The sequence below is a fragment of the Ranitomeya variabilis genome, chromosome 1, assembly GCF_051348905.1.
Source record: "Ranitomeya variabilis isolate aRanVar5 chromosome 1, aRanVar5.hap1, whole genome shotgun sequence".
Lineage (NCBI taxonomy): Eukaryota > Metazoa > Chordata > Amphibia > Anura > Dendrobatidae > Ranitomeya > Ranitomeya variabilis.
Window position 1 is genome coordinate 142,968,055 of NC_135232.1, and position 72,089 is coordinate 143,040,143.

Genomic DNA, 72,089 nt, shown 5'->3' on the forward strand with positions numbered 1-72,089 from the left:
GTACTTCGAGTCTGTCCTCGTGCCGCCGGTGCCTGACGGGAGGGGGCTTGTTCCCACTGATCCCTTGTCGATCGGGCCGAAGGATGGTTGCATGAGTATGGTGGGTCAGTCTCTTGTAGTTCCCCCACTCTCCGCTCCATCTGGGTCAGTTTCTCTTGCACGTTAACAAGGGACCGCTGCAAGTCTTGTACTACCTGAACCAGCACTTCTTGATGGTTTGAGTCCCCTCTGGAATTGGTGCCCTGGACACGCATCACTCCAGACGCATAGCTTTCTTCTTTACTTCGGGCCACTGTTTCCGCCAGGACTTGACGCAACGTAAGGGCTGGATCTGCCCGGACCCATTCTGACAGTGCTTGCCTCAAGGATGTGCTGTGTAGTCCCAAAATGAATTGCTCCTGGAGTATCCGGTCTTTAGAGCCCATGCTGCCAAATCCATCCGCCTCCTTTCTCTGCACCTCTTCGAACACTTCTTGCAGTGCTGTCGCATACTGAGAGATTCCTTCTTCTTCCCGCTGCAGCCTAGAGAAAAATTTGGTGCGAAGATGTCCCGCGCTAGCTGTCTCGCCGTAGATCTCTTCCAGGAACTTCACTAGCTCCTTCAGGGTACCGCGGGTGAGTTCTGGTTGTAGGCAGACGTTTCTGCGGGCTTCCCCCTCTAGGGCAGTTAAAGCAATGTCCACTTCAAGGTCTGGGCTTATGTTATAAATCTTCAGGGTGCATTGCAGCCGGGACACCCAGTCGGACAGTGGCATATTCTTGCTGTCAAACTTTGGGAGCACACTAAATATGGTGCCCATAGGGAGTGTCCTTGCAGGGGTTCCACCAATGCCCACAGCATCCCCAATAATATTAACATTCCCGCCATTGTTGTCTGCTGCCTCCATCTTGATGACAGTACCCTGCTCGCAGCGCCACTTGAAGCGATGGCCGGGGGACCACCACGGTGCAGGAAGACTACTGTACACAAGATGAGGTGCAAACTACAAGGGATAGATTTATTGGGAGACAGAAAATGGAAAGGACAAGGAAGGTGCAAACAGGAGTTTACAATAACAAAAGGTAATGCACATGAGTCAATTTGTCTGTAAAATAGCACAGTGCTTAAGCAATTGCAAAACTCAGAATCTATCTCACAAGCAACTTTACACAATAAACACATATATTGTTGCTACTCTGCATATAATCTCCCTGGCTTTTACTACACAGGCCACACGGCTACCGTGTTATAACTACTGAAGCCTGCACTAGGCCCTAACTGGTGCACCAGACAGGAACAGACTCACGGTGATGTTGGGGACACAGTTCCAGTCCCAGGGGGCCCCCAAAGTCCAGAACGGTGGTGCGCACGGATTCCTGTCGGCTCTGTAAAGCGTGGCCTTCTCTTTGCTCCTGGAAACCGTAAGTCCCCTTCTCCGTATCTTCGTGGCTCCACAAACCAGCACAGAGCAGCCACCCTTCGCTGCAACCGGGAAAGTCTATTTAACAATCGCAGTTTGTCTCAAGCTGTGTAATCTTTCTTGCAACCAACGACTCTTCCTTGCAGACAGAACAGCTCACAGTTCACTCAGTTCCCTCTCGAAACTTCTTCTTCCTCGTTGCTCAGCTCCACCTCCTCCACACAGCCCCGACCAGTCCATAGCAACAACAAGAGTAGGGGAGAACAGCAGAAAATACCATCACATAAGACAAGGGGATGCAGCCTCTTAAAGTGACAGCGTGTTTCTTATTATCCATAACAGCACCACCCTCTTACATGCTCACCCAACACCTTTAAGCGAAGATGGAGCGGTACAAATGATTTGTTAATGGGAAGCTCTGGTGGTACTTCCTCCTGAGCCTCGGCAATCTCAGCCTCAACCTCTGTCGTGAGAGCCGAGACCACTACACCCTTTGGAGGATGGGTACCGGATCTTCCCAAGGTTCTCCCCTTGGAAAACACCTGGATAAAGCATCTGCCTTGGTGTTGTTAGACCCCGGATGGTACGTGACAAAATAGTTGAATCGCGTGAAAAACAATGCCCAGCGAGCCTGCCTGGGGGACAGACGCTTGGCTGACTATAAATAAAGCAGATTTTTATGGTCGGTGATAACTGTAACCTGGTGGACCGACCCCTCCAAGAAGTGTCGCCATTCCTCAAAAGCCAACTTGATAGCCAACAACTCCCTGTTGCCGATATCGTAGTTACGTTCGGCGGGCAACAGCTTCTTGGAAAAGTAGGCGCATGGACGCAACTCGCCCAAGGATGAGCCTTGTGACAGCACCGCCCCCACTACAACCTCAGACGCATCGACTTCCACGGTAAATGGTTTTGATACGTCCAGTTGCACCAGAATGGGGGCCGAAGCAAAACTGTTCTTCAGAAATTCGAATGCGCGCACAGCAGCCTCAGGCCAGGCGGAGAAATTGGTACCCTTTTTCATCATGTCAGTAAGCAGTTTAGCAATGGTAGAAAAATCTTTGATAAATTTTCTATAATAATTAGAAAATCCAAGGAACCGCTGGAGTGCTTTTAGGTTATCAGGCCGTTCCCAATGCAGCACCGCTTGCACCTTAGCGGCGTCCATTTTAAACCCTGAAGCAGACACAATATAACCCAAGAAAGGCAACTCCTGAACCGAAAATACACATTTCTCAAGTTTTACATAGAGCTTATTTTCTCTGAGCAGCTGTAACACCTGCCTCACATGCTCTAAATGAGTATCACGGTCGCATGAATAAATGAGAATGTCATCTAGGTACACAATAACGAATTTCCCCAGTACAGCCGAGAACACATCATTTATGAAATGTTGAAATACAGCAGGCGCGTTTGTCAACCCAAATGGCATCACCAAATTTTCAAAATGACCCTCAGGAGTATTAAAAGCAGTCTTCCACTCATCACCTTGACGGACTCTTATAAGGTTGTACGCCCCCCTGAGGTCAAGCTTGGAAAACCACTTAGCACCAGCCACCTGGTTGAACAAATCAGGTATAAGTGGCATTGGGTATGGATCACGAACCGTAATCTGGATAAACTCCCTAAAATCCAGACACAGGCGTAGTCCGCCATCTCTCTTAATGAAGAAGAACCCCGCTGCCACTGGCGAGGACGAAGGCCTGATGTGCCCTTTGCTCAAACTCTCAGCAATGTAGTCTTTTAAAGCTTGCCTCTCAGGACCAGAGATGTTAAACATCCTAGCTTTTGGCAATTTGGCCCCTGGTTTAAACCTAATAGTACAGTCATAGGGTTGATGTGGTGGCAATTCTGAGCAACCCTTCTCAGAGAACACATCTGCGAAATCCAGCAGTGACTCAGGAATGCTAGGAGTCACAGCGGACACACATGTGGCCAGGCAATTCTCCTGGCAGAATCCGCTCCACTGAATTATGTCCTGAGTTTTCCAGTCAATCACCGGGTTGTGCATAGACAACCATGGAAAACCTAGAACCATTTGTGCAGGAAGATGACTGAACACCCTACATGTAACTTGCTCAGAATGTAGGACCCCAATGTGGAGTTTAACCTCAGTCACAAACTAAGTAATCTCCCCCTGTGGGAGTGGAGTAGCATTGATGGTGACCATCCGGATAGGATGAAGCAGCTTTTGGACCGTGAACCCGGCCATGCGCGCAAACTCCTCATCAATGAGATTAGTGGCCGACCCACTATCCACAAAAACAGTGATTGGCAGCTCTCTGCCAGCGACCATAACTCTGGCAGGGAGCATACATTGAGAGACCACCATGGAGGATATGCATAAGCTCAGATTGGCCTCCTCCACATCCTCTGAGCTTAGTAGTTTTCCGCCGTTGCGCTTTTCTTAGAAAACAGAGGACAAGCACTTACATAATGCCCTATTTTACCACAGCAAAAACAGGCTCCCTGCGATTTGCATAGGCTCCGTGGGCTCACCTGCAGCAACCTCACGTGCACCTACGCCCTCCCCTATAGGCGGCGTCTCTTGCACCCACTGATGCAAACGGCGATCAATGCGAACAACAAGACTCATAGCAGACTCTAGAGAAGCAGGAGTCTCATACATCAGGAGGGCTTGTTTAAACCTTTTCGAAACCCCATGTACAAACTGACTCCGCAGCGCAGGGTCATTCCATTGTGTGTCCACCGCCCAGCGGCGAAATTCAGAACAGTAATCCTCCGTCATTCGCTCCCCCTGGCGGAGAGCGCTTATTTTAGATTCTGCTAGAGCCAATATGTCAGGATCATCATATATGAGTCCAAGAGCAGAAAAAAAAAACTCCACTGAGTTAAATGCAGCTGAATCAGATGGTAATGAAAATGCCCATGCTTGGGGGTCTCCGTTCAGTAATGACAATACCAGGCCCACACGCTGAGCCTCATTACCTGAGGAAACCGGGCGCATACGAAAATATAATTTGCAAGCTTCACGAAAAACAACAAATTTACTGTGTTCCCCAGCAAACCTCTCAGGTAAAGGGATCTTTGGCTCTGCAACTCTACCTGCAGTTTCAGCTTGCACATTAGATACTACAAGACCCTGTTGCTGAACTGCCCCCTTCAACTCAGTGACATGTAAGGACAGCGCCTCCAACTGGCGGGTTATGGAAGTCATGGGATCCATGGCATCCAAAATTTATTTAGGCCGATTATAATGTCACGGGGTAATGGGTAGACTACTGCTGATTACCCGGGCCCCTGCGATATCCCTCAGACTAGGGAAAACCCTGTCTGTCCCTCTCCCAGAATTTACACTGATGGTGTGCTTGTCTGGGCCACCAGACCTGACCCTGGCTCCTGTTTCAGCCCTATGCTGAAACCTCAACCCGCCACCCAGTGATTAGACCACACACCAACCTCCACAGAAAGCACAGACAGGGAAAACTGAAAAAGCACCACGCCGCAGACACACAGAAAAACACTATAATGTGCACAGGGCAAAACAAACACAAATATAGGAAGGAGAAATATGACAAAGGATAATACACCATCAGATACGATATTTCTTCTCCTAGACCACCACTCCAGACCGAGATCACCAGGCACAAGACACAAGCTATAATCGGCGACGCCCAAAGTCCAGAATGACTATTTAAAGGCCACGGGCGTGACCCAGCCTCCAACCAGATTACCAGCTAGATTAACCCCGGACAACCTGGATAAAATCTAGCCGGCGCCACTGAGCGTATAGTGGACGAATGTGGAATTACCGCTGTCTGTCGGACGCCCTAGTGTGAATAGCGTCCGACATGACAGTGAGTTTCTCTCATTGCACTCGCAAGTGTGACCCCTGCCTAAAGGTGAGTGATAAAATTCTGGATGATTGCAGTCATCGCTTCACCTCTATTAATAAAATAGCATTCAGCACAATCGTAAACTACTACTAATGGCTGATAGCAGAAAGAATATTATGTTTTATATCTACTTCTGAACAGTGAATTGGGAACTCTATTTAAAGAGCGCCTTTCACTGCCTTTTTTTATTTAAACTGAACACCTCCATGAATTGGTGCTGCTCCACTTATTCTATAACATTTTTTATTTTTCGTCTGTGTCTTTCCACTCCAAGGCTTTGCCCCCAAATATTCCTTTCAACCAACTGGGAGTACACCAAGGGACTCTTTTGTAGACATGGCTGTATTTGATTAGCCAGCATCAAAGGAGAAAAAGCAAACACCCAAAGAGAAGTTGTGTATGTCCAGAAGGTTGAGAGGTAAATGTACACTCTGGAGAAAAAAAAAGCTAAGTGTTCTACAATTAGTAGAAAAGCGCCAATTGGGGGAGGTACTCAGTTTAAATGTAAAAAAAATCCAGTGAGAGATCCTCTTTAAGCAATTGCTACTTAAACAATAATGGCAGATAAAAATATATATTTTTTTTCCATTGGCATGCCCAGCTTACTAAACCATTTGGACAGAAAAGAGGGCACTCCCAGAATATGTGCATCTGTACATGGTTGCTGTTCAGATAAAGATCATTCTCCAATCAATATTGTTCTTGGATTTCACAGAGAGATTACCTTGAAACATTTTGGCAGCGGCTGTTCTTGCTGATGTGGCAGGAGCTGTTGATCCCCTTCATAAACTTTCAAGCAGTTTCAACAGATGTTACAGTCGTGTCACAATGTAACCATCAAGTCATCACTTAGCAAAGTTATTAACTCAGAAAAATATTATTTACATGTGAGTACATTGTTGTAATACACAAATGAACTTATTCGTAATGCTGAAACTATAAATGTATAATACAAATATCTGTGGCATGTGTTACATATGTATAATAACACTAATGCCTATCATTGACGCATCTCAAAGTTACTTAGTGTGGCTTTACATTTCTAGACACTTTAAATAATATATGGAGTAATTATTAGTCAATGAATTACATCACCTTCTTATGTGTAAAACGCGGCAAAGCGGTAGTTGAGACGTACTTGCTGTCCGGTTGCGCTCTGGCACTTTACAGACAAGAGGTGTCCCAGTCACAGTGTGCTGTAGGGTGTGGTGTGCATCACACTCACTTGTAGGCTGCAGGCCTCCACTGCCTCCAGGCTTCCGTCTTCAGGAGCCACCGCACACAATGCATGGAAAACCAAGTTCATTGTAAGTCAAACTTTTATTAAACAGTCTAAGTTCATTAGGTTGATACAGGTGAGAAAGGGCACAGCAATTCACACTTCCATCCTCCTCAGTACAACTCCTCTTTTGGAATGCGGAACAGTTTCTTTTGGTGGCTCTTCTCCGATGTAATGGACACAACTAAGCTTCCAGGTCGCATCTTCCTCATGGCCATCTTACACCAGGGCTTCCCTTGCTCCAGCCTGCCCAACATAGGTAGTTGAGTGGGAGCCCTGAGAATCACGGTGTTCAGAGCTCTGGCCGCCTCAGTCAAGGCTGAGCCCTTGGTACTGGTGGCTGAGGATGTGCGGCTGAATCCTGATTCCAAACTATTCTTATGGTTTCACGTGCTGGAGAACGCAGGACAAGGTTTCAAGGCCCTGGTCATGGACTCTACCTGTTGCAGTTGAGCAGCCACCTGTGGGCTCAATGGCCGCATTCCCCTGGGATCTCTGTCTTCTGGAGGGATTCCGGTCACCACGACCAAATAACACCCTCGTGGTCCATCTTTCTTGATGAAACTAAGGCGGTCTCCCCGCCATGGCCTATATGGCCCATGCATCAAGGACCGGCATTCACATAAACTTTATTTCCAGTGACCGCCTCCTGAATGATTCCGTAGCCCTTTACAGAATCATAATGCTGCACAACCCCTTGTGTCAATAGGTGGCAACTTTACCGCCTCCAAGGGGCTGCAACTGGGCCTGTACCCATTTTTCCAGCTCCCTCTATTCTTGGATCAACCATGACACCAATCGAGACTTCACAGGGTCTGGGACAGGTGTTTCCTCCAGGTACATCCTTAACAGGGGAGTGGAGGCTGCCTTCTAAACAGGGCCTCGGTAAGGGGTCGAGTTGTACTTACAGCCACCACCACCACCAGGGCCTTCAATTGTGCTGCCATAATGACACGGCTCTTCCTTATGTAGTTCAGGCTCGGGTTCTGGGGTTTACCAGGAAACTTCGTCCTTTAGATTCGGTTTTGGGTGCTGAAGTTTTTGAACAGGCTCTGCCAGACCCATCAGCTGCCGCAGTCCTCCCTGATGCATCTCCTGCTTCTGCAGCTTTTCTTGCCATCCGATCCATTTGGGCTGACCATAAAGCACAGCATTGTAGAATCTCTCCATATCACCTGACTCTTCTCCTCTCTCTAACACCAGCAATGGCACCTGTCCATTCTCTTCAGGGTGTACTTTTCAAGATTCAAGAACCCCCCTTCCCTGGGTGGAGCTACATTTGGCTATCCTGCCCATTTTCTGGCAGTCTCTGCCCATTCTCCATTGACTTGCTGTAATGGGCGTGGTTTCTTTTTCTTTCATCAGTCCCATTGGGGACAGATACTGCTCACCATGGGCCAGCCTCTCTGACAAGCCTCTTCCTATGCTAGATGGATTTCACTTCTTGCACACCCACGATGGGTGTGTTCATCTAACCATTTGCGCCACTCACCACCATCTTTTCATCGGTGTTCAGAGCCATCTTTCTTTTCGCTGGACCTTTCACCGCATCTGTCACATTTTCTTGATGCATGGATCGATCCTGCCGACTATGCCAAATGTAAAGTACAACAAATGCATAGTAATGGGATCATATAAGGATAAGAATATGTCCTAGTTGAACCTAGAAGCAACTTCATGTAACAACATATTGTACACAGAGGAAGACAATTGGAGTCTAAAGTGCTTCAAATGTAGCAAAATTTTTATTAATACCCATAAATATAAAACATGGCACATAGACAGTGATAAAAGATGATCACAAACAAAGAGCAGAGCTGACACATACATCGGGTGCATAAAGAGTCCAATACAATGAGCTCACATAGTATCGATATTTAGGCACAATGACAGTGACATGAGTCCTTGTATCAGGATTAGTGTTGAGCATTCCGATACTGCAAGTATCGGGTATCGGCCGATACTTGCTGTATCGGAATTTCCGATACCGAGATCCGATATTTTTGTGATATCGGGTATCGGGTATCGCAACAACATTAATGTAAAAATGTGTAAAAAAGAGAATTAAAATAAAAAATATCGCTATACTCACCTGTCCGACGCAGCCGGGACCTCAGCGAGGGAACCGGCAGCGTTGTTTGTTTAAATTTCGCGCTTTTACTTGGTTACGTGAAGTCCCGGCTTGTGATTGGTCAGGGCGGCCATGTTGCCGGGACGCGGACCAATCACAGCAAGCCGTGACGAAATTACGTCACGGCTTGCTGTGATTGGTCCGCGTCCCGGCAACATGGCCGCCATTAACCAATCACAAGCCGTGACGTCACGGGAGGCTGGACATGCGCGTATTTTGAAAAGCGCGCGTGTCCAGCCTCCAGTGACGTCCCGGCAACATGGCCGCCATTAACCAATCACAAGCCGGGACGTCACGGGAGGCTGGACATGCGCGTATTTTGAAAAGCGCGCGTGTCCAGCCTCCAGTGACGTCCCGGCAACATGGCCGCCATTAACCAATCACAAGCCGGGACGTCACGGGAGGCTGGACATGCGCGTATTTTGAAAAGCGCGCGTGTCCAGCCTCCCGTGACGTCACGGCTTGTGATTGGTTAATGGCGGCCATGTTGCCGGGACGCGGACCAATCACAGCAAGCCGTGACGTAATTTCGTCACGGCTTGCTGTGATTGGTCCGCGTCCCGGCAACATGGCGCCGTGACCAATCATAAGCCGGGACGTCACTGGAGGCTGGACACGCGCGCTTTTCAAAATACGCGCATGTCCAGCCTCCCGTGACGTCACGGCTTGTGATTGGTTAATGGCGGCCATGTTGCCGGGACTCGGACCAATCACAGCAAGCCGTGACGTAATTTCGTCACGGCTTGCTGTGATTGGTCCGCGTCCCGGCAACATGGCCGCCCTGACCAATCACAAGCCGGGACCTCACGTAACCAAGTAAAAGCGCGAATTTTAAACAAACAACGCTGCCGGTTCCCTCGCTGAGGTCCCGGCTGCGTCGGACAGGTGAGTATAGCGATATTTTTTATTTTAATTCTTTCTTTTACACATTAATATGGTTCCCAGGGCCTGAAGGAGAGTTTCCTCTCCTTCAGACCCTGGGAACCATCAGGAATACCGTCCGATACCTGAGTCCCATTGACTTGTATTGGTATCGGGTATCGGTATCGGATTGGATCCGATACTTTGCCGGTATCGGCCGATACTTTCCGATACCGATACTTTCAAGTATCGGACGGTATCGCTCAACACTAATCAGGATGTCAAACAAATGTAAAGTGTGGGAGAGAAGTAGTCATGACCGACCTGTTGTCCGATTCGCTCTAGCACTTTACAGCCAAGATGTATCCCAGTCTCATTGTGCTGTAGGGTGTGGGGTGCATCATACTCACTTGAAGGCTGCAAATCTCTGCTGCCTCCAAGCTTCCGTCCTCTGGAACAGCCGCACAAAAAAAGCTTGGGACATCAAGTTTTTTGTAACAGTAAAACTTTTATTAAAAAGTCCAAGTTCATTAGGTGGATATGCAACATGGTGGCATGGGGTGGTAGTCGTGGGCGAGTCTACTTATTCACAGTCAGTGAGCACCCAGGCTCCTTGTACATAAAATGACAGGTGAAGTCCCAGTCCTGTGGTACAGTCAGTTACCTTCAGCTCACACTGAATCAGGATACAGGGGATGAGTACTTAGGAATCACCACAAGCCACAGTTCTGTTCCAACGGGAAAAACTTTACTGCAAACAACACAAGGCTTCCTGCTCTGTCCCTGCAACTTCAGGAGGCTGTATGACCTCAAGGCTCCCAACAGGTTTGGGAGCCCACACTCCTTCTGGAGATGTTCCCACAACATCAGGACCCGTCCACACTGTCCGACCGTCTGTGGCAGCTTTTATCTCCTTTGTCAGGGTGCCCTCTGTTCCTAGCTGTGGAGAGCATCTTGCCCAGGCACTGTTCCAAAAACAGGAAATCCTTTTCCTGTATGCCTGGTGGACCGGCCCCCTTTTTAACAATGTAAAACATTAGGGAACCATGGGGGTGCCGCATGAGCTCAGTGTGTAGGAGAGGAGGCATTTCAATTCACAAAGTTTTGGCTTTTTTTATGTATCCTAATCTGTGTAATATTTTTTTTTTTTTTATAAAAGATGCCATTTTCAAATTGTCCTCTGAGATTATTCTACGCTCCTATTTCATTTTTTTCCTGGAAATTCACATGCATGTTAGCACTGCAGCAATAGATCTTAATAATAAATCTTTTGTATTGAATCATCTAATGAGTGTGTGCAAGGTTGGTTGGTGAATCCTGTGTTATATTTGTTTACATGTTATTGTAAGCCTGCCTGTGATGATAACGAGTCTTGCATAGAAACCAGGAAGTTTGAGTCTAAATAAGCCCCAGTGTCAAGTGTCAAAATTGCAAGAGTTCTAGTTTTTATTTAACATCTTCATCCCCGAGCAATTTTTCCATTTTTTTGTTTTCGTTTTTTCCTGTCCTTCTTTTAAGAGCCATGACTATTTTTCCAGCCATATAGACATATGATGGCTTTTTTTTTTAGGACAAGTTGTAATTTTTAATGACCACCATTCATTCTGCCACACAAAACCCAAAAGTCATTATCTCAGTAAACTAGAATACTTTATGACACCATCTTCAAACATTATTTTAATATCCAAAATGTTGGCCTACTGAAATGTATGTTCAGTAAATGCACTCAATACTTGGCTGGGGTTCCTTTTGCAGCAATTACTGCATTATTGCGGCTTGGTATGGAGGTGATCAGCCTACGGCACTGCTGAGGTGTTATGGAAGCCCAGGTTGCTTTGATAGCGGCCTTCAGCTTGTCTGCATTGTCGAGTCTGGTGTTTCTCATCTTCCTCTTGACAATACCCCAAAGATTCTCTATGGGGTTAATGTCAGGGGAGTTTGCTGGCCAATTAAGCACAATTATACTCTTGTTTTTAAACCAGGTATTGGTACTTTTGGCAGTGTGGTCCAGCTGGAGAAGGAAATTTCCATCTCCGTAAAGCTTGTCGGCAGAGGGAAGTATGACGTGCTCTAAAATTTCCTAGTAGACGGCTATGCTGACTTTGGTCTTGATAAAAGACAGAGGACCTACACCAGCAGATGACATGCCTCCCCAAACCATCACTGATTGTGGAAACTTCACATTCGACCTCAAGCAGCTTGGATTGTGTGCTTCTCCACTCTTCCTCCAGACTCTGGGACCTTGATTTCCAAATGAAATGCTAAATTTACTTTCATATGAAAACAAAACCTTGGACCACTGAGCAACAGTCCAGTTATTTTTTTCCTTGGCCCAGGTCAGAGGCTTCTGGCGTTGTCTATTGGTCATGAGACACAAGGAATGTGACACTTGTAGCCCATGTCCTGGATATGTCTATGTATGGTGGCTATTAAAGCAATGACTCCAGAAACAGTCCACTCCTTGTGAATGTCTTCCAAATTTGTGAATGCCTTTTCTTAACAATCCTTTCAAGGCTGCGGTTATCCCGGTTGCTTGTGCACCTTCTTCTACCACACTTTTTCCTTCCACTCAACTTTCCATTAATATGCTTGGATACAGCAATCTATTATCTGCCAGCTTCTTTAGCAATTACCTCTTGTGGCTTACCCTCCATGTGGAGCATGTCAATGACTGCCTTTTGGACAACTGACAAGTCAGCAGTCTTCCCCATGATTGTGGAGCCTACTGAAACAGACTAAGGGATCTTTATAACTGCTTAGAAAGCCTTTGCAGGTGTTATTTTGTTAATTATTCTAATTTACTGAGATAATGACTTTTGGGTTTTCATTGTCTGTAAGCCATAATCATTAACATTAACAGAAATAAACACTTGAAATACTGTACATCACTCTGTTTGTAATGACTCTATATATTTGATGATCTTCACTTTTTGTAATGAAGAATTGAAATAAATTAACTTTTTGATGATATTCTAATTTTTTGAGAAGCATCTGTAGTTCTGCTCTATGCCTTAACCCCTTTCCGACATCGGGCGTAATAGTACGCCAATGTCAGACTCCCTCCCTTTGATGTGGTCTCCGGTGGTGAGCCCACATCTTTCCCAGCAGATGTCAGCTGTTTTGAACAGCTGACATGTGCCTGGAACAGCCGCGGGTGGAATCGCGATCCACCCGTGGCTATTTACCCGCTAAATGTCGCTGTCAAACTCTGACACTTTGAACACATTTTATAAATGGTCATAAACTTGTAAATAACTCATGAAAGAATAAAGCTGTGTTAAAACCAAGCACACCATTGTTTTTCCTGTGAAATTCTCAATGAGTTTGATGTATCACATGACTTTCTTCCCATTGGAAAAAATAAAGTTGGATCCAAAATGGCTGACTTCAAAATGGCCACCATGGTCACCACCCATCTTGAAAAGTTTTCCCCCTCCCATATACTAATGTGCCACAAACAGGAAGTTGATATCACCAACCATTCCCATTTTATTTAGGTGTATCCATATAAAAGGCCCACCCTGTATATCTGTCCCTATAATCACAACACTATACCTTAAATTTCTGTACACTAAGCATATAACACTTGCTTGTTTATCACGGTCTTTCTTAGCCTATAGTCACTACCTTAATTTCTATATCTTAACCTATGTCGTACTCTATACTTGATGCATTACTATATCAAAATACAAGACGATTCACATTATAACACAATTCTACATACAATGGTACCGAAGACTGCAGAAAAAGTTTAATTTACCCCTTCACTCAAAACAACTTATATAAAAAGAAGCATAGCACTATTCACACTAAGTTATCATGCGATTGGTTGCTTCAGGGGTAGGAATGTACAGTACAGTCCACCACTCTTACACACATTTTGACATTGTGAAACCAATTTCACACCTAACAATTGATCAACATTGCCTTGTCATTGTGAGGCTTCAAGCAGGATGATCTCAGACAGAAGTGGCCACTGAGCTTAGAGTGTCATCTGTCACAGAAAGGCATAGAAGTGGAGGACCTTTGGCCACATCCCACACTGATGACTGCTATATTGTGAACAACTCTGTACGCCAGAACCTCAATAACCTAAGGGCCACCCTTCAATAAGAGTGGGATGCAGTAGACAATAACTGATCCTGTGAACAGTTTAAGGAGATAGACTGAACAGCGGGTACCTGCGGGTCCGGAACTGAAAGCGCTGCATTCTCTATTTCCAGGGGGAAGCCAGAGAGAGGCGGACCTTCCCCGCTGCATGAGGGAAGCATTAGTGAGACAGAGTTTCCTGCTGACAAAAGGGGGCGGAGAGAGCCAGGAAAGGGCATGTAGAAACAGAGGATAAGTGCATGCAGGAGGAGAGTTGCGTGCCAGGGCAGAGTAGCGTGCAGGTGGGTGAGTAGCATGCTCCGCTCTCCATCCTGAGATGGACAAGGGGTCCAGGACACCATCCTGCAGAGAGAGCCGAGCAGAGCGGAGAAGGAGGGCAGAACAGAGGTGTGCAGAGCTGTGCACACAGAGCGGAGCCGAGCCAGGTGTAGCAGCAGACATAGAGAGTAGTGCTCCGGCCGGGTGAACTAGCGCCAAACAGACCAGCATCGCCCACTGCCAACAGCGGGAGAGCGGGACGTGTGGTGTGTGCCCAATCACAGTTAGGGAGTATCAGGTGCTGTACATGACATGACCGTGAGCATCGCACACGTGTTGCCCAAGAGAGATCACGCGCACCCTGACGTGGACACACAAGAGTTGTCCTGACCGTCTGTTACCTGACTACCTCCAGCTAATATAGTTAAAGAACCACGCTGGGCTCGCACCGGACTGTGGCCTGTGCCTTTAATAGCCACATTAGTATATAGACAAGGGGCAGTGGGAGGTACTGGAGACCGAGCACTGCCATGAGAAGACAGAAACAGCGACTACAATATCATCTAGGAGGAGGCAGTGTGCCTGCTGTTGCCGGTGCTATTTAATGTGCAGCAGGACCTGCAGTGTGAGGACTACCTTATACTCTTGCCACCTAATTATTGTGCTTGAACTGTTGCATTTTGCTGTACCTGTAAGGCTACTTTCACACTAGCGTTTTTTTCAATACGTCGCAATGCGTCGTTTTGGCAAAAAAACGCATCCTGCAAAAGTGCTTGCAGGATGCGTTTTTTTCCCATTGACTAACATTAGCGACGCATTTGCGACGCATTGACACTGTTGTGGCGGTCCGCCGGGAGCAAAAAACGTTACAAGTAACGTTTTTTGCTGCCGACGGTCCGCTTTTTCCGACCGCGCATGCGCGGCCGGAACTCCGCCCCCACCTCCCCGAACCTCACAATGGGGCGGCGGATGCGCTGGAAAAATGCATCCGCTGCCCCCGTTGTGCGGCGCAGAGAACGCTAGCGTCGATAACCTCGGCCCAACGCACTGTGACGGGCCGACCCCGACGCTAGTGTGAAAGTAGCCTAACTCCGTTTGACTCTTTACCTCCCTGCGTGGAGTATCTGCCCTGTAAATAAACCTGTTAACCCTTGCTCTGCCTCCCGTCCGTCAGTGCATCCCCCGTTCCTTCTAGAACCCTTCAAACAGCATCAGGTGTTGTTGTCAAGCTGCAATTGATGATAAAGGCCACATGACAAGTTATTCAGACACTAATAATAATAATCTTTATTTTCATATGGCGCTAACATATTCTGTAGCACTTTACAGTTTGCACGCATTATCATCGCTGATGGGGCTCACAATCTAAATTCCCTATCAATATGTCTTTGGAATGTGGGAGGAAACCAGAATACCTGGAGGAAACCCATGCAAACACCTTACAGATGTTGTCCTTGGTGGGATTTGAACCCAGGACTCCAGCGCTGCAAGGCTGCAGTGCTAACCACTGAGCCACCGTGCTGCCCACTGTTGCTGTCTTTTGTTTCAATACATTGTTTGAGATGAGGAAACCACCATCCCATGCTTCTACTTAAATGCCCTACTTTCTTGATAAAATATCACTGTAGTGTGAACTTTTTATGTTTTCCATAAATTTCACCAGAAAGTCAAATATCCCTAACTTTTTGTGAGTAGTGTAATTTCCGCCACTAAGGTGGGCTAAATTACACCAGAAATGTCCTGCAGCCCATGGCTGGATTTACTGTATACAGTGGGGAAAAAAGTATTTAGTCAGCCACCAATTGTGCAAGTTCTCCCACTTAAAAAGATGAGAGAGGCCTGTAATTGACATCATGGGTAGACCACAACTATGAGAATCAAAATGAGAAAACAAATCCAGAAAATCACCTTGTCTAATTAGGCACAATTTATTTTGCAAATTATGGTGGAAAATAAGTATTTGGTCATTAACAAAAGTTCATCTCAATATTTTGTTATATATCCTTTGTTGGCAATGACAGAGGTCAAACATTTTCTGTAGGTCTTCACAAAATTGGCACACACTGTTGGTGGTAGGTTGGCCCATTCCTCCATGCAGATCTCCTCTAGAGCAGTGATGTTTTGTGCCTGTCCCTGGGCAACACAGACTTTCCACTCCCTCCAAAGGTTTTCTGGAGACTGGCTAGGCCACTCCAGGACCTTCATATGCTTCTCCTTTGTTGCCCTGAAAGACCCATCTATGTTTCATCTTCAGTGCCCTTGCTGATGGAAGGAGGTTTGCACTCAAAATCTCACGATACATGGCCCCATTCATTCTTTCATGTACACGGATTGGTTGTCCTGTTCCCTTTGCAGAGAATTTGCCCCAAAGCAGGATGTTGCCACCTCCATGCTTCACAGTAAGTATGGTGTTCTTTGGATGCAACTCAGCATTCTGTCTCCTCCAAACACGATGAGTTTTGTTTCTACCAAACAGTTCTACTTTGGTTTCATGAGACCATATGACATTCTCCCAAAACTCTTCTGGATAATCCAAATGCTCTCTAGCAAACTTCAGATGGGCCCAGACATGTACTGGCTTAAGCAGGGGGACATGTCTGGCACTACAGGATCTGTGTCCCTGGCAGCGTAGTGTATTACTGATGGTAGCTTTTGTTACGGTGGTCCCAGCTCTACGCAGGTCATTCACTAGGTGGTTCTGGGAGTTTTACTCACTGTTCTTGTGATCATTTTGACCCCATGGGGTGAGATCTTGCATGGAGCCCCAGATCAAAGGAGATTATCAGTGGTCTTGAATGTCTTCCATTTTCTTATTATTGCTCCCACAGTTGATTTCATCACACCAAGCTGCTTGCCTATTGCAGGTTCAGTCTTCCCAGCCTGGTGCAGAGCTACAGTTTTGTTTCTGGTGTCCTTCGACAGCTCTTTGGTCTTCACCATAGTGGAGTTTGGAGTGTGACTGTTTGAGGTTATAGACAGGTGTCTTTTATACTGATAACGCTCGGGTCGCGAGAGGAGACGGCCAGTCTGAGCATTGCGTTGCTATCATCGTCCAAGTTATATGGCCGTGAGATTCTTCCAGTAGGTGGGGTATGTTTTCTAAACCATGGTAGATGATTTATGTAGTCCATCTCTGATTTTAAGTTTAAATGTACAGAAAATAGATTAAAATGTAGGTTGACAATCCCGGTCATATTATTATGATGTTTGGTGTGTTGTCACACACTTGTTAAAGGGAATCTGTCACCTACTTTTTCGTATATAAGCTGCGGCCATCGCCATCAGGGGCTTATCTACAGCATTCTGTAATGCTGTAGATAAGCCCCCCAATGTAACCTGAAAGATTAGAAAAACAACTTAGATTATACTCACCTGGGGGGCGGTCCGGTCTGATGGGCGTCGCGCTCCGGGTCCAGTACCTCCCATCTTCATAATAATAATAATAATAATAATTTTATTTATATAGCGCCAACATATTCCGCAGTGCTTTACAAATTATAGAGGGGACTTATGCAGACAATAGACATTACAGCATAACAATAATCACTGTTCAAAACAGATACCAAGAGGAGTGATGACTAGGGTGAGGCGACTTTCATTTTTTAAAGATCGAGTCGGGTTTTGTGAAACCCGACTTTGTCCAGAGTCGAGTCGAGTGCAGTCGGCCGATTATTGCTAAAAGTCGGGGATCGACCGAAACACGAAACCCAATGCAAGTCAATGGGGAAGCATAGTCGGCAGTGAGTGGAGGCCAGGAAAACACCTACAGTGCCCATTTTAATGCCAAAAACATCCATTCTTGTTTCTGAAGCTTGTCAATCTTAATTAACTTTATAATAATAGTTGTTCAATGGAACTTGGGGGTCATTTGGCAAATTTGTGGGGGGTAGGGCTGGTTCAAGGTTTTAGTGGGCCCAGGAATCGTGGACTACGTCACGGCGGTGGAGCAGGGAGAGGTAAGTATTTCAACGTTGCAAGTGCTGTGATCCTGAGCAAGCAGGGGGGCACACTTGTTCGCATTGGCACTGGCACAGGGCCCCTCAAAGTACAGCGGTGTGTTTGCACGGCGGGGGCGCCTCCCACCAGCAGCGACACTTTTGCGTACTCTGAGGGGCCCTGTGCCAGTGACGTCGCCAACGAGTATGCCCCCCCCCCACCTGATGAAGGAACCTGCACTTTCATCTGCACCTTCCTCTTTGTCCCTGTGTAAGGTGGTATAACATGCGGGAAGGGGAACCTTACTTTCAGCAGGGTCAGATTCTGGCTGTGTAGAGTGCAAGGGGAATGTAGTGGTCTAGGTCAATGTACCAGCAGACTCATCTAGCAGTGGCTGGGCAATGGGCAGGATGATGAGGAAACAGATATAGGGCCAAAGAATAAAGTAGGCTAAATGCAGTTCAAAATTGGTAACAGGACTAAACAGGCGGCATTGCTTTGTTCAGTGGAGTAGCAAACCCAGGAGCAGCAGACACTGTTTTAAGGGCCCAAACACACTAATAGGCCAAATGCAGTTTAATATCTGATACTTTAGACCAAAAGCCTAAGACTGAAGCTCAGCTTTATTCAGTTGAGGGCAAACACCAGGGAGGGGCAGACACCGTTAGTAGGCCCTAACCACCAATTTTTAAAAACACAGCACTTAATGAGAGCCAGAAGGTTGAAGCTCAGCTTTATTCAGTTGAGGACAAACACCAGGAAGGGGCAGACACCGTTAGTAGGCCGTAACCAAAGTTGAAGGCCAAATGCAGTTTAATATCTGATACTATAGGCCAAAAGCCTAAGACTGAAGCTCAGCTTTATTCAGTTGAGGGCAAACACCAGGGAGGGGCAGACACCGTTAGTAGGCCCTAACCACCAATTTTTAAAAACACAGCACTTAATGAGAGCCAGAAGGTTGAAGCTCAGCTTTATTCAGTTGAGGACAAACACCAGGCAGGGGCAGACACCGTTAGTAGGCCGTAACCAAAGTTGAAGGCCAAATGCAGTTTAATATCTGATACTATAAGCCGAAAGCCAGAAGGTGGAAGCTCAGCTTTATTCAGTTGAGGGCAAACACCAGGGAGTGGCAGACACCGTTAGTAGGCCCTAACCACCAATTTTTAAAAACACAGCACTTAATGAGAGCCAGAAGGTTGAAGCTGAGCTTTATACAGTTGAGGACAAACACCAGGCAGGGGCAGACACCGTTAGTAGGCCGTAACCAAAGTTGAAGGCCAAATGCAGTTTAATATCTGATACTATAGGCCGAAAGCCAGAAGGTGGAAGCTCAGCTTTATTCAGTTGAGGGCAAACACCAGGGAGGGGCAGACACCGTTAGTAGGCCCTAACCACCAATTTTTAAAAACACAGCACTTAATGAGAGGCAGAAGGTTGAAGCTCAGCTTTATTCAGTTGAGGACAAACACCAGGCAGGGGCAGACACCGTTAGTAGGCTGTAACCAAAGTTGAAGGCCAAATGCAGTTTAATATCTGATACTATAGGCCGAAAGCCAGAAGGTGGAAGCTCCGATTTAGACAGTGGAGGACAATTTGAATTAGGGACTGCAGACAGACTTAGTAGGCTGTCCCCTGTGGACCATGCATCCACCACATTAACCCATTGTGCCTTAATGGACACGTAATCTTCCGTGGCTATGCCTACAGGTCCATGCGTCTGTTGTCAGGTGCACCTTTGTACTCACAGATTGCCAGAGTGCATGGACAATGCGGTCTTTTACATGCTGGTGGAGGGTTGGGATGGCTTTTCTCACAAAAGAAGTGTCGACTGGTTAGCTTGTAGCGTGGTACAGCGTAGTCCATCATGGCCTTATTAATAGTAAATAAAATATATAACTAGGCACTATGAACTTTTAAATAGGTTCCAGGGGTACACGGGCAGCATTGGTGTGGTCAGTGGAGGAGTATTGCAAGTAGGGGCCGCAGACAGGCTAACAAAGGCCTAAAATAACAAACAATAGGCAGGCATGGCAGTTTTAAATCGGTTACATGAATACACAGGCAGGCAGCATTGTGGTCAGTGGAGGAGTATTGCAGGTAGGGGCCGCAGACAGGCTATCAAAGGCCTAAAATAACAAACAATAGGCAGGCATGGCAGTTTTAAATCGGTTACATGGATACACAGGCAGGCAGCATTGTGGTCAGTGGAGGAGTATTGCAGGTAGGGGCCGCAGACAGGCTATCAAAGGCCTAAAATAACAAACAATAGGCAGGCATGGCAGTTTTAAATCGGTTACATGGATACACAGGCAGGCAGCATTGTGGTCAGTGGAGGAGTATTGCAGGTAGGGGCCGCAGACAGGCTATCAAAAGCCTAAAATAACAAACAATAGGCAGGCATGGCAGTTTTAAATCGGTTACATGGATACACAGGCAGGCACTCCAGGCAGCATTGTGGTCAGTGGAGGAGTATTGCAAGTAGGGGCCGCAGACAGGCTATCAAAGGCCTAAAATAACAAACAATAGGCAGGCATGGCAGTTTTAAATCGGTTACATGGATACACAGGCAGGCAGCATTGTGGTCAGTGGAGGAGTATTGCAGGTAGGGGCCGCAGACAGGCTATCAAAGGCCTAAAATAACAAACAATAGGCAGGCATGGCAGTTTTAAATTGGTTACATGGATACACAGGCAGGCACTCCAGGCAGCATTGTGGTCAGTGGAGGAGTATTGCATGTAGGGGCCGCAGACAGGCTATCAAAGGCCTAAAATAACAAACAATAGGCAGGCATGGCAGTTTTAAATCGGTTACATGGATACACAGGCAGGCACTCCAGGCAGCCTTGTGGTCAGTGGAGGAGTATTGCAAGTAGGGGCCGCAGACAGGCTATCAAAGGCCTAAAATAACAAACAATAGGCAGGCATGGCAGTTTTAAATCGGTTACATGGATACACAGGCAGGCAGCATTGTGGTCAGTGGAGGAGTATTGCAGGTAGGGGCCGCAGACAGGCTATCAAAGGCCTAAAATAACAAACAATAGGCAGGCATGGCAGTTTTAAATCAGTTACATGGATACACAGGCAGGCACTCCAGGCAGCATTGTGGTCAGTGGAGGAGTATTGCAAGTAGGGGCCGCAGACAGGCTATCAAAGGCCTAAAATAACAAACAATAGGCAGGCATGGCAGTTTTAAATCGGTTACATGGATACACAGGCAGGCAGCATTGTGGTCAGTGGAGGAGTATTGCAGGTAGGGGCCGCAGACAGGTTATCAAAGGCCTAAAATAACAAACAATAGGCAGGCATGGCAGTTTTAAATCGGTTACATGGATACACAGGCAGGCACTCCAGGCAGCATTGTGGTCAGTGGAGGAGTATTGCAAGTAGGGGCCGCAGACAGGCTATCAAAGGCCTAAAATAACAAACAATAGGCAGGCATGGCAGTTTTAAATCGGTTACATGGATACACAGGCAGGCACTCAAGGCAGCATTGTGGTCAGTGGAGGAGTATTGCAAGTAGGGGCCGCAGACAGGCTATCAAAGGCCTAAAATAACAAACAATAGGCAGGCATGGCAGTTTTAAATCGGTTACATGGATACACAGGCAGGCACTCCAGGCAGCCTTGTGGTCAGTGGAGGAGTATTGCAAGTAGGGGCCGCAGACAGGCTATCAAAGGCCTAAAATAACAAACAATAGGCAGGCATGTGTTGTGAATTAGACTTTTTGGCTCCCTCTTGTGGTTACTAGTGATATGACTCTGGGATTGTCTTTCCTCAGTTTGGCACCCACCTGGGTCGTTAGTCCAGGGGAGTTGCTATATAAGCTTCCTGGATCCTTAGTCCAGTGCCTGGCATCGTTGTAATCAGATCCTTTCTGTTTGCTCCTGTCTGCTGGTCCGGGTTAGTGCAAAATTAAGCTAAGTCCTGCTTCTTTGTTTATTGGTTATTTGCTTGCTCTCATTTTTGTCCAGCTTGTACTAAATGTGATTCCTGACCTTGCTGGAAGCTCTAGGGGGCTGGTGTTCTCCCCCCGGGCCGTTAGACGGTTCGGGGGTTCTTGAATATCCAGCGTGGATATTTTGATAGGGTTTTTGCTGACCATGTAAGTCATCTTACTATATTCTGCTATTAGCTAGTGGGCCTCTCTTTGCTAAATACCTAGCTCATTCTTACGTTTGTCTTTTCCTCTTACCTCACCGTTATTATTTGTTGGGGGCTTGTATCCAACTTTTGGGGTCTTTTCTCTGGAGGCAAGAAAGGTCTTTCTTTTCCCTTCTAGGGTTAGTTAGTTCTCCGGCTGGCACGAGACGTCTAGAACCAACGTAGGCACGTTCCCCGGCTACTGCTATTTGTGGTGCTAGGATTAGATATATGGTCAGCTCAGTTACCACTGCCCTATGAGCTGGTTTTTTGTGTTTTCAGACTTAGTAATTATTTCTGAGACCCTCTGCCATTGGGGTCATAACAGTATGCCAAGCCCACATTGAATGTTTAATGCATTGCTGAAGTGGGATTATAAGAAAGGAAATTCTGAGTCTTTTTTTTTTTTTTTTTTTTTCCTCTCTTCCTCCCCTTTACCTCTGAGTGGCTTGTGCTTGCTGCAGACATGAATGTCCAGACCTTGATTACAAGTGTAGACCAGCTTGCTGCTCGTGTGCAGGGCATACAAGATTTTGTTACCAGTAGTCCAATGTCTGAACCTAAAATACCTATTCCTGAACTGTTTTCTGGAGACCGATTTAGGTTTAGGAATTTCAGGAATAATTGTAAATTGTTTCTATCTCTGAGACCCCGTTCATCTGGAGACTCAGTTCAGCAAGTTAAAATTGTTATCTCTTTTTTACGGGGCGACCCTCAGGATTGGGCTTTCTCGCTGGCGCCAGGAGATCCGGCATTGGCAAATATTGATGCGTTTTTTCTGGCGCTCGGATTGCTTTACGAGGAACCCAATCTTGAAGTTCAGGCAGAAAAAGCCTTGCTGGCTATTTCTCAGGGCCAGGATGAAGCTGAAGTGTATTGCCAAAAATTTCGGAAATGGTCCGTGCTTACTCAGTGGAATGAGTGTGCTCTGGCCGCAAATTTCAGAAATGGCCTTTCTGAAGCCATTAAGAATGTGATGGTGGGTTTCCCCATTCCTACAAGTCTGAATGATTCCATGGCGCTGGCTATTCAAATTGACCGGCGTTTGCGGGAGCGCAAAACCGCTAATCCTCTGGTGGTGTTGTCTGAACAAACACCTGATTTAATGCAATGTGATAGAATTCAGACTAGAAATGAGCGGAAAAATCATAGACGTCAGAATGGGTTGTGTTTTTACTGTGGTGATTCTACACATGTTATATCAGCATGCTCTAAACGCCTAACAAGGGATGTTAGTCCTGTCGCCATTGGTAATTTGCAACCTAAATTTATTTTGTCTGTGACTTTAATTTGCTCATTGTCTTCTTACCCTGTTATGGCGTTTGTGGATTCAGGTGCTGCCCTGAGTCTTATGGATCTGTCATTTGCCAAGCGCTGTGGTTTTGTTCTTGAACCGTTGGTAAATCCTATTCCTCTTAGAGGTATTGATGCTACGCCATTGGCGGAAAATAAACCGCAGTTTTGGACGCAGGTAACCATGTGCATGACTCCTGAACATCGGGAGGTGATTCGTTTTCTTGTTCTGCATAAAATGCATGATTTGGTCGTTTTGGGTCTGCCATGGTTACATGTGAAATATAGCGTGGCACAGCTGTGTTGGTGCTCAAGATAGGTTGCCCACACCAGTAACGTATATATGATAAATAACTTGGCACTCAACTTGTATGATAATGAAAGAAAGATAAATATTTATTACTTGAATGGCAGTCCAGTAAAAAACGTTTCGGTCATAATCATAAGACCTTCCTCAGTAAACTGCATTGCAAACATATAACAAAACAATAATGGGTATATGAAACAACAGAAAATAAATATACAACAAGATAAATCTCACACTGTGAATGTGACATGTGACAAGGTGGAAGGGAGGGTAGATAGGAATAGGACCAAGCAATAATTTTGACATACCCGACTGCTAGTATGAGATGGAGTATGACTGGACATAGACAGAATCCTGTGTGATGATTGTAGAAAACCTTCCGGGGAAAGGAAAAAATGGAAATAGTTTCCCTGCGGTAGTGATAAAGTAAATAGTACACAAGTGTCCTGGTAGGGATGTACTAACCGGACGAGCTAGGTGAATATATCTAGCATGTCACGTGTCCGGTGGAATAGAGTTTGGCAAAAATGGGAACTGTAAGACAATATAAGAATATCACATAAACATACTATAAGAATAAGTGTCCTAGAGTGTGTAAATACCATCAGGAAATCTCGAGAAATCTTACCTAGCACAATGTTGCTAGAGACTTACAATGAGTGACGCACTTCCGGTTTGGCGGTAATATCGTCCCGCCTCACCGCTATTTTAGCATGGATTTTTGGCACATGCACACTCAACCAGCGGCGGACACCGCGTTGACGTGCACCCTGCATTTACCTTATCCAGGTTTGTTACCCTTCCTTTTTATGTGAGTCTCTTTTTCCACTCACTGCATAGATCATAACCTTATATTTTTATCGCATAGGAGCCATAGTTATAGGCCATCCTATCCCTGGACATTGTCCATACTAGCTCCATTCTTATGGGTGAGTTATTGTACTTCACTTATTATTAGGGCACAGCATGTCACTAAGCACATAACGCCAGACTATTTTATTCTCAGGCCAGATATACTGAACACTGATCGTCCATCTACGGGATTCTATCTCCCTTAACTGTGGTATAACCTGTGCCACATTCCACATACTAAGCACGTCCCAGCTCATGATAAAACGGACACATTTATTCCAGCAACATTGTGCTAGGTAAGATTTCTCGAGATTTCCTGATGGTATTTACACACTCTAGGACACTTATTCTTATAGTATGTTTATGTGATATTCTTATATTGTCTTACAGTTCCCATTTTTGCCAAACTCTATTCCACCGGACACGTGACATGCTAGATATATTCACCTAGCTCGTCCGGTTAGTACATCCCTACCAGGACACTTGTGTACTATTTACTTTATCACTACCGCAGGGAAACTATTTCCATTTTTTCCTTTCCCCGGAAGGTTTTCTACAATCATCACACAGGATTCTGTCTATGTCCAGTCATACTCCATCTCATACTAGCAGTCGGGTATGTCAAAATTATTGCTTGGTCCTATTCCTATCTACCCTCCCTTCCACCTTGTCACATGTCACATTCACAGTGTGAGATTTATCTTGTTGTATATTTATTTTCTGTTGTTTCATATACCCATTATTGTTTTGTTATATGTTTGCAATGCAGTTTACTGAGGAAGGTCTTATGATTATGACCGAAACGTTTTTTACTGGACTGCCATTCAAGTAATAAATATTTATCTTTCTTTCATTATCATACAAGTTGAGTGCCAAGTTATTTATCATATATACTGCCATGGTTACAGACCCACAATCCAGTCTTGGATTGGAAGGCAATGTCTGTGTCAAGTTGGGGCTGTCAGGGAATTCATGCTGATTCCCCTCCGGTGTCTATTGCTTCCTCTACTCCTTCGGAAGTTCCTGAGTATTTGTCTGATTATCAGGATGTATTCAGCGAGTCCAGGTCCAGTGCTCTGCCTCCTCATAGGGACTGTGACTGCGCCATAAATTTGATTCCAGGTAGTAAATTTCCTAAGGGAAGACTATTTAATCTGTCTGTACCTGAGCATGCCGCAATGCGTTCGTATATCAAGGAGTCTTTGGAGAAGGGGCATATCCGTCCATCCTCTTCCCCTCTTGGTGCGGGATTCTTTTTTGTGGCCAAGAAAGATGGATCTTTGAGACCTTGTATTGACTATCGGCTTCTGAATAAAATCACTGTTAAATTTCAGTATCCTTTGCCTCTGTTGTCGGACTTGTTTGCCCGGATTAAAGGTGCCAAGTGGTTCACCAAGATAGATCTTCGTGGTGCGTACAACCTTGTGCGCATTAAGCAAGGAGATGAATGGAAGACAGCATTTAATACGCCCGAAGGTCATTTTGAGTACTTGGTGATGCCTTTTGGGCTCTCTAATGCTCCCTCAGTGTTTCAGTCCTTTATGCATGATATTTTCCGGAAGTATCTGGATAAATTTATGATTGTTTATCTGGATGATATTCTGGTTTTCTCTGAAGATTGGGACTCACATGTGGAGCAGGTCAGGATGGTGTTTCAGGTTTTGCGTGAGAATGCTTTGTTTGTTAAGGGCTCAAAGTGTCTCTTTGGAGTACAGAAGGTTCCCTTTTTGGGGTTTATTTTTTCCCCTTCTGCTGTGGAGATGGACCCAGTCAAGGTCCGAGCTATTCATGATTGGACTCAACCCACGTCAGTTAAGAGTCTTCAGAAGTTCTTGGGTTTTGCTAACTTCTACCGTCGTTTTATCGCTAATTTTTCTAGCGTTGTTAAACCTTTGACGGATATGACCAAGAAAGGTTCTGATGTTGCTAACTGGGCTCCTGCAGCCGTGGAGGCGTTCCAAGAGTTGAAGCGCCGGTTTACTTCGGCGCCTGTTTTGTGCCAGCCTGATGTCTCACTTCCCTCTCAGGTCGAAGTGGATGCTTCTGAGATTGGGGCAGGGGCCGTTTTGTCGCAGAGAGGCCCTGGTTGCTCGGTAATGAGACCATGTGCTTTCTTCTCTAGGAAGTTTTCGCCTGCTGAGCAGAATTATGATGTTGGCAATCGGGAGTTGCTGGCCATGAAGTGGGCATTTGAGGAGTGGCGTCATTGGCTCGAGGGTGCTAAGCATCGTGTGGTGGTCTTGACTGATCACAAAAATTTGATGTATCTCGAGTCTGCTAAACGCCTGAATCCTAGACAGGCCCGCTGGTCATTGTTTTTCTCCCGTTTTGACTTTGTGGTCTCATATTTACCAGGTTCAAAGAATGTGAAGGCTGATGCTCTTTCAAGGAGCTTTGTGCCTGACTCTCCTGGAGTCGCAGAACCAGTTGGTATTCTTAAAGAGGGAGTTATCTTGTCGGCCATTTCTCCTGATTTGCGACGTGTGTTGCAGAGATTTCAGGCTGGTAGACCTGACTCTTGTCCACCTGACAGACTGTTTGTTCCTGATAAGTGGACCAGCAGAGTCATTTCCGAGGTTCATTCCTCGGTGTTGGCAGGGCATCCGGGAATTTTTGGCACCAGAGATCTGGTGGCTAGGTCCTTTTGGTGGCCTTCCTTGTCACGGGATGCGCGGTCATTTGTGCAGTCCTGTGGGACTTGTGCTCGAGCTAAGCCTTGCTGTTCTCGTGCCAGCGGGTTGCTCTTGCCCTTGCCTGTCCCGAAGAGGCCTTGGACACACATTTCCATGGATTTCATTTCAGATCTCCCGGTGTCTCAGGGCATGTCTGTCATCTGGGTGGTGTGTGATCGCTTTTCTAAAATGGTCCATTTGGTGCCTTTGCCTAAACTGCCTCCCTCTTCCGATCTGGTTCCTGTGTTCTTTCAGAATGTGGTTCGTTTACATGGCATTCCTGAGAATATTGTGTCTGACAGAGGATCCCAGTTTGTTTCCAGGTTCTGGTGATCCTTTTGTGCTAGGATGGGCATTGATTTGTCGTTTTCGTCTGCCTTTCATCCTCAGACTAATGGACAAACGGAGTGAACTAATCAGACTCTGGAGGCTTATTTGAGGTGTTTTGTTTCGGCAGATCAGGATGATTGGGTGACCTTCTTGCCGTTGGCTGAGTTTGCCCTTAATAATCGGGCCAGTTCCGCTACTTTGGTTTCGCCATTTTTCTGCAACTCTGGTTTCCACCCTCGTTTTTCCTCGGGACATGTGGAGCCTTCTGACTGTCCTGGGGTAGATTCTGTGGTGGATAGGTTGCAGCAGATCTGGAATCATGTGGTGGACAACTTAAAGTTGTCACAGGAGAAGGCTCAGCGTTTTGCCAACCGTCGCCGCGGTGTGGGTCCCCGACTTCGTGTTGGGGATTTGGTATGGCTGTCTTCTCGATTTGTTCCGATGAAGGTCTCCTCTCCTAAATTTAAGCCTCGCTTCATAGGTCCTTACAAGATATTGGAAATCCTTAATCCTGTGTCCTTTCGCTTGGATCTTCCGGTGTCGTTTGCCATTCACAACGTGTTCCATAGGTCTTTGTTGCGGCGGTTCGTTGTACCTGTGGTTCCTTCTGTTGAGCCTCCTGCTCCGGTATTGGTTGAGGGCGAGTTGGAGTACGTGGTGGAGAAGATCTTGGATTCTCGTCTCTCCAGACGGAGGCTTCAGTATCTGGTCAAGTGGAAGGGCTATGGTCAGGAGGATAATTCCTGGGTGGTTGCCTCTGATGTGCATGCGGCCGATTTAGTTCGTGCCTTTCACGCTGCTCATCCTGATCGCCCTGGTGGTCTTGGTGAGGGTTCGGTGACCCCTCCTTAAGGGGGGGTACTGTTGTGAATTAGACTTTTTGGCTCCCTCTTGTGGTTACTAGTGATATGACTCTGGGATTGTCTTTCCTCAGTTTGGCACCCACCTGGGTCGTTAGTCCAGGGGAGTTGCTATATAGGCTTCCTGGATCCTTAGACCAGTGCCTGGCATCGTTGTAATCAGATCCTTTCTGTTTGCTCCTGTCTGCTGGTCCGGGTTCGTGCAAAATTAAGCTAAGTCCTGCTTCTTTGTTTATTGGTTATTTGCTTGCTCTCATTTTTATCCAGCTTGTACTAAATGTGATTCCTGACCTTGCTGGAAGCTCTAGGGGGCTGGTGTTCTCCCCCCGGGCCGTTAGACGGTTCGGGGGTTCTTAAATATCCAGCGTGGATATTTTGATAGGGTTTTTGCTGACCATATAAGTCATCTTACTATATTCTGCTATTAGCTAGTGGGCCTCTCTTTGCTAAATACCTAGCTCATTCTTACGTTTGTCTTTTCCTCTTACCTCACCATTATTATTTGTTGGGGGCTTGTATCCAACTTTTGGGGTCTTTTCTCTGGAGGCAAGAAAGGTCTTTCTTTTCCCTTCTAGGGTTAGTTAGTTCTCCGGCTGGCGCGAGACGTCTAGAACCAACGTAGGCACGTTCCCCGGCTGCTGCTATTTGTGGTGCTAGGATTAGATATATGGTCAGCTCAGTTACCACTGCCCTATGAGCTGGTTTTTTGTGTTTGCAGACTTAGTAATTATTTCTGAGACCCTCTGCCATTGGGGTCATAACAGGCATGGCAGTTTTAAATCGGTTACATGGATACACAGGCAGGCAGCATTGTGGTCAGTGGAGGAGTATTGCAGGTAGGGGCCGCAGACAGGCTATCAAAGGCCTAAAATAACAAACAATAGGCAGGCATGGCAGTTTTAAATCGGTTACATGGATACACAGGCAGGCACTCCAGGCAGCATTGTGGTCAGTGGAGGAGTATTGCAAGTAGGGGCCGCAGACAGGCTATCAAAGGCCTAAAATAACAAACAATAGGCAGGCATGGCAGTTTTAAATCGGTTACATGGATACACAGGCAGGCAGCATTGTGGTCAGTGGAGGTGTATTGCAGGTAGGGGCCGCAGACAGGCTATCAAAGGCCTAAAATAACAAACAATAGGCAGGCATGGCAGTTTTAAATCGGTTACATGGATACACAGGCAGGCACTCCAGGCAGCATTGTGGTCAGTGGAGGAGTATTGGAAGTAGGGGCCGCAGACAGGCTATCAAAGGCCTAAAATAACAAACAATAGGCAGGCATGGCAGTTTTAAATCGGTTACATGGACACACAGGCAGGCACTCCAGGCAGCATTGTGGTCAGTGGAGGAGTATTGCAAGTAGGGGCCGCAGACAGGCTATCAAAGGCCTAAAATAACAAACAATAGACAGGCATGGCAGTTTTAAATCGGTTACATGGATACACAGGCAGGCACTCCAGGCAGCATTGTGGTCAGTGGAGGAGTATTGCAAGTAGGGGCCGCAGACAGGCTATCAAAGGCCTAAAATAACAAACAATAGGCAGGCATGGCAGTTTTAAATCGGTTACATGGATACACAGGCAGGCACTCCAGGCAGCATTGTGGTCAGTGGAGGAGTATTGCAAGTAGGGGCCGCAGACAGGCTATCAAAGGCCTAAAATAACAAACAATAGGCAGGCATGGCAGTTTTAAATCGGTTACATGGATACAAAGGCAGGCACTCCAGGCAGCCTTGTGGTCAGTGGAGGAGTATTGCAAGTAGGGGCCGCAGACAGGCTATCAAAGGCCTAAAATAACAAACAATAGGCAGGCATGGCAGTTTTAAATCGGTTACATGGATACACAGGCAGGCAGCATTGTGGTCAGTGGAGGAGTATTGCAGGTAGGGGCCGCAGACAGGCTATCAAAGGCCTAAAATAACAAACAATAGGCAGGCATGGCAGTTTTAAATCGGTTACATGGATACACAGGCAGGCACTCCAGGCAGCATTGTGGTCAGTGGAGGAGTATTGCAAGTAGGGGCCGCAGACAGGCTATCAAAGGCCTAAAATAACAAACAATAGGCAGGCATGGCAGTTTTAAATCGGTTACATGGATACACAGGCAGGCACTCCAGGCAGCATTGTGGTCAGTGGAGGAGTATTGCAAGTAGGGGCCGCAGACAGGCTATCAAAGGCCTAAAATAACAAACAATAGGCAGGCATGGCAGTTTTAAATCGGTTACATGGATACACAGGCAGGCAGCATTGTGGTCAGTGGAGGAGTATTGCAGGTAGGGGCCGCAGACAGGCTATCAAAGGCCTAAAATAACAAACAATAGGCAGGCATGGCAGTTTTAAATCGGTTACATGGATACACAGGCAGGCACTCCAGGCAGCATTGTGGTCAGTGGAGGAGTATTGCAAGTAGGGGCCGCAGACAGGCTATCAAAGGCCTAAAATAACAAACAATAGACAGGCATGGCTGTTTTAAATCGGTTACATGGATACACAGGCAGGCAGTCCAGGCAGCATTGTGGTCAGTGGAGGAGTATTGCAAGTAGGGGCCGCAGACAGGCTATCAAAGGCCTAAAATAACAAACAATAGGCAGGCATGGCAGTTTTAAATCGGTTACATAGATACACAGGCAGGCAGCATTGTGGTCAGTGGAGGAGTATTGCAGGTAGGGGCCGCAGACAGGCTATCAAAGGCCTAAAATAACAAACAATAGGCAGGCATGGCAGTTTTAAATCGGTTACATGGATACACAGGCAGGCACTCCAGGCAGCATTGTGGTCAGTGGAGGAGTATTGCAAGTAGGGGCCGCAGACAGGCTATCAAAGGCGTAAAATAACAAACAATAGGCAGGCATGGCAGTTTTTAATCGGTTACATGGACACACAGGCAGGCACTCCAGGCAGCATTGTGGTCAGTGGAGGAGTATTGCAAGTAGGGGCCGCAGACAGGCTATCAAAGGCCTAAAATAACAAACAACAGGCAGGCATGGCAGTTTTAAATCGGTTACATGGATACACAAGCAGGCACTCCAGGCAGCATTGTGGTCAGTGGAGGAGTATTGCAAGTAGGGGCCACAGACAGGCTATCAAAGGCCTAAAATAACAAACAATAGGCAGGCATGGCAGTTTTAAATCGGTTACATGGATACACAGGCAGGCAGCATTGTGGTCAGTGGAGGAGTATTGCAGGTAGGGGCCGCAGACAGGCTATCAAAGGCCTAAAATAACAAACAATAGGCAGGCATTGCAGTTTTAAATCGGTTACATGGATACACAGGCAGGCACTCCAGGCAGCATTGTGGTCAGTGGAGGAGTATTGCAAGTAGGGGCCGCAGACAGGCTATCAAAGGCCTAAAATAACAAACAATAGGCAGGCATGGCAGTTTTAAATCGGTTACATGGATACACAGGCAGGCACTCCAGGCAGCATTGTGGTCAGTGGAGGAGTATTGCAAGTAGGGGCCGCAGACAGGCTATCAAAGGCCTAAAATAACAAACAATAGGCAGGCATGGCAGTTTTAAATCGGTTACATGGATACACAGGCAGGCAGCATTGTGGTCAGTGGAGGAGTATTGCAGGTAGGGGCCGCAGACAGGCTATCAAAGGCCTAAAATAACAAACAATAGGCAGGCATGGCAGTTTTAAATTGGTTACATGGATACACAGGCAGGCACTCCAGGCAGCATTGTGGTCAGTGGAGGAGTATTGCAAGTAGGGGCCGCAGACAGGCTATCAAAGGCGTAAAATAACAAACAATAGGCAGGCATGGCAGTTTTAAATCGGTTACATGGATACACAGGCAGGCACTCCAGGCAGCATTGTGGTCAGTGGAGGAGTATTGCAAGCATGGGCCGCAGACAGGCTATCAAAGGCCTAAAATAACAAACAATAGGCAGGCATGGCAGTTTTAAATCGGTTACATGGATACACAGGCAGGCACTCCAGGCAGCCTTGTGGTCAGTGGAGGAGTATTGCAAGTAGGGGCCGCAGACAGGCTATCAAAGGCCTAAAATAACAAACAATAGGCAGGCATGGCAGTTTTAAATCGGTTACATGGATACACAGGCAGGCAGCATTGTGGTCAGTGGAGGAGTATTGCAGGTAGGGGCCGCAGACAGGCTATCAAAGGCCTAAAATAACAAACAATAGGCAGGCATGGCAGTTTTAAATCGGTTACATGGATACACAGGCAGGCACTCCAGGCAGCATTGTGGTCAGTGGAGGAGTATTGCAAGTAGGGGCCGCAGACAGGCTTTCAGAGGCCTAAAATAACAAACAATAGGCAGGCATGGCAGTTTTAAATCGGTTACATGGATACACAGGCAGGCACTCCAGGCAGCATTGTGGTCAGTGGAGGAGTATTGCAAGTAGGGGCCGCAGACAGGCTATCAAAGGCCTAAAATAACAAACAATAGGCAGGCATGGCAGTTTTAAATCGGTTACATGGATACACAGGCAGGCAGCATTGTGGTCAGTGGAGGAGTATTGCAGGTAGGGGCCGCAGACAGGCTATCAAAGGCCTAAAATAACAAACAATAGGCAGGCATGGCAGTTTTAAATCGGTTACATGGATACACAGGCAGGCACTCCAGGCAGCATTGTGGTCAGTGGAGGAGTATTGCAAGTAGGGGCCGCAGACAGGCTATCAAAGGCCTAAAATAACAAACAATAGACGGGCATGGCAGTTTTAAATCGGTTACATGGATACACAGGCAGGCACTCCAGGCAGCATTGTGGTCAGTGGAGGAGTATTGCAAGTAGGGGCCGCAGACAGGCTATCAAAGGCCTAAAATAACAAACAATAGGCAGGGATGGCAGTTTTAAATCGGTTACATGGATACACAGGCAGGCAGCATTGTGGTCAGTGGAGGAGTATTGCAGGTAGGGGCCGCAGACAGGCTATCAAAGGCCTAAAATAACAAACAATAGGCAGGCATGGCAGTTTTAAATCGGTTACATGGATACACAGGCAGGCAGTCCAGGCAGCATTGTGGTCAGTGGAGGAGTATTGCAAGTAGGGGCCGCAGACAGGCTATCAAAGGCCTAAAATAACAAACAATAGGCAGGGATGGCAGTTTTAAATCGGTTACATGGATACACAGGCAGGCAGCATTGTGGTCAGTGGAGGAGTATTGCAGGTAGGGGCCGCAGACAGGCTATCAAAGGCCTAAAATAACAAACAATAGGCAGGCATGGCAGTTTTAAATCGGTTACATGGATACACAGGCAGGCAGTCCAGGCAGCATTGTGGTCAGTGGAGGAGTATTGCAAGTAGGGGCCGCAGACAGGCTATCAAAGGCCTAAAATAACAAACAATAGGCAGGCATGGCAGTTTTAAATCGGTTACTTGGATACACAGGCAGGCACTCCAGGCAGTATTGTGGTCAGTGGAGGAGTATTGCAAGTAGGGGCCGCAGACAGGCTATCAAAGGCCTAAAATAACAAACAATAGGCAGGCATGGCAGTTTTAAATCAGTTACATGGATACACAGGCAGGCACTCCAGGCAGCATTGTGGTCAGTGGAGGAGTATTGCAAGTAGGGGCCGCAGACAGGCTATCAAAGGCCTAAAATAACAAACAATAGGCAGGCATGGCAGTTTTAAATCGGTTACATGGATACACAGGCAGGCAGCATTGTGGTCAGTGGAGGAGTATTGCAAGAAGTGTCTGACACAGTTAGTACTCCCAAAAAATAAATAGATGTTAATGTCTCGCAAAACAACTATAAATAAAAAAAAGGGTGGCATGCTTAGGTACAGGGGTGGGCTCATCTGCAGAGTTTATGACAAAGTAATTTGGCAGTAAATTAGTATTTACTGGTGTCAATATAGGACACTGACCCAGACTACTGTAACTATCATCATAGATGTCAACAAATTGGTATTGATTGTCAGTGCCAGGCATTGAATGATGTCAGCGCATAGACTAAACATTGGTGGAGCTGTGCAAGATAATTTGGCACGTGGTAGAGCACAGTTTGAGCTGGGGGGGGACTCTCTTGTGGCCGGCGGTACCGCCCCAGGGCCCCTCATGTTACAACGGTGTGTCTGACGTTGCCTGACGCACCACCACCGCCAGAGACACTACATTGTACTATGAGGGACCCAGTGGCAGAGCCGTCGACCAAAAGCGAGCACGCCCACCTCTTCTGACAAACAGCACTGTAACTAACGGGTGCTTGTGCCAAGTGTCGAGAGTGAGACAACGGCCCCGTGGGGGAGTTTTCCCATTGGGGGAGGTGTAAACATGTCGTATGCTGGTCAAACAGCTGCTGCAAATTAAGAGATTTTAACACTCAGTAAGACCAGTCCACAAGCAAGACCTTTTTATAGGAAAGCTAGGTGTCAGCCGGGAAAGGTGGGGCAAAATAATTTGAAATCCAGGAGTGGTTCATTTTAATGAAGGTGAGATCATCCACATTTTGGGTAGCCAGACGAGTCCTTTTTTCGGTTAATATTGAACCAGCAGCACTGAATACTCTTTCTGATAGCACACTAGCTGCTGGGCAAGCAAGCTCCTGCAACGCATATTCTGCCAATTCAGGCCAGGTGTCTAATTTGGATGCCCAGTAATCAAATGGGAATGACGGTTGAGGGAGAACATCAATAAGGGCTGAAAAATAGTTAGTAACCATACTGGACAAATGTTGTCTCCTGTCACTTTGAATAGGTGCTGCAGTACCTGTCCTGTCTGCGGTCATTGCGAAATCACTCCACAACCTGGTCAGAAAACCCCTCTGTCCAACGCCACTTCTGATCTGTGCACCTCTAACACCTCTGCCCTGTAGCCCCCTGCAGCTCGTGTGAGAACCATCACCGGCGCTGTGTGCTGGGAATGCCTGAATCAAACGGTCTACAAGAGTAGCTTGTTTGGTTGCTAATATTTGTTCGAGGTTCTCATGTGGCATAATATTTTGCAATTTGCCTTTATAGCGAGGGTCAAGGATGCAGGCCAACCAGTAATCGTCATCGCTCATCATTTTAATAATGCGTGGGTCCTTTTTGAGGATACGTAAGGCATAATCCGCCATGTGGGCCAAAGTTCCAGTTGGCAAATCTGCGGTTGTGCTGGTTGGAGGGGCAGTTACAGGCAAATCTACGTCACTCGTCTCCCTTACAAAAACAGAACCCGGCCTTGCAACGCCACTAATTTCTGTTGGCCCAGGAGAAGCTTCCTCAGTAAAAAAGTACTCATCCCCATCATCCTCCTCGTCTTCCTCCTCCTCTTCGCCCGCTACCACGTCCTCTACACGGCCCTGACCAGACAATGGCTGACTGTCATCAAGGCTTTCCTCTTCCTCGGCTGCAGACGCCTGCTCCTTTATGTGCGTCAAACTTTGCATCAGCAGACGCATTAGGGGGATGCTCATGCTTATTATTGCGTTGTCTGCACTAACCAGCCGTGTGCATTCCTCAAAACACTGAAGGACTTGACTCAGGTCTTGTAGCTTCGACCACTGCACACCTGACAACTCCATGTCTGCCATCCAACTGCCTGTATCCTCCCACAAATACATAACAGCACGCCTCTGTTCGCACACTCTCTGAAGCATGTGCAGTGTGGAGTTCCACCTTGTTGCAACGTCGATGATTAGGCGATGCTGAGGAAGGTTCAAAGAACGCTGATAGTTCTGCATACGGCTGGAGTGTACGGGCGAACGGCGGATATGCGAGCAATGTCTGCGCACTTTGAGGAGCAGGTCGGGTAACCCCGGATAACTTTTCAGGAAGCACTGCACCACCAGGTTTAAGGTGTGAGCCAGGCAAGGAATGTGTTTCAGTTGGGAAAGGGCTATGGCAGCCATGAAATTCCTTCCGTTATCACTCACTACCTTGCCTGCCTCAAGATGTACAGTGCCCAGCCATGACTAAGTTTCTTTCTGCAAGAACTCGGACAGAACTTCCGCGGTGTGTCTGTTGTCGCCCAAACACTTCATTGCCAATACAGCCTGCTGACGCTTGCCACTAGCTGTCCCATAATGGCACACCTGGTGTGCAACAGTGGCAGCTGCGGATGGAGTGGATGTGCGACTGCGGTCTGTGGACGAGCTCTCGCTTCTGCAGGAGGAGGAGGAAGAGGAGGAGGGGGGGCGAACGCCTACAGCCAACTCTTTCCTTGACCGTGGGCTAGGCAGAACTGTTCCAATATTGCTTTCCCCTGTGGAGCCTGCATCCACCACATTCACCCAGTGTGCCTTGATGGACACGTAACGTCCCTGGCCATGCCTACTGGTCCATGCATCTGTTGTCAGGTGCACCTTTGTAGTCACAGACTGCCTGAGTGCATGGACGATGCGGTCTTTAACATGCTGTTGGAGGGCTGGGATGGCTTTTCTAGAAAAGAAGTGCCGTCTGGGTAGCTCGTAGCGTGGTACAGCGTAGTCCATCAGCGCTTTGAAAGCTTCGCTTTCAACTAACCGGTAGGGCATCATCTCTAATGAGATTAGTCTAGCAATGTGGGCGTTCAAACCCTGTGTACGCGGATGCGAGGATGAGTACTTCCTTTTCCTAACAAAAGTCTCATGTAGGGTGAGCTGGACTGGAGAGCTGGAGATCGTGGAACTAGCGGTGGTGCCGGTGGACATGGGTGAGTGAGAGAGGGTTGGATGCACTGCTCTGACATTTGGCACTTTCCGAGGAGGAGGCGAAAGAGTTAGAGGCAGAGTCAGCAATGAAAGCCAATACTTGTTCCTCCTGCTCCGGCTTCAAAAGTGGTTTTCCTACTCCCAGAAAAGAGAGCGTTCGAGGCCTTGTGTAGCCAGACAACGAACCTGGCTCAACAACTCGAGACTTAGGTGCTGTACTGCTTTTACCACAACCACCTGATGCTCCACCACCACTACCATCATTACCAGCTGACAATGACCGCCCACGGCCACGACCTCTTCCACTAGACTTCCTCATTGTTTGCAAAACGTAACCAAAGTAACGCTATTTGTTACTGTAAAACAACTTATCAGGTGAACTCAAACTTCTGTAGGATTTATATATACCTTTATAGGTGCCTGACACTGAAAGGAAAATCAGGCCCAATGTTACACACTAGGTTTTCTGTGCCCCAATAATTTGAGACAGATGGCACACACAGGACCAGCACTCAAGCAGAAATGGCAATCTTAATCTCCCACTATTTTTTTTTTTTCTGGTAGAATGTACCCAAAAAAAAAAAATGGCCAAGTATTACACAGTGTTTTCGGTGTCACACAATGAGAGACAGATGCCACACACAGCAATGGCACGGAGGCAGACTTGCCAATATTTATCTCCCACTAATTTTTTTTTTGGAAAAGGGAGAATGTACCCCAAAAAAGAAAAAAAATGGCCAAGTATTACACAGTGTTTTCGGTGCCACACAATGACAGACAGATGCCACACACAGCAATGGCACGGAGGCAGACTTGCCAATATTTATCTCCCACTAATTTATTTTTTTGGAAAAGGGAGAATTTAGAAAAAAAAAAAAAAATGGCCAAGTATTACACAGTGTTTTCGGTGGCACACAATGAGAGACAGATACCACACACAGCAATGGTACGGAGGCAGACTTGCCAATATTTATCCCCCACTAATTTTTTTTTTGGAAAAGGGAGAATGTACCCAAAAAAAAAAAAAAAAAATGGCCAAATATTACACAGTGTTTTCGGTGCCACACAATGAGAGACAGATGCCACACACAGCAATGGCACGGAGGCAGACTTGCCAATATTTATCTCCCACTAATTTTTTTTTTGGAAAAGGGAGAATGTACCCCCCCAAAAAAAAAAGTCCAAGTATTACACAGTGTTTTCAGTGCCACACAATGAGAGACAGATGCCACACACAGCAATGGCACGGAGGCAGACTTGCCAATATTTATCTCCCACTAATTTTTTTTTTGGAAAAGGGAGAATTTAGCAAAAAAAAAAAAAAATGGCCAAGTATTACACAGTGTTTTCGGTGCCACACAATGAGAGACAGATGCCACACACAGCAATGGCACGGAGGCAGACTTGCCAATATTTATCTCCCACTAATTTTTTTTTTGGAAAAGGGAGAATGTACCCAAAAAAAAAAAAATGGCCAAGTATTACACAGTGTTTTCAGTGCCACACAATGAGAGACAGATGCCACACACAGCAATGGCACGGAGGCAGACTTGCCAATATTTATCTCCCACAAATTTTTTTTTGGAAAAGGGAGAATGTACCCCCCCCCAAAATAAAATGGCCAAGTATTACACAGTGTTTTCAGTGCCACACAATGAGAGACAGATGCCACACACAGCAATGGCACGGAGGCAGACTTGCCAATATTTATCTCCCACTAATTTTTTTTTTGGAAAAGGGAGAATTTAGCAAAAAAAAAAAAGGGCCAAGTATTACACAGTGTTTTCGGTGGCACACAATGAGAGACAGATACCACACACAGCAATTGCACGGAGGCAGACTTGCCAATATTTATCTCCCTGCAGTTATCTCAGAAAAGTATGGCAGGCAGCTATAAAAAGGACTGCTGCACACAAAAGTGTGGACAAACACACAAGATAGCTGTGCAGAAAGGAAGGAAAAACAGGATTTGTGCTTTGAAAAAAGCAGTTGGTTTGCACAGCGGCGTACACACAGGCACAGCAACGCAGCTATCAGGGTCAGGGAGCCTTCTAGTGCAGCCCAATGAGCTACAGCGCTGAGGAAAAAAAAATGTAGCTTCCACTGTCCCTGCAATCAAAAGGTGGTGTTGGACAGTGGAAATCGCTACAGCACAAGCGGTTTGTAGCTTTATGTACCCTGCCTATCACTATCCCTGCTTCCAAAGAAGCTGCAGCAACCTCTGCCTACGCTCAGATCAGCAGCAGTAAGATGGCGGTCGGCGGGAACGCCCCTTTATAGCCCCTGTGACGCCGCAGAAAGCAAGCCAATCACTGCAATGCCCTTCTCTAAGATGGTGGGGACTGAGATCTATGTCATCACGCTGCCCACACTCTGCGTCCACCTTCATTGGCTGAGAAATGGCACTTTTAGCGTCATTGAAATGCGACTTTGGCGCGAAAGTCGCGTACCGCATGGCAGACCCCACACAGGGATCGGCTCGGTTTCATGAGACGCCGACTTTGCCAAAAGTCGGCGACTTATGAAAATGAACGATCCGTTTCGCTCAACCCTAGTGATGACCCTGCTCGCAAGCTTACAAACTATGAGGAAAAAGCGGAGACACGAGAGGTTCGGACCAGCCTTAGTGTAAGGATCGGGTGTTCATATAAAGTTGCATGAACCAGTTAAACAGCCTAAATATGTAACAGTAAAAACACAGAGGGCTATTAACTGCATAAAGCGTATGAGAACATGATGTGAGGAACCTGATTATGGTTTAAGTTTTTTGAATGGGTCACACAGGGATAGCTAGGTTAATGCGTTGAGGTGGTAGGCCAGTCTTAAATGTGTTTTTAGGGCACGCTTAAAACTGTGGGGATTGGGGATTAATCGTATTTACCTGGGTAGTGCATTCCAAAGAATTGGCGAAGCACGTGAAAAGTCTTGGAGATGGGAGTGGGAGGTTCTGATTATTGAGGAGGTTAACCTCAAGTCATTAGCAGAACAGAGAGCATGGGTAGGGTGGTAGGCTGAGACTGGGGAGGAGATGTAGGGTGGTGCTGAGCCAAGGAGTGCTTTGTGGATGAGGGTAATAGTTTTGTACTGGATTTGGAGCGGATGGGTAGCCAGTGTAATGACTGGCAAAAGGTAGAGGCATCAGTGTAATGGTTGGTGAGGAAAATGATCCTTGCTGCAGCATTCAGGACAGATTGGAGTGGAGAGAGTTTGCTAAGAGGAAGGCCGATTAGTAGAGAGTTACAATAGTCCAGACGAGAATGAATGAGTGAAACAGTAAGAGTTTCATGCAATGACATCCTCTTTCTTGCTTCCTGTCGCGGCTCCTGCGCAGGCGTACTTTATCTGCCATGGTGAGGGAAGAGCAAAGTACTGCAGTGCGCAGGTACTGGCCTTCTCGGACCTTTCCAGGCGCCTGCGCACTGCAGTACTTTGCTCTGCCCTCAACAGGGCAGATAAAGTACACCTGCGCAGGAGCTGCGACAGGAAGCAAGTAAGAGGACATCATCGCATGAAGATGGGAGGTGCCGGACCCAGACCGCAATGCCCCCCCAGGTGAGTATAATATAACTTGTTTTGCTTATCTTTCAGGTTACATCGGGGGCTTATCTACAGCATAAAAGAATGCTGTAGATAAGCCCCTAATGGCGGTGGCCGAAGCTTATATACGAAAAAGTAGGTGACAGATTCCCTTTAAACAACCATTCAGTTGGCTCCGTAGGGGCAAAGCACTTGTAAGATTTGCCTCATTCGTTAAGTTGTGTGCGCTTTTTAATGAATTAGGCGCACCTTACTGGTGAACAACGCCAGTCTCAATAAATCGGAACCTATGGCTGTGCAGATTTGTAACAAACCACTAATAAGATTTATTAATAATTTTGAATCTAAAATAATTGCCCAATAATAAAAGTTGAAATACTGATTTTAAGTATGGAGAATAGCTAAAAAATGGAATACTTTCTCTGAATGAACGCCGTTTCTGATCTCTGATCTACTGAACAACTCTGTTTGCACATGGGTATATTTGCTTACACATTTACTTACATAAACACCACAATAGATCATGTGCATAGCAAGGTGACCTACAAATCTGGATCAGTTACACCAGTATTGTCAGGAGGAATGGGCACAAATTTGACCAACTATTGTGAGAAGCTTGTGGAAGGCTATCCCAAACGTTTGACCCAAGTCATTCAGTTTAAGGGCAATGGTGCCAAATACTCATGAAATGTATGTAAACTTTTGACTTTGCAGTAAGTAATAAAAGTTCCTTAAAACATTCTCTCTCTCATTATTCTGGCATTTGGGAAATATTAATAATTATGGTAATCCTAATTTACCTAAAACGGGAAAGGTTTATTCTGATTTCATGTCATATATTGAGAAAAACATGCATGTGTGTCTTTTTATATATAGTGTATGTCTGGTTTCAACTGTAGCTTGGTAACCATCACTATATTACAGTGCATTGTGCACAATATGTCTTCACAGTCCTAAACTGCCCATACAGATATTCTTCTGGTTTTGTAGGTGAGGAGCCCTGGGGCCCATTTATGTCCTGGTTTAACTGTAACCTCTAAATATATTATAGTTATAAGTACCAAAGCACCAAAAAATCCATAAAGTTGTCACTTTCAGTGCTCAACAAGTTTGAGTTAGAAATCAGTGATCCACTGACCTCACGGAATTCAGTCGCAGTATTTAGTGACACCCGAACATCTTTCAATATGTCTGCCTCCACTAATTGCATCCCCAGCTGAAAATCCATTGAAGCTATTAGGTAAAACCACCTATCCCTTAGGGGCTTTATGTTAAGCATCCTCTTGATGAGTATAATTATGCTGGTGCCAACAGTCTGTTTAACAAATCAAGGGATCACTTGTGTTGAATGAATTAAGTATATTTAAGCTGATTCTTTAAAATTATTGTTCCACAAAGAATACATTTATCTCATTAGATGGCTTTGTCTACGTGCCACATTTTAAGTTTTTGATTGAATATCAAATGAGACTAATTCCTATTGTATGGTATGCATGACCACGGACTATTATATCCCTGATAAAGCAAAAGCCAATCCAAATCTCACAGAATGCATTCAGTGCCAAAATATGCAGCTAGAAAACTAATGCATATTCATGAAATTCTGATGAATGAAGTAGAAACATCCACAGAAATCCTGGAATAAGGGTATCTTTAATGAGAATATTATATGGAGATGAGGATAATTCCCAATATATGAGAACGTGAACGACAAATGATCATGATATGCAGGGCAGGCACCAGGTTTTTTGGGGGCAAAAGAGTCTCAGTGGGCCCCTTTTACACATACCACGATTCATGATGCATAGATACGTCAGAGAAATATAGGTATAGTACAATGCCAAATATTTCACTTACTTCTTACATTACATGAATGATATCTAATGTAAATTCTACAATAGCTCAGAAACCTGACAGTATAGTCCTCCATACAGTATTATAGGCACCATAAAGTGCTCTATACAGAATAACGAGCCCAATATATTGCTCCATATAGTATAGTAAGCCCCATATATTGCTCCATACAGTATAATGAACCCCATATATTGCTCCATTCAGTATAATGGACCTCATATAATGCTCCAGACAGTATAATGAGCCCCATGTAGTGCTCTATATAAAATAATGGACCCCATATATTGCTCCATACGTATAATGAGCTCCATTTAGTGCTCCATACAAAATAATGGACCCCGTATATTGCTCCATACAAAATACTGAGCCCCATATATTGTCCCAATACAGTGTAATGAGCCCCATATATTGCTGCATACAAAATAATGGACCCCATATATTGCTCCATACAGAATAATGAGATCCATATGTTGCTCCATACAGTATAATGAACCCCATATATTGCTCCATTCAGTATAATGGACCTCATATAATGCTCCAGACAGTATAATGAGTCCCATGTAGTGCTCTATACAAAATAATGGACTCCATATATTACTCCATACGTATAATGAGCTCCATTTAGTGCTCCATACAAAATAATGGACCCCATATATTGCTCCATACAAAATACTGAGCCCCATATATTGTCCCAATACAGTGTAATGAGCCCCATATATTGCTGCATACAAAATAATGGACTCCATATATTACTCCATACAGAATAATGAGATCCATATGTTGCTCCATACAGAATAATGAGCCCCATATATTACTCCATACAGAATAATGGACCCAATATATTGCTCTATAAAGACTAATTAGATCCATATATTGCTCCATACAGTATTATGAGCACCATATATTTCTCTGTACAGCATAATGAGCCCTATATGTTGCTCCATACAGTATAAAGGGCCCCACATAATGCTCCACATAGTATAATGACCCCCATATAATGCTTCGTAAAGAATAAGCCCCATATATTGCTCCATACAGTATAATGAGCCTTATATAATGCTCCAAACAGTATAATGAGCTCCATATATTGCTCCATACAGTATATGATGGGCCCCATATAATGCTCCATACATAATGGGTCCCATATAATGCTCCACACAGTATATTATGGGCCCCATATATTGCTCCATATATGATGTGCCCCATATAATGATCCATACATAATGAGCCCCATATAATGCTCCATAAATAATGGGCCCCATTGTTATGGTTTCCAATGGCAAGGAAACATCAGAAGCATAGAATAAACGGACAAGCTCTCGGGTGATGGAAACTAGAGCTGACCGCGATGCTAAACCTACACACCACACTAGAAGTAGCCAGGGGGCATTCCTGCGTTGTCTCTAGATGCCGCGCGCCAGCCGGAGAACTAACTACCCCTGGTAGAAGAAAACACAGTCCTGGCTTGCCTCCAGAGAATGTCCCCACAGGAGATAGCAGCCCCCCACATATAATAACGGTGAGAGCAGATGAAAAGACACACGTAGTATGAAAGCAGATTTAGCACAGAGAGGCCCGCTAACTAAATAGCAGAAAGATACAACAGAGGACTTCGCGGTCAGCTGCAAAACCCTTCAAAACACCATCCTGAAATTACCTTAACTCATGTGACAACTCATGACACCGGAGTGGTAATTTCAGCCCAACAAGAGCTTCCAGCTGCAGAGATTCACATAAGTGCAAACTGGACAAAACATACAAAAATAGACTTAAGGACTAAAGTGTCCAACTTAGCTGAGCAGAAAACTGGGAGCAGGAACATGCAACAGAATCACTCTGGATACATTGATGGCCAGCATTAGAATGACTGAGGAGCAAGGTTAAATAGGATACTCCCACATCCTGATAGGAACAGGTGAACTGAGAAGGCAAAGCTTGCAGGACACCAGTACCACAAGAGACCACCGGGGGAGCCCACGAACCGAATCACAACAGTACCCCCCCCTTAAGGAGGGGGCACTGAACCCTCACAAGAACCACCAGGGCGATCTGGATGAGCCCTATGAAAGGCACGGACCAAATCAGAAGCATGAACATCAGAAGCTGTAACCCAAGAATTATCCTCTTGACCGTAGCCCTTCCATTTCACCAGATATTGAAGTCTCCGTCTGGAAACACGGGAGTCCATGATTTCCCTGACATCCCCAGCTTAGTACAGACATTGTTTTCCAGTCAAGGACTGGGTTATGAGTTTGCAACCATGGCAATCCCAGCACCAACACATCATGTAGATTATACAGTACAAGGAAGCGAATCACCTCTTGATGGTCTGGAGTCATATGCATAGTCACTTGTGTCCAGTATTGTGGTTTATTACTAGCCAATGGTGTAGAATCAATACCCTTTAAAGGTATAGGAACTTCCAGAGGCTCTAGATCAAACCCACAGCGCCTGGCAAAGGACCAATCCATAAGACTCAAAGCGGCGCCAGAATCCACATACGCATCCGCAACAATAGAAGATAACGAACAAATTAGAGTTACAGACAAAATAAACTTGGACTGCAAAGTGCCAATAGCAGAGGATTTATCAACTTTCTTTGTTCGTTTAGAGCATGCTGATATAACATGAGTAGAATTTCCACAATAGAAGCACAAATGATTTTTGTGCCTATAAATCTGTCGTTCGCTTCTGGACAGAAAGCTATCACATTGCATACTCTGTGGTGCCTCTTCAGAAGACACCGCCAACTGGTGCACAGGTTTGCGTTCCCGTAAACGCCGATCAATCTGAATTGCCATTGTCATGGACTCATTCAGACCAGTAGGCGCAGGAAACCCCACCATGACGTCTTTTACAGCATCAGAGAGACCTTCTCTGAAAATTGCCGCCAGAGCGCACTCATTCCACTGAGTAAGCACAGACCATTTTCGAAATTTTTGGCAATATATTTCGGCTTCATCTTGCCCCTGAGAGAGGGCTATTAGGGCTTTCTCAGCCTGAATCTCCAAATTTGGTTCCTCATAAAGCAACCCCAAAGCCAGAAAAAACGCATCCACATTGAGCAACGCAGGATCCCCTGGTGCCAATGAAAATGCCCAATTTTGGGGGTCACCCCGCAGTAAAGAAATAACAATTTTTACTTGCTGGGCAGGATCTCCAGCAGAATGAGATCTCAGCGAAAGAAACAATTTACAATTGTATTTAAAATTTAGAAAACAAGATCGATCTCCAGAAAAAAACTCCGGTATAGGAATTTTAGGTTCAGACCGAGGAGCATGTAACAAAAAATCTTGTATATTCTGAACTTTAGAGGCAAGATTATTCAAATTGGTAGCCAGACTCTGGGGATCCATATTTCAACAGATAAAGTCTGAGCCATTCAGGGGTTAAGAGGAGAGGAAAACAGGAGACTGCAATTAGAGCTGGAGTGCAACTTCAGAGGAAAAAAAAAAAAAAGGTTTCACACAGTTCCTTCTCTCTCCTGCTTCAGCCTATAGATTAAACATTTGGGCTGGCCATACTGTTACGGTTTCCAATGGCAAGGAAACATCAGAAGCATAGAATAAACGGACAAGCTCTCGGGTGATGGAAACTAGAGCTGACTGCGATGCTAAACCTACACACCACACTAGAAGTAGCCAGGGGGCATTCCTGCGTTGTCTCTAGATGCCGCGCGCCAGCCGGAGAACTAACTACCCCTGGTAGAAGAAAACACAGTCCTGGCTTGCCTCCAGAGAATGTCCCCACAGGAGATAGCAGCCCCCCACATATAATAACGGTGAGAGCAGATGAAAAGACACACGTAGTATGAAAGCAGATTTAGCACAGAGAGGCCCGCTAACTAAATAGCAGAAAGATACAACAGAGGACTTCGCGGTCAGCTGCAAAACCCTTCAAAACACCATCCTGTAATTACCTTAACTCATGTGACAACTCATGACACCGGAGTGGTAATTTCAGCCCAACAAGAGCTTCCAGCTGCAGAGATTCACATAAGTGCAAACTGGACAAAACATACAAAAATAGACTTAAGGACTAAAGTGTCCAACTTAGCTGAGCAGAAAACTGGGAGCAGGAACATGCAACAGAATCACTCTGGATACATTGATGGCCAGCATTAGAATGACTGAGGAGCAAGGTTAAATAGGATACTCCCACATCCTGATAGGAACAGGTGAACTGAGAAGGCAAAGCTTGCAGGACACCAGTACCACAAGAGACCACCGGGGGAGCCCACAAACCGAATCACAATACCCCATATAATACTCAATGCAGAATAGGCCCCTTAAAATGTTCCATACAGTATACGATGGGCCCCATATAATGCTCCAGTATATGATGGGCCCCATATAATGTTTCATATACAATAGGCCCCATATAATGCTCCATACATAATGGACCTCATATTTTGCTCCAAACATAAATAAAAAATTAAACACTTACCTCTTCTGGCTGAATGCAGGTCCGGACTCCTCAGCGTCACCGTCTTCTGGCTATATGCACCGTGACTACTCAGAGCAGAGGGCACACAGTAGTTAAGCTATCGCGCCTTCAGCCCTGAGACGTCACAGAAACAGAAAACGCGGAAGACTCTGCATTGGAGGAATGGGGCGAGGTAAGTATTGCAAGTACTGGGGCCCTAAGCAAGAAGGAGGCCCACTCAAGGGCGCTGGTACTTGGCTCCCATAGCGTGCCTGTGTCCTTGACGGCGAGTGGTCCCCCACCTGCTCAGGGCCGTAACACTTGCTCAGGTGCGCCAGCTGCTGACGCCGGCCCTGTTGATATATTTTTTGTCGTCAGCAAATACCACTACCACACCCAAGAGATACACCACTACACCCAGCACAGATCAAATATCTGCATATGACTATTCAATTTACCAAGAAAAAAGTTCTTATTCAAATCAAACATATACTGTAATTATTGCTTTCCGCAAGGCTTTCCTACATATTTGCCACAGATGTTCCTGACATTGCATTATCATTTTCACCATACTTCTCAAAAGACTACATACCTGCTAACATGGAACAGATACGCACACAAAGGACTGTGAAGCACGATATTGCACACTGCTGGAAAAAATTCCCTTTGTGCCTTTTATGTGTTGTAATTTATCAGTGGATAGAAGACAACTGGATCCACAGCAAGGATCAAACTAAGCCCCTATTATATGGCCAAGTTTTTCCATTCACGATAGGACGGCTGCTTGTTTTGTGCTTTTCATCTTTATCATGATCCTTGAGCAAATTCACAAAAATGTTGACCATTGAGTTGCCTAGTTGCATCACGTTTGTCAGTACATTTTACCAATCATGGACGGTGTATACCCGTTTTTCCAAGCCAGGTGTTTTTCTGTTCACAAGCACTTGAGCGATTTTCATATATTTTTTATTTTACTAATACTAGGAAAAGTGTTGACCTGCCTGTCCATATCATGCTAATAAGGTTACGTAGGACATGTGCATTGTATCATAATGATTAGTAGTGAATAGAACAAGTAGGAAAACATAGGTCAAGAGGCAATGAATTGTCCCTAGTGACGCAATGTGGTGTTATCAATGTAAGCTGACTCCTTTTTTTGCCTTTCTAGCATACTCTGTTGGGTTGCTGACAGACATAACTGCTGTGACATAAGTAATATGTATTTTTGCAGGGCAGCTACAAAAATACGATATTTCATATAAAAAAAATTAGTTTTGAAAGAGAAAGTGTCAGGATTCTAGGTTTCCATCTAGACCAGGGGTGGGCAAATAATTTTCCTGTGGGGCCACATGAGAGACCGTGACTGTTGAGGAGGGCCGAACCAATAGGCTGAAACTAATTCTGTTCAATATTAATATCAATATATTATAATTATTATATTATTGATAATTATGTTAATATTAATTGTATCACTTAATATTGATCAGAATTAAGTGTGCTGACATCCCCCATATATTGTTTGAACCTGAGTAGAGCCCCTTCTGTATATCATATGAGCCCCACATAGCCCCATATATACAGTAAGAGCCCCCACACAGCCCCTTATATAGTGTAAGAGCCCCCACACAGCCTCTTCATATAGAGCATCAGATCCACACAGCCTCCCTATATACAGCAGAAGCCCCACAGTCTCCCCATATAAAACAAGAGCCCCACAGAGTCTCCCTATATACCGCATGAGCCCCACACAGCCTCCCAATATACAGCATGACACACAGCCTCCCCCATATGCAGCATGAGCCCCACAGAGCCTCCCCATATGCAGTATGAGTCCAACACAGCATCTCCATATACAGAATGAGCCCCACAGAGTCTACCCATATACGGCATGAGCCCCACAAAGCCTCCCCATATGCATCATGAGCCCCACAAAGTCTCCCCATATACAGCATGAGACCCAAAGAGTCTCCCCATATACAGCATGAGCACCACAGAGCCTCCCCATATACAGTATGAGTCCCACAGAGTTTCCCCATATACAGCATGAGCCCCACAGAACCTCCCCATATACTGCATGAGACCCATAGCCTGGCCATATACTGCATGATCCCCACACAGCCTCCCTATATACTGCATAAGCCCCATAGCCTCTCCATGTCCAGCATGAGGCCCCCATAGCCTCTCCATGTTCAAGATGAGGCCACTATAGCCTCCCCATGTCCAGGATGAAGCGATCATGGCCTCCCCATGTCCTGGACGAGGCCCACATAGCCTCCCCATGTCCTGGATGAGGCCCACATAGCCTCCCCATGTCCTGGATGAGGCCCCCATAGCCTCCCCACATCCACTCAAACATCCTATACACATGAAAAAAAGAACACCACATACTCACCTTGGTCCCGTTACTCTGACGCTCTGCTTCTGTTCCTGTCTAGGTGTCTCCGTTGCTCTGACTCTCTGCAGTACACTGCTGACACGATGAAATGAGGTCATAATGTCAGCTGTTTCACATGCTGATTGGGGGAGGAAGTGGCCGGAGATGTTTTCCAGCCCTTCGACTGTCTCGGCCTGCGAGCTGGACTGAGACAGCTAGAGGGTTGGATGTGTCCTGGTCTGGTCTAGACTCATACACCCATTCCCTTGGACTCCTCTCATTGATGGAGATGTGAATCTGACACAGGCACATATGTTGTTGGCGTGTCCCATGTTGGCTACTTAGTAGACTGAAGATAATGCATTGTCTCCAAATTTACAAATCAATGCAAAAAAAAGCCACTCTTCATTGTAGTTTTTTCACTTTCTGCCTTTTCTCTTTTGCAATCTTGCTTTCTTCTTTTCTTCCATCACTTGTCCAATGCAGAACAATTCCCCTGGAGAGCATTGCTATTCTGACTCCATGACTAAGCTGCAAGCATTGGGCACTGTCTTTTTCACCGTACTCACATGTAGTGATGTCCTCAGATAGTTTTAACTCGACTTTTGGAGGCACGTATGAAGATTCCAGAAGAAGGCTTACAGTATTTTCCAGCTGAATTCTTGTAATACATACACATACAGCAGGTAAATAAATACTTTTTAGAAACAGGGCTGCATACACAAGAGCTTCTAAGATTGCTGATAGATGGTGAATAAGTAAGAAGGGAGGGGTTACTGACATCAGAGCTACTTCAGACACAGACTCTTCATGTACTGCAGAACTAACTCTCCTGCTTGACTGAAGACTTCACTTGCGACAGATACAATCACAGTCATTGGCATCATTGGCAGAGAGAGAATTCTCCCACCAAGGCCAGCCTCTCCCACTGGTCCGAAGCATTGAAGATCTTTAGACTTCACAGGGCACAGATCGTCAGGATGTTCAATACAACAGCAGCAATACCGCAAAACCCTTTCACAACTGAGTTCAGGTTGAGTTCAACACAAATAGCTGCCTTTACAGGCTGAGGAAAAGGTGGTCTCTGAAAGAATAGAACCAGATGTGGCAACTTCCTCACACGCGTCACCTGTCAGGTCAGCTCCTGGAAGCTGGGAAGGGATATTTCTTCAGGAAATTCTGGGTTCGGCTCATCGAAGACCTTTAGGAAGGCCACCAGGTCTAAGATGATAAGAGCCCCTTTTTTCCATAGTGGGTTGAGCCATGAGAGGGCATCTCCTGATATTTAGGACATTATGAATCCCTCCTTGGCCTAATCACAGGAAAACTTTCAAGTATCGCATGTACTGCTCCAGGAACCCACGACTCTTCTTTGGATCCATGCAGTACCGAGGTGGATCCGACAGATCGGCTTCCATTCAGTGAGCACGATTTTCAGGTTGTCCAGACATCAGGGCTCACAATCGAGCATTCTGAGGATGAAAAAAATGTTCTTATCCCATATACTGGCCAAACAGAATGAAACATCTCAAAGAGCGTAGGGCTATGAGGCTCAGTGGGGTCCATGGCCTGTAGAACCAACTCTCCAGCTGGACCAGGGCAGTGAGTAAGCCGGCGTCCCTGCATGGAGGGAGAAGGGGATATTAGGGTTGAACAATTAATAAAATGTTCAATTCTCTAGTTGCCTACTCCTGGCCTAATGTATACTGATCATGTGCACTAAAGAAATATACCAGACACAGTCAGCTGTAACTCTCCTTGATCAATGTGTGGCTCAGCTCCAAGAAGGGAAGTTTATTAGTCAAACACAATGTTATATATCTCCTGTAAGAGGGCTCGGTTAGCTCTAAAATGGGAGTGATCGGATATATTCCATTGGTTAGTGGGTTGGGCATGAGCAAGTCCATGGGCGGATCCATGAGGTCATCAGGGTGGGTTGGTCCGTGAGGTCATCAGGGTGGGCATCACTGTGGGTGGATCCATGAGGTCATCAGGGTGGGCGTCATCTTGGATACCAGAGCACACGGCATGCTGATACAGGAGATGGCGGCCATCTTTAGTGTCTCACTTTGTCTGAGGAAAACTTATGTAAGGTTAAACAATACATGTTATGGGTTGCTTCTCTCAATTACCTTATGTGTTGAGGTTAATTAAGTATTTGATCTTATGGCTCTCCTCAACAGTCCCCCCTAAATACTTTATTAACCTTTTTTATATCTTGATCCCACCATGGTTCTCTAACCCACCAGTGTTAAGTGTCACTATGACATCAGAGGCTTCATGACAATACGGATGCTACTGACACCAGAGAATGTGTGACTAATTATGGGTATACCGAGGAGGTATATCGGAGCGCGTTACCCATGTCCTTGGGACTTTACTACCTGTGGGATCTATTACTCTCCAATCTTCCATCTCCATGGTTACATAAAATACACGTGTGCGACTAACCCTGATGCAACACATCCTAGATCTGACCGTCTTGCCAGGGAGGGGGAATTGGAGTTTTCACCAGTTTGAGACAAGTTTTCCCTTGTGGAAAACCTCCCTTTGTAGCTGGACTTTGACAAGCAGGTCAGATCCTACTCTGTCCCTAACTGTCTAACAAGTTTATAATGTGAGAGATGGATCCAGGAGGCGCACAGCAACCCTGACTGAAGTATGAGTAGTCAGGAGCACTTGGTAGGGACCCTTAAATCTCGACTCCAGGAATGTCTTTCTGATGAACGTCTTTACCAGCATGTAGTCACCAGGTTGGAAAGTATGGGTACCTTCAGTGGAATCTGGACCTGGAATGGATGATAAAACTTGTGCATGTGTTACTGACAGTTCTTTAGTAAGGACAATGACATAATTTACAAGGGTATCACTTCCTAAGGCTAGCTGTTGTGAAAAATATTGACCCAACCTTGGAGGCCCCCCAAAAAGAATCTCGTATGGTGTGAGTTTAGTGGGACCCCTTGGAGTGTTTTTGACTGAGTATAAGGCAACGGGCAAAATGTCTGTCCAAGTCTGACCTCCTAACTGGCTTTCAGTATTTTATTTTTGAAGGTGCCATTCAATCTTTCTACTTTCCCACTGCTCTGAGGGTGATATGGAGTATGTAAACCCAAATCTGCTCCCACCAGTGTCCATAGTTCCTTAGTCAGTGCTGCAGTGAACGCAGGTCCTTGGTCACTCTCAATTACCTCTGGGACCCCATATCTGCAGACTACTTCAGTCATCAGTCTCTTAACAGTCATTCTGGCAGTCATGTTTGTTACTGGATAGGCTTCGGGCCATCCTGAGAACATGTTAGTCACTACCAGTACATACTCGTACTTCCCTACTTTTGGCATTTGAATGTGATCGATCTGAATCCTCTGAAAGGGATAAAGTGGTTTAACCAAATGTTTCTGAGTAACTTTCTGAGGCGGTGCTGGATTGCATGTTGCACACACAAGGCAGGATTTGCAATATTTTTGGGTGATAGTAGAGATTCCAGGTGCCATATAAGTCTTCCAAATTAGGTTATTCATCTGATTCTTGCCTCTGTGGGTGATACCGTGTGCCCATTCTGTCACCAAGGGGTACAGATTACGGGGTAGACAGAGCTTTTTGTTTACCCTCCAGACTCCATCTTCATCCTTTTTAGCTCCTCCTTCTTGCCATGACTTCTTTTCATCATCTGATGTCTTGCCTTGATGTAGATGGATAATCCTCATAAGAGAGGCTTTAGTCCCTTCTTCAGTGTCTTGTGACACGTACACCACTGCTTTCTCTTTCCCAAATGGATCCACAGCATAAGTTTTTGCTGTTTTGTCAGCAAAGAAGTTCCCCCTTGCTTCTGGAGAAGCCAATCTCCCGTGAGCTTTGATCTCGATCACTGCAACCTCTGAAGGTAGATTCAGAGTGACCACAAGTTCTTGCATGGTAGCAGCATGTTTTACAGGAGTTCCACTGGACGTTAGGTATCCTCTGGCTGCCCAGATACTGCCGAAGTCATGAGCCACTCCAAAAGCGTATCTTGAATCCGTGTAGATGTTGACCACCTTCTCCGTCGCTTCCTGACAAGCCAACGTCAAAGCTTTAAGTTCCGCTTCTTGTGCAGACATGTGCGGTGGTAGCGATCCAGCTGAGATGACCTGGTCATGTGTAACCACGGCATATCCCGTATGGAACCTTCCTGAATCATCTGCAAATCTGGAACCATCAGTGAAGAACGTCAGGTCAGCATGTGGGAGTGGGTCTTCAGACACGTTTTGGAACCATCAGTGAAGAACGTCAGGTCAGCATGTGGGAGTGGGTCTTCAGACACGTTTTGGAACCATCAGTGAAGAACGTCAGGTCAGCATGTGGGAGTGGGTCTTCAGACACGTTTTTCTTGGAGGCTGCTTCTTCCTGCATTTGTTCGTGACAGTCATGATCCTCTGAGTGTGTAGAGGCATCTTCTCCGAGAGCATCAGTATCATCATCCACATCCCCCCTGGAAAGAGGAAGCAGCGTGGACAGTTTGAAGATGCTGCAGCGGACAAGAGTGACATTATCCGGAACCAAGAGTGAACATTGGAGTCTCATATGATGCTGCATTAATGGATGTTTAGGTTCCAAGAATAGCAATTATGTCGTGTGGAGCCATTAAGAGAACTGGATGTCCTCAGATGATATCAGGATTTGGGATTCCATGAGCTGGTGCAGACTGTATGGCCTGTTTAAGAGCGTAGAAAGCTTCCACGGATTTGGTACATAGTGGAAACGCTGACGTCTTGAGGTCATCGTACAATGGCTGCATCAGCTTTGAGGCATCTGGAAACCTTTGGCGACAATAAGCGATAGGTCAGCCAACTCATCCGAGGCCCATGTCTTAGGTTCTTGGCAGAACTCAACACCAGAGTCCCATGTCTTGTCACTGGCAAGTGAGGCATAATTGAACACAATATCCATAACAGGCCAAAATGCATCGCCTGCTTTAAGATTTGGCAAGGAAATGAGATCTTGCCACGTGGCTGAGTAATTCCTTTGTATTTGAAGCATGTTTCTGTAGAAAGGCATCGGCTGTTTTTCTGGATCTGGAAGCTGGTTCAACAGAGTAGCAGCTTGCTGGGGTGTAAACTTGACATAGAGGGTGGGCTCTTCAGACATGAGCATCGGCACTGTTGGTGGTGGCACCTGAGGTGGGAGTAGAGATGGCACCGGGAGTACAGATGTAATCCCTTGTTTATGAGGAGCAGGAGGAGGTAACAGTCCACAGTCCTGGAATGAGGGTCTCTATTTGGGCAGCTCCAGTATCATGGTGTGGGGTCCAGGTGATGCAGGCAGTCTTAAAAGCTTTAACAGTCCTGTCCTCATTACTAATTAACCTGATTTCAGAGAGGCAGCAAATGCTTGGAGGGCTACACTTGTTTATTATAATTTCAACGATTTCCCTTGTACATGCATGAACAGGGAAACCGAAAATGCCAACACCAATGGCGGGAATTGTCAAGGTCTCAATGTGCTCACTAATATTTGCATACTCCAAAACGCGAGTTATTGCTGCACGAAGTTGTTGAGCACTAACGTCTGGATGAATAGGGTCATAAGTAGGGGTCACAGCATGTATGATCATTCTACATGGAAGATTGCCAGCTTTAGTCACCGCTATGTCCCCAACAGCTATCTGACCACGTGACTCAACAATGATATGACTGTCAGCTTGAATAGTCACCCCTCCTGCTTCCACTATAGCTCTAGCTACACCTCCATTGTGTCCTAACCGAGAATTGGCAGCATTAACAATAGCGTCTGTCTCCACTGTTATGTCACCCTTTCCCACCACTACCAAGGGTCCCTCAGGAAGTTCTTTTTCAAAAATAGGTTGCCACCATTCCCTCCCCTTTGTGCTTCCTGTGCTATTGGTATCCCCCTCCCACATTGAGCCCCCCCTTGATACAGTCGCCACCGTCCCATACAGGTGTGCGCTTGGCTGCGAGACAGCCTGTGAGGTACTGGGTATAGGGTTATGTAGGCTGCGTGAGAGTGCTGTTGTGGAAGCATTGGGAGGAGAGGCCGCTGCTTGGAGCATCTCGTGCGGGTGTGCGGCTAAATTGGCAGTGGAAGTGACAGTAGAAAGGGTAGGTGCCGGGGACGATCCAGGTGGGAGGATTGCTGGATTCACGACAGGAGAGATAGGGTAAAGGGTTGGTGCCCCACTGGAAACCACTGAGACAGGAAACATGGGTAAAGCCTGTTCACTTCCCGAAGGAATATAGCATTGGCCGTCAGTGGTCATTACTGGGTAACAAGGATTTAGTGATGTGGTGTGTAGCCTTAGTCTGAGATGTTCACCTCCAGAACCAGCACATTTGCCTTCCACAACATGGCCGCCGTCAGAATTACATTTGCCATCCACAAAATGGCCGCTGTTAGCATTAACACCTTTGCCATCAACAAAATGGCCGCTGTTAGAATTACATTTGCCATCCACAAAATGGCCGCTATTAGAATTGAAACATTTGCCATCCACAAAATGGCCGCTATTAGAATTAAAACATTTGCCATCCACAAAATGGCCGCTATTAGAATTACATTTGCCATCCACAAAATGGCCACTGCTAGAATTAACAATTTTTGCCATCCACAAAATGGCCGCTATTAGAATTGAAACATTTGCCATCCACAAAATGGCCGCTATTAGAATTAACAATTTTTGCCATCCACAAAATGGCCGCTATTAGAATTGAAACATTTGCCATCCACAAAATGGCCGCTATTAGAATTAAAATATTTGCCATCCACAAAATGGTGGCTGCCAGAATTAACAATTTTTGCCATCCACAAAATGGCCGCCGTTAGAATTACATTTGCCATCCACAAAATGGCTGCTATTGAATTACATTTGCCATCCACAAAATGGCTGCCGTCAGATTTAGCACATGGCTCTGGGCCACCATTATGGCTGCTATTACATTTAACACATTTGCCATCAACAAAATGGCCGCTATTACATTTAGCACATGGCTCTGGGCCACCATTATAGCTGCTATTACATTTAACACACTTGCCATCAACAAAATGGCCGCTATTACATTTAGCACATGGTTCTGGGCCACCATTATACGGTGGTGGCCGCTCACAGGATATATTTTTGTAATACTCATAAGTCAAAACTCTACTCTTTGTATTCCTTTCCTCCTCTACCCAATTTTCCAATTTTTTTTTTTTTTCTATACAGACTTTCAGAGACTCTTTCTTCTGCCCTAGCAATAGACAACAATCCATTATCTTCTAGGATACCTTTTCTTTCTTTTAAGACAATCTTCTACTCCAGGGGCTGTAACCATCCCCCCTTCTGGCATTCCACACAATTTCCACTAATGTGCATAAGTCTAACTTGCCATCTGAATTTGGCTTAGTGCCCATACGGCAGAACTGCATTAATTTCTCCATCTTTCTATAGATATACAGTATATATATCTATCAAGATAACAAACACCAAACAAACAATAAGACGGGGGAGATGACTCAAACCTGAGATTCTAAAGGGAACTGAGTCTGCAGTACTCAGTTCCTATTCCTTCTTGTCACGTGGTGCCTGTCTGACTTCCGTGCTCTGTACTTTACAAACCAATTATTCCCTACTTTGTCAAATTGCTCCCTAACTTACCGGTCCCCGTGCAGAGTCACTCACTCGATGTCACGGGGCAAAAACTATAAATTTAATTATTTGGCTCAAACTGAGTCAATCACTCCAAGTTTTTAATGAGCTGCTACACAATTTATTATGCCCGAACTGAGTCAATCACTCCAAGCTTTACCGGGCCCCCCTAGGCCGAGTCAATCACCCAGGTCCTAGTCTCTCTTATATAGAACTGAAAATCTTATCACAGGCGACAACCGTATACCACAGACAAAAATTTATTATTATTATTATTATTATTTTTTTTTTTTCCTAACGCTTGCTCTCCTTCTCTAAAAAAAAACCTGTTAATCCCGTTCTACCACATGCTTTTCCTTCTGTAAACACTTGCTTCTTTTCCTTCCTAAAAACCTGTTCTTCCTGTTCCAAACACAATGCTTCTCTTAACTACCAGTCATCTCCTTCTGCAAAAACAAAACAAAACAAACTTGCTCTTCCTGTTTTCTCACTTGCCTCTGTAGAAAAAAAAAACTTGCTTCTCTTAACTACTAGTCATCTCCCCTCTTCACAACATGTAACAGGCAGCAGGCAACTAAAAACATGTGACGGTTCTTGCAATTAAATGACCAGCAGCGGAGAGACCCTTCTGCCATCTTACAGATACCAAGAAAACCGGACACGGTCAGGCAATCTGCACAGGATACCCCGAAGGACACAAGGTAAAGACTACAGATTATAAAAATCAGCAGACTTACCGTGTTCTGTTAAGGAGGTGATCAGTCTCCAGGTTCGGGGTACTCAGTGCATCCAGCCGTTCCACTCACCGGTCCTCAGGGTTCAGGGCTCTCCTCTGCTGGCCCCACGTTGGGCGCCAAATATTAGGGTTGAACAATTAATAAAATGTTCAATTCTCTAGTTGCCTACTCCTGGACTAATGTATACTGATCATGTGCACTAAAGAAATACACCAGACACAGTCAGCTGTAACTCTCCTTGATCAATGTGTGGCTCAGCTCCAAGAAGGGAAGTTTATTAGTCAAACACAATGTTATATATCTCCTGTAAGAGGGCTCGGTTAGCTCTAAAATGGGAGTGATCGGATATATTCCATTGGTTAGTGGGTTGGGCATGAGCAAGTCCATGGGCGGATCCATGAGGTCATCAGGGTGGGTTGGTCCGTGAGGTCATCAGGGTGGGCGTCATCTTGGATACCAGAGCACACGGCATGCTGATACAGGAAATGGTGGCCATCTTTAGTGTCTTCATTGTTCATCTTGGATACCAGAGCACACGGTTCTGGTACAGGAGATGGCGGCCATCTTTAGTGTCTCACTTTGTCTGAGGAAAACTTATGTAAGGTTAAACAATACATGTTATGGGTTGCTTCTCTCAATTACCTTATGTGTTGAGGTTAATTAAGTATTTGATCTTATGGCTCTCCTCAACAGGGACAGCATGCAGGGGTGCCGGCAATAGCGCTAAAATGGTCTAGTGAAGTCTGAGGTTTGCTGCGGACAGGGTTTCCTTCATTCTAGAGAGCAGATCAATTTAAACCCATCACCTACATAGAAGTTCTTTTCCACAAATTGACAAGCATCAGATCCATACTTTCTCTCACCTTCCTGGGTTGTCCATCTCAGGCCATACATTGCCACAGCAGGTGAGGGGCTGTTCACAAAGACATATACCTTCATCCGGTAGTCTACGACCTTGTTGTGGACATCATTGTCCTTGTGCCATAGGTTTAGTGGCTAGCGTGAACGTACACTTACATGCTGCATGCACACCAGTTTAAAGCTTTGGGTATTTTTCTTCTGCCATAGGAACTTGAGGTAATTTCTACTGTCTTTTTCTCATGATAAAACAATGGAACATTTGCTGAATGTAGGCCAGTAGTGCAACAGGTTCTTGTTTGAAATGAATCAGCACTCCTATAAGGCTGGTATTTAGCTTAGGTCCAGTGAGGAGCAGGCTATTGAGAGAGATGCCATCATACTGAGCACTGGAGTCAAACACTACTCTCATTTGGCTAGGTTTGTGAGGTTGATAGACACCAAAGGATGGAAGATACTAGCATCCTTCTCCTTCCTACAGTAGTGGTGCAGGCTCTACATGACCTCTGACAAAGATATTCTGCATGAAGTCAACTAAATATTTCTCCATGTCTGTTTTTTTCTTTAGGGTACATTTTAAAGATCAAAATCATGCCGTTGCTTGCTGCAGATTGTTTGGCAACTTTGTTCTTGGAGAGTGAAAGGGTAAAGGTGCTACCCAGCTGTCTGAATCATCCTGGGAAGATTCCTTTAACATCCTTATGAATTCTTTGTTCTGTCTTGCTGGTGCCAGCTTATGGTCTTCACTTTTAGAATTCAACACTGTTGACCCAAGGTTGTTAATACAGGATGGGAACATGTTTATGTTGTAAGTGGTTTCTTGCTGCCACTTACTGTCACTCAGTTTCTCTTAAACCCAGTAATGATGTGGGCATGTAATACAAAATCTTTAGAACAGAACACATACTATAACCAGTGGTCCAAGGCCTATATAGTCAAACCACCAAGGGCAATAGCCATAGAAAAAACTCCCACCAATTTCTATACAAACAAAAATGGAGTACAAACAATCCACCAAGAGAAGTAAAAAGTAAGTATTTTTATTAAGCAAAATACATGAAAGGCACTAAAAAACATTAAAAGAACCATATCAATGACAGCGCTATAGAAGATAAGGAATCAGGTGCAACAAAAATCACGTGCACATACATAGATACAGCATAGTAAGAGCCTGATAATAAGACATGTAAATTAACTAAAGTGACAGTGCATCAAATCTATCCCCAAAAAATAGTGAGACACATGTGGCCAAGTCAGCATAAGTACAATAGATAAGAAATCCCATATACTATCATTATTATTACACGTGTAATAATATCCCCTGATGAAGCCCACGCGAAACGTGCGTTGGGGCCGCAAATGCAATCCGTAGAACAGTTATGGGTAAGACCATTAGCCTTATGTGATTCTAATGTTGCCGTGATCAGCAAGCACTAACACGTGTAATAATAATGATAGTATATGGGATTTCTTATCTATTTTACTCATGCTGACATGGCCACATGTCTCACTAATTATTTTCCTGGGATACATTTGATGCACTATCACTTTAGTTATATTACATGTCTTACTATCATCTGATCATCCAGAATGACATACACCTTTGTGGTTTTCTCTGGTTGACCCTTGCAATGTACGTTCACCAGGCATATCTTTGCACATGATTTGTCCCAGATGCCATCTCCGCAGACTTCTGTGCATGAAGAAGATATTGTGGTAGGACTCACTGCTTGATATGTATCCTCCCTGCCATGCCTTGTGGTGGGAGAAGGCAAAAGCACTACAGAGTTAGGTTGGGATGGATGGAGCACTTGTACGTGGTCCTCACTGTCATACTCCAAACAATAGCAATTTTACAGTCTTTAGCAAAGTGTTCAGTAGAAGCACAACATCTGTAACATGTCCCAATGTTCTTTAGAATATCCTTGCATTCCTGGAGCGCTTTCTTTCTGAAGCTGATGCAATTCTTTATGGCAGGGGTGGGGAATCTTTTTTCTACCAAGGGCCATTTGGATATTTATACCATCCTTTGGGGGTTGTACAAACTCCGTCCACAAAGTACATCCTGACTCTGGCACTGGTGTCAGGACATAATCTTTCATTGCATGTCCTTCAGTGTTCAGTAGTGAACACTGTGTGTGTGCTGACAGAGCAAGAAGAAATAATGAGCTGGTGGCAATCAAAATACAGCTCACTGCAAAAGAATGCGGTCCCTGAGAATCTGCTCGGGGGCCTGATAAAAGGTCATCGAGGGCCATAAATGACCCTGGAGCCTGAGGTTCCCCACCCCTGCTTTATGGGATGTGGCTTCTTATGAATGGGACACAGTCGATTAGGGTTGTCAGTTGCCACCCCTTTCACCTTTGTTGCTCTTGTCTAGAGATGATGAAGGTGTGGGAAGAACATCACTCTTCTTGACTGATATCGGGCCTCTGCAGTTTCTGTTATTAGGATGTGGACTTTTATATTTAGGAGATGGGCCACTGGGCTGTCCATAGGAAAAGCTTTGGTCAGTCTTACACTCTGTTATATTTTTTATAAACTCACAGAAGGAAAATGAAGGAAAGGAGGCTATTGTATTGTATCGGTAGCTTAGAAACAATTAGGCTTAGACCACAAGCAGTGTCCAGTTAGCTGAGGCCAGGTAGATGTGTGTGTGCTTTGGCCAGTAGGAGCACTAATAGGAGATTACTGAGCTCTTGGAATTTTAAACTGTCCTTACAAGATATTTTTGGAAAATCCTGCAATTGCTTGAACAGTCCATTTTCTATGGCTTCAGGAATACCATAGCTTCGTTCTAGTCTCTCCCAAGCAGCCATGAGAACAACCACTGGATTACTGATGTGGACAGATCTAAGTCTCTTGACTCATTCTGTGGATTGAGGCCCTAGCCACCTGATCAGTAGAAAGCTGCCGGCAACGACAATGCTGTGGGGGAACTGACAGAGAGGTGTTGGTTTTTTTTCATCCAATACACTGGTCAGAGGAAAATGATGGGTAGTGGAGAGGACAGTGATGAGGGTGGGGGAGAGGACACTAAGGTGTGGTGATCGAGAAGAGAACAATAATAAGGTGGGGAGAAGACACTGAGAGTGGTGGGGAGAACATTGATGATGGTGGGGAAGAGGACATTAGGGTGTGGTGGAGAGGACAATGATGAAAGTGAGGGAGAGGACACTAAGGGGTGGTGGGGAGAACAATGATGATGGTGGGGGAGATGACACAGAGGTGGTAGAGAGGACAATGAGTGGGGTGGGGAGGAGACAATGATGATGGTGGGAAAGATGACAATGAGGAATATGGGGGAGAGGACAATGATGGGGGTAAACGAAATGACAATGAGGATGTGATGGAGAGGACAAAGATTGGAATGTTGGAGAGGACACTGAGGTGTGGTGGGGAGAACAATGATGGGTGTGGTGGAGGGACAATAATGGGATGGAGAAAGGACAGTGATGGGGTGGTAGAGAGGACAATGAGTGGGGTGAGGGAGAAGACAATGATGAGTAGTGTTGAGCGATACTTTCCGATATCGGAAAGTATCGGAATCGGAAAGTATCGGCCGATACCGTCACAGTATCGGAATCCAATCCGATACCGATACCCGATCCCAATGCAAGTCAATGGGACGAAAATATCGGAATTAAAATAAACCCTTTATACACTTGTAGGTTCATTCTACATGAAGGAAAACAACTAAGAATAATGTAGGATGTATTGGGGGACGTGGCGGAGACATTAAAGGCACAGAGGTTTAGCCCAATCTAATAGAATAGCAGGATTTTTTTTTTTTTTTTATGACGTTCGGCGTTAGAAAGAATTTGACTATGTTATTTTTTTTTTTTATGTCAGATATTGATGTTTCACTACTTCCACGCCCTTCACCTTCTTTTTTACTTCTCCCACGCTTTCTTCTTCATTATCCTCATCATCAGCTTCTTTGACATCAACTTCTTCACCTTCTTCATCTTCTTCTTCATCTTCTACCTATTATTTTTTGGGTTACATTGTTCATATTCTTTTTATTTTACTATTATCTTCATCATATTCTACTTCTTCATCATATTCTTATTTGTGACAGGCATTCCCGTAGTTGTTATCTATAAAAGTTTGAAGATTACACCTTCCGTTCTGCCTGTCACAAAACAGTTACATTTGTCCGCGTTCAGTTTGGCCTGCAGCATCAGGCTTTATCCAGGGGCACCACGAGGAGGAACGGACTCACCCCCATACACTGCTTAGTCTTCTTCTGCTTATAATTTACATAATATTTTTTGCTCTGATATTTTGTGTTATGCTTAATGTCCTTCTGCTCTTTGTTCTGCAGCCTCTTGTTCTTCTGCTTCTCGGTCTTCCAGGTCGTCGTCGTCTCCAGGGTCGTCGTCTCCGGGGTCGTCGTCATCGGGGTGGTCTCCGGGGTCGTCGTCATCGGGGTGGTCTTCAGGGTCATCGTCTCCAGGGTCGTCGTCATCACGGTGGTTGTCGTCTCTGGTGTCGTCGTCATCTTAGGGGTGGTCTTCCGGGTCATCGTGTTTAGTCTCTTGAACTTGGAAATGCAGCAGAAGGTACAAGAAGGCTGAGAGAATGCCGAGAACCAGCTGATGGAACTGGAGCTCAGATGGCTACCCGAAGGTCCAAGAGCCAATGGAACGACCGAGGACCAGCTGACGTTACTGGAACCCGGTTACTAAGCAGGAGGTACCCGTGCTGAAAGCACTACCAAGGACCACCTGACGTTGGTGGAACTCAGATACCCAGAGGGAGGCACCTAAGCCAAAGGCTCTGCCCGGAACCAGCTGACGGTACTGGAACCAGGATGGGGAGCAGAAGGTACAAGAGCAAAAGACACTGCCGAGAACCAGCTGACGGTGCTGGAACCCGGATGGGTAGCCGAAGGTCCAAGAGCCAATGGAACTACCGAGGACCAGCTGACGTTACTGGAACCCGGTTACTAAGCAGGAGGTACCCGTGCCTGAAAGCACTACCAAGGACCACCTGACGTTGGTGGAACTCGGATACCAAAGGGAGGCACCTAAGCCAAAGGCTCTGCCCGGAACCAGCTGACGGTACTGGAACCAGGATGGGGAGCAGAAGGTACAAGAGCAAGTGTCTGCGTGGCTTTTGCAGGACACGATGCCGGCTGCACAGCAGGGGAACAGCTGGCGGTGCTGAACCCCACTGACACATTGGCTGGTGTTTTTCTCTGTGCAGCTAGCACATCTGGGCCCCAACTGGCGGTGTGTTAGAGCCCAGGGACAGCAGGAGAAGGAGGAGGAGCAGGAGCAGGGGGAGGGGAGTGTAGGCCGAAGCCTGCACTGGCGGCAGCTTTGGGTGTGTTGTGTCTGCGTGGCGGTCGCAGGACACGTTGCCGGCTACACAGCAGGGGAACAGCTGGCGGTGCTGGACCCCACTGACACATTGGCGAGGTGTTTGGCTCTGTGCAGCCAGCACTTCCGGACAGCAACGAGCGGTGTTGTAGCCCGGGCTCTGCAGGGGGAGCAGAGTGTAGGCCGAAGCCTACTTGAACCAATTTCAAAGGTAACCTTTAACCCCCCCTCAGGGGTTAGAAAGTAGAAGAGCCACAGCTTATGCAGCAGTAGTGCTGCGCAAGTCAAAGGTTGCTCTTGTAATTTTTCTCCTTGCACACGCTGAATGGAACACGTATAACATTTAGCCCTTTATACAGTCAAACTGTGTAATGGAGGCGAGAGTTCCCTTTGTAATGAGACGCAGCACAGATGTCAAGAATCCCACCTTGGTGCTGGGTGCAGCCTCCTGAGCGTTGTTATTTGCTGTACAGGAGTCTGCGCTGTCGTGTTATCCCCTGGCCTAGCGCCGTTAGCGCTGCCCATCTTCTGACATCATTTAATGTCGGCCGTTGCGGTTCGCGATCACCATGAATCCCAGCCCCGCAGTGTCTTAACATTGTTAAAACACTGCGGGGCTGGGATTCAGGGCCTGGCGCAGCACATATGTTCGCCTCTCACACGCGGGTCCTTACACCCGCTTCAGACTGTGCGGCGTCATCTGATCCCTTATCGCATGCCACGGCCATGAAGCCGCACAGTCCGAAGAAGGCGGAAGGAGAGGAGGGACAGGCGAACTGATGCACTGATCCTGCCCATCAATCACACCCTCGCAGTCCCAATAAATAAGACACCGAGGGGCGTTGTGTGGGTCAGGGCGGCCGCAGAGGCGCAGCCAGCCAAACAATGATGCCAGAAGACGGGCAGCGCTACCAAGGGGGTTGCAGCGTGTCATTACAAAGGAAAGTCACACCCCCGGGACGGTTAAATGGTCACACAGAGGACACATTTCAGACGTGTTTTCAGTTCCACATGTGCGAGGAGAATACGTTTATGAGCCACCTTGCACACATGCAGCATTACCGCTGTACAAGGTGGCTGGATAACGTAAAAACGCCTGGGGGAGGGGGGACAGGTTCCCTTCAATTTCAGTTCTTGTGTCTGCGTGGCTTTTGCAGGACACGTTGCCGGCTGCACAGCAGGGGAACAGCTGGCGGTGCTGGACCCCACTGACACATTGGCTGGTGTTTTTCTCTGTGCAGCTAGCACATCTGGGCAAAAACTGGCGGTGTGTTAGAGCCCAGGGACAGCAGGAGGAGGAGCAGGAGGAGGAGGAGCAGGGGGAGGGGAGTGTAGGCCGAAGCCTGCACAGGCGGCAGCTTTGGGTGTGTTGTGTCTGCGTGGCTTTTGCAGGACACGTTGCCGGCTACACAGCAGGGGAACAGCTGGCGGTGCTGGACCCCACTGACACATTGGCGAGGTGTTTGGCTCTGTGCAGCCAGCACTTCCGGACAGCAACTAGCGTTGTTGGAGCCCGGGCTCTGCAGGTGGAGCAGAGTGTAGGCCGAAGCCTAATTGAACCGATTTCAAAAGTCACCTTTAACCCCCCCTCAGGGGTTACAAAGTAGAAGAGCCACAGCTTATGCAGCAGTAGTGCTGCGCAAGTCAAAGGTTGCTCTTGTAATTTTTCTCCTTGCACACGCTGAATGGAACACGTATAACATTTAGCCCTTTATACAGTCAAACTGTGTAATGGAGGCGAGAGTTCCCTTTGTAATGAGACGCAGCACAGATGTCAAGAATCCCACCTTGGTGCTGGGTGCAGCCTCCTGAGCGTTGTTATTTGCTGTACAGGAGTCTGCGCTGTCGTGTTATCCCCTGGCCTAGCGCCGTTAGCGCTGCCCATCTTCTGACATCATTTAATGTCGGCCGTTGCGGTTCGCGATCACCATGAATCCCAGCCCCGCAGTGTCTTAACATTGTTAAAACACTGCGGGGCTGGGATTCAGGGCCTGGCGCAGCACATATGTTCGCCTCTCACACGCGGGTCCTTACACCCGCTTCAGACTGTGCGGCGTCATCTGATCCCTTATCGCATGCCACGGCCATGAAGCCGCACAGTCCGAAGAAGGCGGAAGGAGAGGAGGGACAGGCGAACTGATGCACTGATCCTGCCCATCAATCACACCCTCGCAGTCCCAATAAATAAGACACCGAGGGGCGTTGTGTGGGTCAGGGCGGCCGCAGAGGCGCAGCCAGCCAAACAATGATGCCAGAAGACGGGCAGCGCTACCAAGGGGGTTGCAGCGTGTCATTACAAAGGAAAGTCACACCCCCGGGACGGTTAAATGGTCACACAGAGGACACATTTCAGACGTGTTTTCAGTTCCACATGTGCGAGGAGAATACGTTTATGAGCCACCTTGCACACATGCAGCATTACCGCTGTACAAGGTGGCTGGATAACGTAAAAACGCCTGGGGGAGGGGGGACAGGTTCCCTTCAATTTCAGTTCTTGTGTCTGCGTGGCTTTTGCAGGACACGTTGCCGGCTGCACAGCAGGGGAACAGCTGGCGGTGCTGGACCCCACTGACACATTGGCTGGTGTTTTTCTCTGTGCAGCTAGCACATCTGGGCAAAAACTGGCGGTGTGTTAGAGCCCAGGGACAGCAGGAGGAGGAGCAGGAGGAGGAGGAGCAGGGGGAGGGGAGTGTAGGCCGAAGCCTGCACAGGCGGCAGCTTTGGGTGTGTTGTGTCTGCGTGGCTTTTGCAGGACACGTTGCCGGCTACACAGCAGGGGAACAGCTGGCGGTGCTGGACCCCACTGACACATTGGCGAGGTGTTTGGCTCTGTGCAGCCAGCACTTCCGGACAGCAACTAGCGTTGTTGGAGCCCGGGCTCTGCAGGTGGAGCAGAGTGTAGGCCGAAGCCTAATTGAACCGATTTCAAAAGTCACCTTTAACCCCCCCTCAGGGGTTACAAAGTAGAAGAGCCACAGCTTATGCAGCAGTAGTGCTGCGCAAGTCAAAGGTTGCTCTTGTAATTTTTCTCCTTGCACACGCTGAATGGAACACGTATAACATTTAGCCCTTTATACAGTCAAACTGTGTAATGGAGGCGAGAGTTCCCTTTGTAATGAGACGCAGCACAGATGTCAAGAATCCCACCTTGGTGCTGGGTGCAGCCTCCTGAGCGTTGTTATTTGCTGTACAGGAGTCTGCGCTGTCGTGTTATCCCCTGGCCTAGCGCCGTTAGCGCTGCCCATCTTCTGACATCATTTAATGTCGGCCGTTGCGGTTCGCGATCACCATGAATCCCAGCCCCGCAGTGTCTTAACATTGTTAAAACACTGCGGGGCTGGGATTCAGGGCCTGGCGCAGCACATATGTTCGCCTCTCACACGCGGGTCCTTACACCCGCTTCAGACTGTGCGGCGTCATCTGATCCCTTATCGCATGCCACGGCCATGAAGCCGCACAGTCCGAAGAAGGCGGAAGGAGAGGAGGGACAGGCGAACTGATGCACTGATCCTGCCCATCAATCACACCCTCGCAGTCCCAATAAATAAGACACCGAGGGGCGTTGTGTGGGTCAGGGCGGCCGCAGAGGCGCAGCCAGCCAAACAATGATGCCAGAAGACGGGCAGCGCTACCAAGGGGGTTGCAGCGTGTCATTACAAAGGAAAGTCACACCCCCGGGACGGTTAAATGGTCACACAGAGGACACATTTCAGACGTGTTTTCAGTTCCACATGTGCGAGGAGAATACGTTTATGAGCCACCTTGCACACATGCAGCATTACCGCTGTACAAGGTGGCTGGATAACGTAAAAACGCCTGGGGGAGGGGGGACAGGTTCCCTTCAATTTCAGTTCTTGTGTCTGCGTGGCTTTTGCAGGACACGTTGCCGGCTGCACAGCAGGGGAACAGCTGGCGGTGCTGGACCCCACTGACACATTGGCTGGTGTTTTTCTCTGTGCAGCTAGCACATCTGGGCAAAAACTGGCGGTGTGTTAGAGCCCAGGGACAGCAGGAGGAGGAGCAGGAGGAGGAGGAGCAGGGGGAGGGGAGTGTAGGCCGAAGCCTGCACAGGCGGCAGCTTTGGGTGTGTTGTGTCTGCGTGGCTTTTGCAGGACACGTTGCCGGCTACACAGCAGGGGAACAGCTGGCGGTGCTGGACCCCACTGACACATTGGCGAGGTGTTTGGCTCTGTGCAGCCAGCACTTCCGGACAGCAACTAGCGTTGTTGGAGCCCGGGCTCTGCAGGTGGAGCAGAGTGTAGGCCGAAGCCTAATTGAACCGATTTCAAAAGTCACCTTTAACCCCCCCTCAGGGGTTACAAAGTAGAAGAGCCACAGCTTATGCAGCAGTAGTGCTGCGCAAGTCAAAGGTTGCTCTTGTAATTTTTCTCCTTGCACACGCTGAATGGAACACGTATAACATTTAGCCCTTTATACAGTCAAACTGTGTAATGGAGGCGAGAGTTCCCTTTGTAATGAGACGCAGCACAGATGTCAAGAATCCCACCTTGGTGCTGGGTGCAGCCTCCTGAGCGTTGTTATTTGCTGTACAGGAGTCTGCGCTGTCGTGTTATCCCCTGGCCTAGCGCCGTTAGCGCTGCCCATCTTCTGACATCATTTAATGTCGGCCGTTGCGGTTCGCGATCACCATGAATCCCAGCCCCGCAGTGTCTTAACATTGTTAAAACACTGCGGGGCTGGGATTCAGGGCCTGGCGCAGCACATATGTTCGCCTCTCACACGCGGGTCCTTACACCCGCTTCAGACTGTGCGGCGTCATCTGATCCCTTATCGCATGCCACGGCCATGAAGCCGCACAGTCCGAAGAAGGCGGAAGGAGAGGAGGGACAGGCGAACTGATGCACTGATCCTGCCCATCAATCACACCCTCGCAGTCCCAATAAATAAGACACCGAGGGGCGTTGTGTGGGTCAGGGCGGCCGCAGAGGCGCAGCCAGCCAAACAATGATGCCAGAAGACGGGCAGCGCTACCAAGGGGGTTGCAGCGTGTCATTACAAAGGAAAGTCACACCCCCGGGACGGTTAAATGGTCACACAGAGGACACATTTCAGACGTGTTTTCAGTTCCACATGTGCGAGGAGAATACGTTTATGAGCCACCTTGCACACATGCAGCATTACCGCTGTACAAGGTGGCTGGATAACGTAAAAACGCCTGGGGGAGGGGGGACAGGTTCCCTTCAATTTCAGTTCTTGTGTCTGCGTGGCTTTTGCAGGACACGTTGCCGGCTGCACAGCAGGGGAACAGCTGGCGGTGCTGGACCCCACTGACACATTGGCTGGTGTTTTTCTCTGTGCAGCTAGCACATCTGGGCAAAAACTGGCGGTGTTAGAGCCCAGGGTCAGCAGGAGGAGCAGGGGGAGCGGAGTGTAGGCCGAAGCCTGCACTCGAGCAAGTTGAAAGGAAACCTTTAACACCCCCCCCCCCAGGCGTTTGTAGCTGAAAGAGCCATTGTGTACAGCACTAATGCTGGAAAAGGTAAACTTAGCTCTTTTAATTATGGTCCTTGTACATGCGGAACCAAACATTTATGAAATGTGTCTCCTCACAGCGTTAAACCGTCCGGTAGGTGGAACTTTCCTTTGTCGTGTGACGCAGCACAGCCATCATTTTTACCCCCTTGGCGCCGTGCGCCCACTCCTCAGCGTTGTTTGAATCTGTCCCGGAGCCTGCGCTGTTAGGTTAGCCCTTGGCCATGCACACATGTTGCGCTGCCCGTCTTCTGACCTCATTTGGTGTCAGGCTGGCTGCGCCTGTGCGGGTGCGCTGGCCGAGATCCCGCCTCGCAGTGTCGTCTAATGTAATCCCACCGCGGGCCTGTGATCCGTGCCCGTGCGCAGTGCATATCCTGTCCTCTCACTCCCCTCCCTACGGCTTTTTCAGACTGTGCGTTGTCACGGCCGTGGCATGCTATTAGGGACCAGCTGACATCGCACAGTCTGAAGAAGCCGTAGGGAGGGGAGTGAGAGGAGAGGATATGCACTGCGCACGGGCACGGATCACAGGCCCGCGGTGGGATTACATTAGACGACACTGCGAGGCGGGATCTCGACCAGCGCACCCGCACAGGCGCAGCCAGCCTGACACCAAATGAGGTCAGAAGACGGGCAGCGCAACATGTGTGCATGGCCAAGGGCTAACCTAACAGCGCAGGCTCCGGGACAGATTCAAACAACGCTGAGGAGTGGGCGCACGGCGCCAAGGGGGTAAAAATGATGGCTGTGCTGCGTCACACGACAAAGGAAAGTTCCACCTACCGGACGGTTTAACGCTGTGTGGGGACACATTTCATAAGTGTTAGGTTCAGCATGTGCAAGGAGCATCACGAAAAGAGGCACTTTTTCCCTTTGCATTATTACTGCTGCACAAGGTGGCTCCTTCAGTAACAAACGCCTGGGGGGGGGGGGGGTCAGGTTCCCTTACATTTAACTTGTTGTGTCTGCGTGGCGGTCGCAGTACACGTTGCCGTATACACAGCAGGGGAACAGCTGGCGGTGCTGAACCCCACTAACACATTGGCGAGGTGTTTGGCTCTGTGCGTACAGCACTTCTGGACGGCAACTAGCGGTGTTGGAGCCCAGGGACAGGTGGAGGAGGAGGAGGTTGGAGGAGGTTGGAGGAGGTTGGAGGGATTGCCACACACACAGCAGGGGAACAGCTGACGTTACTGAACCCCAATAACAGAGGAGGGACTGTTGACTGTGCGTACAGCACTTCTGGACGGCAACTGGCGGTGTTGGAGCCCAGGGACAGGTGGAGGAGGTAGGAGGAGGTAGGAGGGATTGCCACACACACAGCAGGGGAACAGCTGACGTTACTGAACCCCAATAACAGAGGAGGGACTGTTGACTGTGCGTACAGCACTTCTGGACGGCAACTGGCGGTGTTGGAGCCCAGGGACAGGTGGAGGAGGAGGAGGTAGGAGGAGGTTGGAGGAGGTAGGAGGGATTGCCACACACACAGCAGGGGAACAGCTGACGTTACTGAACCCCAATAACAGAGGAGCGACTGTTGACTGTGCGTACAGCACTTCTGGACGGCAACTAGCGGTGTTGGAGCCCAGGGACAGGTGGAGGAGGAGGAGGTTGGAGGAGGTTGGAGGAGGTAGGAGGGATTGCCACACACACAGCAGGGGAACAGCTGACGTTACTGAACCCCAATAACAGAGGAGGGACTGTTGACTGTGCGTACAGCACTTCTGGACGGCAACTGGCGGTGTTGGAGCCCAGGGACAGGTGGAGGAGGAGGAGGTAGGAGGAGGTAGGAGGGATTGCCACACACACAGCAGGGGAACAGCTGACGTTACTGAACCCCAATAACAGAGGAGGGACTGTTGACTGTGCGTACAGCACTTCTGGACGGCAACTGGCGGTGTTGGAGCCCAGGGACAGGTGGAGGAGGAGGAGGTAGGAGGAGGTTGGAGGAGGTAGGAGGGATTGCCACACACACAGCAGGGGAACAGCTGACGTTACTGAACCCCAATAACAGAGGAGGGACTGTTGACTGTGCGTACAGCACTTCTGGACGGCAACTGGCGGTGTTGGAGCCCAGGGACAGGTGGAGGAGGTAGGAGGAGGTAGGAGGGATTGCCACACACACAGCAGGGGAACAGCTGACGTTACTGAACCCCAATAACAGAGGAGGGACTGTTGACTGTGCGTACAGCACTTCTGGACGGCAACTGGCGGTGTTGGAGCCCAGGGACAGGTGGAGGAGGAGGAGGTAGGAGGAGGTTGGAGGAGGTAGGAGGGATTGCCACACACACAGCAGGGGAACAGCTGACGTTACTGAACCCCAATAACAGAGGAGCGACTGTTGACTGTGCGTACAGCACTTCTGGACGGCAACTAGCGGTGTTGGAGCCCAGGGACAGGTGGAGGAGGAGGAGTTTGGATGAGGTTGGAGGAGGTTGGAGGGATTGCCACACACACAGCAGGGGAACAGCTGACGTTACTGAACCCCAATAACAGAGGAGGGACTGTTGACTGTGCGTACAGCACTTCTGGACGGCAACTGGCGGTGTTGGAGCCCAGGGACAGGTGGAGGAGGTAGGAGGAGGTAGGAGGGATTGCCACACACACAGCAGGGGAACAGCTGACGTTACTGAACCCCAATAACAGAGGAGGGACTGTTGACTGTGCGTACAGCACTTCTGGACGGCAACTGGCGGTGTTGGAGCCCAGGGACAGGTGGAGGAGGAGGAGGTAGGAGGAGGTTGGAGGAGGTAGGAGGGATTGCCACACACACAGCAGGGGAACAGCTGACGTTACTGAACCCCAATAACAGAGGAGCGACTGTTGACTGTGCGTACAGCACTTCTGGACGGCAACTAGCGGTGTTGGAGCCCAGGGACAGGTGGAGGAGGAGGAGTTTGGATGAGGTTGGAGGAGGTTGGAGGGATTGCCACACACACAGCAGGGGAACAGCTGACGTTACTGAACCCCAATAACAGAGGAGGGACTGTTGACTGTGC